Genomic DNA, 69,256 nt, shown 5'->3' with positions numbered 1-69,256 from the left:
GGGTACCATGATGGTGGCCATGAGACTCTATATAAGGAGGTCTCCACCTCCTTATCAAAGGTCATGCTCAATAAGAGCCACCACCACTTTTTGTGTTTGTGAACAAGAAATCCTCATGATATCTTAGCAGTCACCTCCACACCCCCGAAACCATTGCAGGTCTCAACATTGCAGGTCACCGGCGCTGCCGTAGAAGAAGAAGAAGATCAAGACGTGGTTCGTTCATCTCGAAAATCCGTGGAAACATCGTCATGGATCAGGTAAGATTCATTTCGTGCTTCGACATTGGCGCCATCCGTGGGACGGCAACGAACTGCCCTTCGATCTTCATCTCGGCTGTCAGATCTCTCCCAAGAAAAACACAGATCTGGAAGTTTACAGAAAAAGGCTTCAAAACTTGTTCTATTAAAGCTCAAAAAGATCCATAAGATCTAAAAAGAGGCTTCCAGATCTGGGCAAGAAGAAACGGCCTGATTCGAATGATCAGATCTCCGAATCTGTGATGGTTTTAAATCTGCTCCGGGCTTCAGATCTGTCCAGATCTGATTCACAGATCTAGGTCTAGATTACAGACCTGGATTTTAGGTCTAAAGTTGCAGATCTGACTCTAAAATTGCAGATTCAGAAATTACCAGACTTCCGCCGCCATGTACGCACGCCCGTGGGTTCTCACTCCGCAGCCGTGCATGTGCCGCCGCGGAAACCACCATCTGGGTTTTGCGCAAGAGACCTCCGCCATGCACGCGCACTCACGAGTCACCACTCTATCTCCGTGCATGCGCGCATCAGGCTACGCGCCAAACTTCAAGGTTGGGAATCCTCCTAATATCCCATATGGCTACGCGCCAAACTTCAAGGTTGGGAATCCTCCTAATATCCCATATGACTACGCGCCAAACTGCAAGGTTGGGAATCCTCCTAATATCCCATATGGCTACACGCCAAGGTTGGGAATCCTCCTAATATCCCATATGGCTACGCGCCAAACTTCAAGGTTGGGAATCCTCCTAATATCCCATATGGCTACGCGCCAAGGCTGGGAATCCTCCTAATATCCCATATGGCTACGCGCCAAGGCTGGGAATCCTCCTAATATCCCATATGGCTACGCGCCAAGGTTGGGAATCCTCCTAATATCCCATATGGCTACGCGTCAAGGTTGGGAATCCTCCTAATATCCCATATGGCTACGCGCCAAACTTCAAGGTTGGGAATCCTCATAATATCCCATATGGCTACGCGCCAAACTTCAAGGTTGGGAATCCTCCTAATATCCCATATGGCTACGCGCCAAGGTTGGGAATCCTCCTAATATCCCATATGGCTACGCGCCAAACTTCAAGGTTGGGAATCCTCATAATATCCCATATGGCTACGCGCCAAACTTCAAGGTTTTTGAATCCTCATAATATCCCATATGGCTACGCGCCAAACTTAAGGGTTGGGAATCCTCATACCATATGCTCACGCATCACATAGGCTCACGCCTATTACACATGCTTACGCATCACATGCTCACACATGTCACAGTCTACACGCACGCGCATGCAACATCTGCGCGTGGCGCATAACACAAAACCAAAGTCTACGCGCACGCGCATGCAACATCTGCGCGTGGCGCATAACACAAAACCAAAGTCTACGCGCACGCGCATGCAACATCTGCACGTGGCGCGGGACATAAAGTAGCTCGTAAGTCGCCTCACGCGCAGGCTTTTATTATTCACACAGCTCATAAGACGCCTCGCGCGCAAGCTGTTGTTATTCTTACAGCCCGTAAGTCGCCTCACGCGCATGCTTTATTATTCACACAGCTCATAAGACGCCTCGCGCGCAAGCTGTTGTTATTCTTACAGCCCGTAAGTCGCCTCACGCGCAGGCTTTATTATTCACACAGCTCATAAGACGCCTCGCGCGCAAGCTGTTATTATTTTTGCAGCCCGTAAGTCGCCTCACTCGCAGGCTTTTATTATTCACACAGCTCATAAGACGCCTCGCGCGCAAGCTGTTGTTATTCTTACAGCCCGTAAGTCGCCTCACGCGCAGGCTTTATTATTCACACAGCTCATAAGACGCCTCGCGCGCAAGTTGTTATTATTCTTGCAGCCCGTAAGTCGCCTCACGCGCAGGCTTTATTATTCACACAGCTCATAAGACGCCTCGCGCGCACGCTGTTGTTATTCTTACAGCCCGTAAGTCGCCTCACGCGCAGGCTTTATTATTCACACAGCTCATAAGACGCCTCGCGCGCAAGCTGTTGTTATTATTACAGCCCGTAAGTCGCCTCACGCGCAGGCTTTATTATTCACACAGCTCATAAGACGCCTCGCGCGCAAGCTGTTATTATTCTTGCAGCCCGTAAGACGCCTCACGCGCAAGCTTTTATACTCATAGCTCGTAAGCCGCCTCACGCGCCAGCTCAATTATTATTCTCAAAGCTCATAAGACGCCTCTCGCGCGCAAGCTTTATTACTTTCACAGCTCGTAAGTCGCCTCACGCGCCAGCTCAATTCTTATTCTCAAAGCTCATAAGACGCCTCTCGCGCGCAAGCTTTATTACTTTCACAGCTCGTAAGTCGCCTCACGCGCCAGCTCAATTATTATTTACAAAGCTCATAAGACGCCTCTCGCGCGCAGGCTTTTATTATTCTTAGCTCGTAAGTCGCCTCTCGCGCGCAGGCATTATTATTCTCAAAGCTCGTAAGACGCCTCTCGCGCGCAGGCTTTTATTATTCGTAGCTCGTAAGACGCCTCATGCGCCGGCTTTATTATGCTACAGCTTGTAAGACGCCCCTCGCGCGCAGGCTTTTATCATTCTCAGCTCGTAAGACGCCTCATGCGCAGGCTTTATTATTCTTAGCTCGTAAGTCGCCTCTCGCGCGCAGGCATTATTATTCTCAAAGCTCATAAGACGCCTCTCGCGCGCAGGCTTTATTATTCTTAGCTCGTAAGACGCCTCACGCGCAGGCTTTATTATGCTACAGCTCGTAAGACGCCTCTCGCGCGCAGGCTTTATTATTCTTAGCTCGTAAGACGCCTCACGCGCAGGCTTTATTATGCTACAGCTCGTAAGACGCCCCTCGCGCGCAGGCTTTATTATTCTCAGCTCGTAAGTCGCCTCTCGCGCGCAGGCATTATTATTCTCAAAGCTCGTAAGACGCCTCTCGCGCACAGGCTTTTATTATTCTTAGCTCGTAAGACGCCTCATGCGCAGGCTTTATTATTCTTAGCTCGTAAGACGCCTCACGCGCAGGCTTTATTATGCTACAGCTCGTAAGACGCCCCTCGCGCGCAGGTTTTATTATTCTCAGCTCGTAAGCCGCCTCACGCGCAAGCTTCATTATTTTTACAGCTTGTCACCATCATGGGGAAAACCTCCTAAAACTCAGACAATAAAGACAAGGCCAAAGAAAAGGGAAAAAACCGCCTCACACCTTATAAAGTCCAGCGCTCCACCTAGACGCTTGCGCGCCCAGGAGCAACACTGGACTTGGGGGGCTTGTAGGGGTATGGTACTAAAACCCGGTTCTACGACCCTAAATCTATTATGTTTGGCTTATTTTATTACATGGACTAATACAATGTTATTGGGCTGAGGGGGTTTTGTGGAGGTAACCCTAACTGGGCTAGGCCCATTAGGGTACCATGATGGTGGCCATGAGACTCTATATAAGGAGGTAACCCTAACTGGGCTAGGCCCTTTTTGTGTCTGTGAACAAGAAATCCTCAGGATATCTTAGCAGTCACCTCCACACCCCCGAAACCATTGCAGGTCTCAACATTGCAGGTCACCGGCGCTGCCGTAGAAGAAGAAGATCAAGACGTGGTTCGTTCATCTCGAAAATCCGTGGAAACATCGTCATGGATCAGGTAAGATTCATTTCGTGCTTCGACAAGTATGAATGAAATTAGTGCAGGTGACACGACGATATAGCGTGGGAAAAACCTTGATCCATTAAGGATCTCCGGCAAAAAACCTCGGGAGGGGAAAACTATCCCATTACCTCAGAATTTATCACGCAAAAACGATTATTACAATGTTGGAAGTCTTTATTATCACCGTTCTAGTTACAAGTGTGAGTAATTGGTGTGTGAAGATGTGTTCTATGCGATCATATCACCTCTATATACAGTAGCAATAGTCATAATGTGTAATAAATATAATGCGAGGATCTTGGAACCGTTATAGAGTATCATATCTTCATTAATAACTTGGGTAATTGCCCTTAATGTCCTAATATTCATTGATTGAGCGGGTGTTTAGCTGGGAATTAATTACACCAAGTTAAAGATAAAACATATTATGTAAACTAATAACATTAGTAGTCAATAATACCGTAGGATCTTCAAGTTGATTCCAGAATCCTTAGAATTTTACCATAACACTAGCCTTTAACTCTTTCTTTACACACGGTATTGATTCATAATTATCAGAAGTTTCTCAATGTAACATAAGGTTTCTTCAAAAGTGACTTTGAAACCTTGGCTTGACAGATGGTCTAAGCTTAAAGGCATTCTTCCCCAAAATAGGGATAGTGCACACGGATTCTATAACTATTTGTTTTTATTTGGCCTTTTTCTGCAAAAATATTCCCTATGAAACCACCTATGTATGCATCAGTAGTTCATTAACCACCCATGTATGCTTCAATAGTTCATTCCCAAATAATTTTCTTGATGTGTTAAAATCGATGTTTATTTTCACAGGCATGTTTCTTTCGGATTAAACAATAACAAACCAAATTTCATTCCAAACCCTTTCATAAGTTCTTTTGAACATAAATTCAGATATTAGGATGCATACGACATGGATACCTCCTTATAGCATACGCTCCGATTCAAATGTAGTACTTAATTGGTAATTTACACGATATTATAAACCCGAACACACACTCATACTTAATTGGAGAGAACGAACGAGATTAATAAAACAAACATATAGTAGACAACTATTCGATTAACAAGAAAATGAGGGTTGCACGGCTATATATAGCTAGCCATTGTCTTTGGCGGTTAACATATATAACTGTTATTATAGTTATGTTGGCGTTGAAACAAAGCAAACTTAAATACATAAATAGAGTTTAATTAAAATGACCCGGGCTAATATGTTTGTAACATATTAATGTAACATAAGTAATTAAATGATGCTTCTAGATTCTCTATGAAAACCAAGGTTTATGTTCCAACAAATTAGAGCCATATAGCCTTAGCCTCAATGAGCATGGGCTTTAACTTGCTCTTCATATTGAGGGTCATCACCTCATTAGAACCACCAACCAGCTTCTTGCCTATGAAAACAACCGGCACACTTGGACTGCAGCCTAACTCTTTTAACTCCTTTTCCACAACCGACCCATTTGAAATTTCGTCCACCTCGTATATAGTCGGGTTAGCCCCAAAGTTCCTTAAGAGTGTTTTGATGGAATGACATATCGAGCAAGATGCTTTGCTAAAGATCACTAATGGGTTATCTGCTACAAGCCTTTTCACAGTGCTCATTGTTATGATTAGGGTTTTGTTTCAGGAGTTCTTTGGACCCTTTTGTGTGGTGTGTGTATATATATATACATGGACAAAAGTGGACCTTTAAAGAGATTCCATCCAAGGGCTTTAACAAACACGTGGAATTGCAATACTCAAGGCGTGTATAGTTCGCGGATATAGGAATTTATGAAAGTAACTAGATTTGGATTTTAGTCAAAAGGATTTAAATTCTATTATAGTAACTAACTAGGTTATTGACCCGTGAGCGCCACGGATGGAAATAATTAAATGTTGTAACATCAAACGATAATTTGAAAGTCAAAAACAATATTCATACATACATATTGCGACGATAATAGAATATACAATTGATAATATCTTTTGTATCAAAATTAAATCTTTATTAAAGATAACTTTCCAAGGAAAATAAAATGATTTTTACAATAACTCCATCGATAAAAAATAACAACTTCATATATTATTAAACGGTTCCTCAACAATGAAAGCAACCTTTTTCTCTAATATAATATTGAGTTCTTCCGGAAATGTGTGCATCGGATCAAGCTTCAACATAACAATTAAGGAAATGATTGTAACTAAACAAAATCAAAAATCATTTAAGGGATTTCAAAACTATAACAAAAGAAAAGTCAACGATTTGAAAATCAGGTTCAATTGGATAGAAGTAGTTTGCGTTTTATTTTATATATATAAGATATTAGAAAACTGATGTTTATAAAAAATGAAAGAAAAATATAATAAACACAAAAGTAATATATTGAAGTCAACAGTGTACAAACGTGGAGTTTTGACAAATAATGGATGATATAACAAAATATAAATTGACTTATTATTTAAGAAAGTCATACCTTAACATCACTAGTAACAAATTCATCAGCAGCCTTATTGAACAACTGTCTAGCATCACGATCAAAAAACGTAAGCGAAACAACACCGGTTGTATCTTGGACACGAATTGGAATACGGAATCTGTAACATGAAGAGGATTATTTAAAAAAGTCTTATAAAACACCTTTTAACTTTAATATTATTAAATGAAAAGGTATTAGTATTATATATTTTAAATATATAAAATAGTACATTGGTCCAGCGTTACGCCTAGAGAATTACAACTTGAATTCTTACATTCATAAACCTTCACTCCATCAACAAAAACAGAAGTAACTTTACGACTACAACGTTTACATCCATTATAGTACCATTCCTTGTTACCCACTATTGCCTTAACGGTACCAATTATGATGACGTTTTTAGCCTATAATATAACACATAATGAACTTTTTAGTAAAAAAAACTGAACATGAGTTTTTATAAATACAAATGGTTATATATCTCCAAAATGGTACAAAGATCACTGATTGAATAGAACGGATACTTCTTCAAAAACTCATCCTTAACAGTTAGCACCATAGATGAACCAACCGGTTTAGGTACTTCGACATCGACTTGAGATGATATTTCAAGCAACCTATTATTTAAAATAATTAAGTCATAAAGTGTTTAAAATAAATAACAATGTATACATGTAATAAAATTATATTATAGTTAAATAGTTATAATAAATTACCGTTTCTTGTAATCAATCACTTCATACATGTAATCATTGATCATCAACCTTGAAACAACGTTACCATAGGAGTTTTGAACATATATATTTTCTGCCAAAATCATATACACGTATGTAAAATTAGAATTATTAACTATTGAGAATTTTAAGGATACATTATAAAATATTCAATTTATAATGATACCTCCATAGTACTTGACTAGTGTGAATTGGAGGACGATAATGAGATACTCCTCATTCGGGTTCTCAGCAACGTATTTGGTAAGTTGTTTAAGATAGTCATCCCATAAGGTGAGGAAAATCTTATTGCCACTGGTCCATCGAAAATTAGAAGTTAACAAAAATTAATCATTTAATTATACATGAGAATATATATTATTTACAATACCTCAAATCAGCAAATTCCATGGTTCTTCGATTCTGGTGTTGTGACTCTCGGAAGAATGAGTTTTTATTGGTAAAAAATTTGCTGACATGACCGATTACATCTGGGAAATAATTTATAATGAGGAATGAAAGATATATTAAACGATCCTATTTAACTGTCGTCATTTAATGTATAGAATTTAAAACTATATTTATTTAAAAGATGAAAAAGAGGAAACCTATTGTTCCATTCTGAGTTACGTTCTTGCTTTTGATATCATCAAAGGTAGCAAACGACAATCCATAAATGTGACCTTTAAACTCATCACAAATCGAAAGTCGAGTTTATGATGTGAAACAGAGCTTATGTGGGTTGTCAACATAATGGTATGTTGACAGATTTGCACCAAGGGAAGGTTTTCGAACAATCAATGACCGATTCTCAGCTAGCCAAACATCATGTTTCGGTATGCAAGCTTTCCTTACATACGCCTGCATTCTATGACCCGGCTACATTATTAATAAGACAAACATATAACAATTAATTTTATATAATAAGAAAGAAATAAAAAAAATATAAACAATTATTGTATGCATAGTTTGCATACCATCTCATCTTGTAAAATCATTTCGATGGACCAGTCCTCTCCTGGTTTATTGTTGTCCTTCAAACGCCACAGTCTAAGTATACGAACCTTCAGTACACAATCGTTGTTCGAAACATCCAAACCGTTGAACATGGTAATGTTTGATGCTTCCATGTTGCTGTGTAACAAAAACAAAATTCAAGCAAAGATTCAAGAATCAGTAAATAACATTTACATGAGTGAAAAGAAATATTTATGTGTATGAAAGAAAATGAAAAACCTTGACAATGAAAAAAATATGAAACGAAAACCAAGTTAGTGAGAAGTGTGTGTATGTCTTCATTATGATTATAGTATATATAGATACAGAGTCTTTGTTACAAACTTTGAATTGTTAAAAAAAAGAAAAACTCTAAATATAATTAATTGACGGAATACAATCAGGGATTTAAAAAAATAGTATTGATATCAACTTATTTTGGTAATACTATTTTGGTACTACGATTTGGCTACTACTAAATTTAGTAAAAGTAAATAATATATTATAGATTTATAATTGTATTTGTATTTTTATAATAACTGATTAACAACTTTCCAAAATTTGCAGAATGTAAATAGGGATATATTTATAACCAAATCATAAAAACTAATAAGTCATAGCTGACTACGAATTCAAATTTGAAAATTAAGTTGACTACGAATTCAAATTTCGAATTTGAAAAGTTGTTACGTATTATTAATGATATTAATCAATACAAATCAAAAATATATCATTGTAATTTGGAGTTAATTACACATTAAAAAATTAAGAAAGACCAAAACTTAAAATTAGAAACAATATAACATTAAATTGAAAATTGAAAATTTAACAATGAAATATAATGTAAATGAAATTGAAATCGGCAATGACACATATAATGAAGTATGAATTAAGTAATAAGCAGTAAGTATTAACCATAGAAAACATAGTTGATATTAGATTATAAATATCAACTAACATTAACAATTAAGATTACCAATATAAAATACTAACCTAGGTAAAATAATAACACATACCTTAACGAATAATACAAAATACGTACTAAGCTAGTTTAATTAAACATAATATATTAGCCAATATAATATACTTACCGGAAAATAAAATACATTGACGACAGTGCAACCGTCTCCGAAGATCTGATTAAGAATAAACATGGATCTACTGAAATCGTTTGAGGGATGCAATCAGATCAATGATTATTTCAAACCATCGCGTATTCCGGTTAACCAAAATCGCCCTAATTTAGATGGAAGACGGTGTAAATTGAATTTGTAGGATGCAGAAGTATGATTGTACGATTGAGATGAAGACTTGAGTTTTCTTATCATTGTCTGATTGAACTGTCAACTAATAGCGATGGTTGATTTTGTTGATTAGGTTAGGTTGAATATGAAGAAACTGGTATAATGAGATGGAAAGGATTGAATCCTAAAAATCCTAAAATTCGTTAATATATTGATATTGAATATTGAATTGAATTAACTATTTAAAGTATTAGAAATATAATTTCTTTTTGATTTATTTAAATTGTAAGAAAAATAGAGAAGTGATGGATAATTTTGGAAGAATAGGAATTCGTCCAATAGGAAAGGGGCATGTGGCAGCAAACTCAATTGTTTTAATATATAGTAGGATTAAGTAGAGTTTATGAATTGTGCAAAACAATAAATCAACTAGCTAGTGCCAGGTACACCGCCTACTTGTCGAACAATCGCTGATGAATTTCATGAACTATACGCACCCTGACGTTGCATGAATTCAACATGGCCTAACTTATGCCATACTTGTTATCATGACTAATATACAATTTACCCATAGAATATTGATTTGATATATGAATGAAATCATTGCATATAGTAGAGAATCTTCTAGTACGTCAAAGTTGTTCTATACAAGTACTTGGTTGAAATCCTCATGGTTGCTGCTTTACCTTTTCTGTTTGTTTAATTAGGTTATACAATTATTTGCAGTAAACAAATAATTTAGATTGAAATAAGTGGATAAAAAATGCCATAAAAACAAGTATACATATGCATTCATATATTAACAAGCTATATATATATTATTGGCATGTATCTTGAAAGTTTAAGTGCTGGTTAATTACTTGCAACTTATACGAAATGTTGTTTTGATATAGACAATTCAAAATCATTATATGAATATGTAATGAACTAGTTTTATAAATATCAGGGTAAATCCTAAAAATATCAATTTTATGAAAAAAGAATACATATTTGTCACTTTTGAAAATTTCTCTAAACGTCCCCTCAAAGTTGACGCCAATAAAAAGTTTTCTACAAAGGACGTCGTTAGTTTTCAGAAGAACCAATGAAAAAGAATCACCAATCAAAACTAATATAAGAGGACTAGGGTGGTGCGTGATGGTTTCACCATCACGCGTGATGAAACAAGGTACACCGTCGCCGGCTCTCTCATCACGCGTGATGAGATGGTCTCCGTAATGACCATCACGCGTTGAGATTCCAAGAAAAATGACCGTTGGAGGAGTTTAGGACCATTGGGGGGGGGGGGGGTATGACCGTTGGGAGGGTTTTAAAATAAAAAAAACTTACTTAACCTATATAAATAATTTAAATCTATCTTCAAAAGAAACTTAAATCCAACTCAAATCTTCTACTACAAACAACATTTTAACATCACACCAATTGAGAGTTCTAGAAAACGTGGGTCGGGTTCAAAGAAAATCCAAACCCGACCAAAGGTTCAACAAAATCTAGGCGAGCCGACTAGATTTCGGTTACAAGATGAAACCGACACAGCCCAACCATTCCAATAACAACCTTATTATCCATAACCTTTTCAACCGTCCCAAAATCAATCGCAATTTTTTCAACCGTATCAAAACCAACCTTTTATTCCATCTTATTCTACTCAAAATTATCCAAATAATGTTTTTCAAATGCTTCAATCTCAACCGTCTCAAATGTCCGTCGATCCCCTAGACAATAACGATGTTATATATCAATTTGCAAGTGCTTTTCATCATGAAGTGGACAATGTGGATGAAGATGAACCCGCAGAGGAGGATGAAGATGAACCCGCGAAGAAGCGTTGGTTGTCCGCGGAGGAGGTCGCCTTAACCAAGGCTTATTTGCACTGCTCTGAATAAAAAAAACACTCAAACCAACAAAAAAAAAAAAGAAATGTTATGGAGACGTATTATCGCACATTTCGAGAAACTTCCCTGGTCAACCAAACGAAACATGGATCAAATGACTTCCAAGTTGGGAGATTTGAATCGGAAAATGTCAAAATTTAATGCTTGCTTCATCCAAGAGGTAACTATTTTTTATAAATTTATTAGTTTATTTTTTATAATTTATTACTTTATTTTTACAATTTGATATATATATTTTCCTAAACGTTTTGTAGTCCTGAACTCCACAAAGCGGAGCGAACGAGGTGACTATCATCAAGGAGTCTTTGCGCGAATATGTCAAGGTTTTCAAATATAGATCTTTTCCCCACTTGGAAGCGTGGGAGGTTGCGAGACGTCACCCGAAGTGGGAACCGATTCCTTTGGTCGACATGGACAGACCGATGGCTCCAAGGAAGAAAGGATCTTCTTCAAAAAGATCAAAAACTTCAGAGTCCGGGAACTACACAACGTCCACCGACGGCTTGTCAAGCAACATGCCGAACATGAACGAGGAACCCGGAGACGATCCCGACGAAGACACACCCACACCCACACGACCGAATCGCGAGAAAAGTGGGGAATCGTCAAGATTCGGAAAGGAAGCGGTGGCCGAAGACTTCGCCGAATACAAGTCGGCTAAGTTGGCGGAAATGGCCGAGACGAATGAGCGAAAGAAAGAGGCTCATGCTTTAAAAATGAAACGTGAGGAGAAGTATATCAACCATTTGAATGGAAAAAAAAACGCCGATTTAACATTCCTTCTACAACCGCACGAACATCTTAACGAACCCTTTAAATCGATCCTACTTCAACGCAAACGCGAGATATGCGACAAGTGGGGTTGGGAGGGGCCGTAGGTTTTTTTTTTGTCGGTTTTTTTTAATTTATTTGTCTTTGTAACGTTTATTTAATCTTGTTTTATTTTCTATTTAATGTAATCATGCTTTACTATTTATTATATAAAATAAAAAAATAAAAAAATAATTCATCACACCACACCAAACCACCACCCTCACTAAAATTCCAGCACTAGTGATGAAAAATGATGGGGTGAGATGACACACCTCAATTGGGTGTTGCAAGTAATGGTTTTGGACCACCCTCTCCCCCCTAAACAATGTCAATTTTTTTCTTTGACCATTATTTTTCTATTCCACAATCTCTTTATTTATTGTCATCTTCTCCGCCGCTCTCTCTCCTCTCCACCCTTTCTCTCTAATTTATGTCATCTTCTATGACAAACTGAAAATTTTTCTTGCTTTTTCAGACACCCATCGTGACTTGACTCAAATTTTCGGAACGAAAATTCTTTCAACATGGGAATCATGTGACACTCGTCAATTTCAGGTTAACTCCGTTAATCCAAACTCCGTCAATTCAAACTTAAGATCACTTGAACTATAACGCACATCTCATTACATTTAAACTAGGGTTTTAAATGACGCTTGACAATCACTACACATGTAGTCTTTCAGGATTGCACCGAAACGCACACGTGTCGACTCAAACCATTGGTGAACAAACGACAAACATCAAAACAATAAGTATTTGATAATAATGTGTTAGGTTTATGTGTTATTTGATATTTATATGTAGAACATTAACTCAAGATGCAAAAGTCTATTTTATGCTAGAAATTGATTAATTAGAAGCTTAAGGGGGTTAAGTGTAACATAATCATATATAAAAACAACATATTAATAACCTAAACCCTAATCCCCACCCCTCCCCCCTACAACCGATCGGCCCTCCCTCCCCACACCCCCTTTGGCGACGGCAACCACTAACCACCACCATGTCACTTCCTTTTGATCTCGTTTTTCATAATCGGAGAGTCCCGCTCTTGTTTCTAGTCATCCCTCATTTTCCTCTTGCTCGTTTCTGCGTTTTTGAGGTATAAACATAAACCCTAGTTTTCATAAATTATGTTCTAAGTGTTTATATGCTTTTTTTTACTAGATGATGCTTGTTTATGCTTCGGTTGTTGATTTAGATGATTTCGTGTGCTTGCTGATTTTTGACAGCAGAAATAGTTAAAGTTGAACGAGGTGTAACTTGTTAAATATGAAACCAAACTGGACTATTTTTGAGTCTAAAAGGTAGTACTCTGAGTCTAGTTTTCAGAAAACCCAACCACGCCTGATTTGGGGGTGTTTTTGTCACTCAAACGATTTAAATACGATCAAAGGTCAAAACTGATGCTGGACAGATTATTTAATTCGTGTTTGGATGACTGTAACTCGATGTTAATTACATGTTTTGATGCGATTTTTAATTCTATAATATACTAGGTCAAGTCTAGTTTCTTAAAAGTCCAAGTTTGTAATTTTTGGACGTGTAAAAGTTAACTTTTATTATTTTACAAAACTGTAGTGCAAGTCTGAATTGTGGAGTCTGCTGTTAGGCTGTTTTGAAATTATCATACCTCATAAACTAAAAGACCAAATGGGTTGGTTCCACTTCTGGAAGTTAACATTTTGAGTTAAGAAGCTAACCCAATTGGTCTTGCATTAATTGGAATTACCATTTAACGGGAATAACAAATAATATTCTGTTGCGCATGATTTTGACTGCTGTAAGTTTACTGTAATGTTTTGATCATCGTGAGAAAACTATGTGGAATAAAAATACAATAAAAATAGTTCTGGAAACCTAACTCGTGTGTGCTCCTGTGACGATATTTGGTGTTCTAATTGATATGTTATGATCTGTTGAATTGAGTAATCTTTCCAAGTAGAATTCTGTCTTGATAAAACTAGCTGCTGAACTATGTGAAAATACATGAAACGTGTTTGTTGATCGATATTTGCTATGTTTTGACTAAATTGCCCTCGTGGGGAAAAATTACTAGTAATGTACAATGTTAGTACTTGATACTTATGTAGTTGTTTACATATGTAATGTGTCACCAATGTGTTTGTCGAGTCACACATAATTCACAAACGAAACACGAAACGTATCTCATGCATAGGTATTATGTGCCAAGTCTAGAGACTCAATAATAGTTTAAATACTTAGAAAATCTAATCTTTGTTTTAGAGCACTAGTGAGGATTTTTTGTGACGCACATCTCTCGGATTTGTTTTAGATTCTTCGCAAACAGTGAGTTTCACGTCCCCTTTTTTCTCTTTTTAAACGCTTTTATTTGGGGGAGGTAACATACTCCAACGCTGTAGATTTTGTTTAGTTTTTATATATCACTTGTAAGGCTAAGTGGCAAACAAACTAACCAAAGTCCTTCATAACATCGAACCGGTTAATATTTGTATAATAGCGAGTCACTGTTGAGTAGCACTACTGGGTTTGACAAACCCCACCAACTCTAAACTCGACTGTAGGTCGAGTGGGTGTAATTTTGGCTAACACATTACCATGGTCGTGGTTGACATGGTGGCAAGGCAATTGATAAACAGTCAGCTTCGGTGTCGAACACTTAGTAATACTTGTTGATAGGTTAGCTACCTATTGATATATAAATTGACTTAACACTATCTGGTAACGCAAACGCAAAACGTAAACGCAAACTCAAACGCTTTATTTATATAAACTTGTGAATTCACCAACCCTGTGTTGACACTTTTAGTATGTTATTCTCAGGTAGCCGAGGCGGGCGCGCGGTATAGGAACATGCATTTCATTGAACACTATCGTTTTGAAAACTTGTTTTTTTAAACTCTTATTAATTGGGTTTTAAGTCGTTCTGCGTGACGCAACACTTGGTTTATGATTTACGCTTCCGTACTTATTTAAACTTTAATATTCGTGGTTTAAAAACTTTGAATATGGTGTTTGATTATAACTAATGATTCTGATCCGGTTAGTTCACACCCTCTGACGGTAAAACTCCGTTAGTGGATTTTGAGGGCGTGACATCTTCTCTATGAAACTTCATCATTTTCTCCATCATATTCCTTGAATACACAGATGGAAACAAGAATAAAAATAGTCACCAACCGGATTTACAAAATACAAGTGGCTGGAATAAAAAACCGTCGCCACCAAAACTTTCGCCGTTTCCTGAAACATTACACGTTGTTAGTTTAACAAACGCGTCGTCCCGCAAGAGAAAGACATTGTCGATGAAGTGTTTTAACTCCAAACCCGTAGCCACAAGTAGCTTGACATTAAAATAGTAGCCACAAGTAATTATGCTGCTAGGGATGAGCGTTTTGGCACAAAGCTGGTTTCTCATCTGATTCAGTTGTCGCCGGTTAATTTCATCGATGCCCTTGGTTCGTATGTCCTTTTATCATTGGTTTATTCTGCTAGGCCAACTCTCCTATACATCAACGCTTCCTTTGTAGGGATTCTACCCAGCTCTGCTTTCCACCAGAAGTAATTGATCGTTAGTTCGGTTTTTACAAAAATATAAACCAAACCGTCGGTATTTGTTTCGGTGTTTTCGGTTTCTTGCACACCTCTAAACTCTTCCTCCTTATCATTTGTAATCTAGCACCAAGAATCTTCAAATTTTTACCCTATTCATACACGTCGTTATACGTCTCCAGCCACTCTTTTGTTGAGATAGGATCTCTACACCATGTCCACGCTCATTGTACAATAAAGCCTGATTTCACATAACAATCCGATACTTTTACTTTTTCTTATTTTTTGCCAGTGCAAATATCATAGGGAAACACACACACACTAGTCAGTGGCCGAACCAATTACCAATCCATAAACTCACAGTTTAACCATCACCCACATTATTTTCAATTTGTTATGAATATTCATATTTTACAACGCCGACATCTTTTCCATTCTATAAATATCTTTCATTAGAAACCCTCTTGATAAGGTAACATGGCTTGTTCAACGATTCTAGATGGGTTTACCTTTTATGTTTTAAGTCGTCGAAAATTATATTCAATGTGAATAGACCCAATGTTGAAAAGTAGTTTATTAATTATTAGTATTATTTCGACTTTGACTCTTATACTTCAAGGGACCAAATGTGACACCTTCCCATTTCTATATTTAATCTCTATATACTCGCAACCACATTTCGTCACTAATAATAACTCAACTTCTTCATACAATACACGACGAAACAAAACCCCTAATACCCAAATCAATTCCCATCCTGCATTCAACAATTCACTCAACAAACCCAATAATCAAACATCCTTTTGATCCAATTGCACGTAACCGTTCACCAATCGGGTCAATTCCGGGTCAAACCAAAAATGGATTCACCCCCTCAAGTTCGGTTTACGTTAGGAAGACAATCGTCAATGGCACCGGATCGGGTATCCGGGTCGGATTCGGAAGACGAAGAGGTTGATGGGTTGGATCTGATTGATCCGAGGGTGAGGTTAATGTTCTTTTCGAGTGAGGGTAATATTGATGGGATTAAGGAGTTGTTGGATTCAGGAACTGATGTGAATTTTAAGGATATTGATAATCGGACTGCGTTACATGTGGCTGCTTGCCAAGGGTTTTGTGATGTTGCTGAGCTGTTGCTGCAAGCCGGTGCTGAAGTTGATCCCAAAGATCGGTGGGGTAGCACGGTAAGAGGATAATAATAATAATAATAATAATAATAATAATAATAATAATAATATTGTTTGTTTAGTCTCGGGTTTAGCGATTGCTTTGATGATGATTGTTGATCGTAAAGTGCGTGTTGTTAGATATTTTAGTGTAGTTGGATTGACTTGTTTGCCGGTTTTGAATTATATAATATGCACGTTTGTTGAGACGACACGCTTGACACAAGTATCGAACACAAATACATGAATACAACTTGTTTAACTGGCTTTATATCTCAGGTCTATGACACAGTTTTAGGTTTTAAATTAGTGATTAACAATTTTTAGAAGAATTTATTATTTAAAGCATATTTCTCTCATTTTTATTGATATTCACGTATTTTGTTATAAATATTAGTAAACTTATGATATTTGACATATATATAATATCCAAAAATTATCTTTCTTTATATTTACAATGTCCGAGTACTCCCCGAGTATTCCGAGTACATCCAACTCCCCAGTCAGCCACCTAGGGTCCGCCTAGCGACTTTTGCAACCTTGGTTTTATGTACCAATAAGGAGATATTATGGAGCCTAGCATACTAATTATAATTATTTAAAAAATACAAAAAAACTCATAGTGTACTTTTTTATTAGCAGGTTTAATCGTGTCTTAAGGGCAAAGCCCATGCTGCGGTCGAGCTTAAAAATTAAAAATTTATTATTTTGACAATAGTTGCTATATTAAAAATTCATTAGAATTTGTAAATTCTGGGATTTGACATGTCAAAATCGGATGCATTTTTAATGCAATTTAAAATTTCAAATGATAATTGTCTAAGGCGGTTTTTGAACCCTAATCCTGTACATACGATTTCGTCATCATTTCAGGTCGTACTGTAAAAATTTCTGGTTCACGAAATTCACACAAATGCAGTTGTTTTTCTCTCTTTGAGTTTTTTCCGATTCAAAGTTTCAGGAGAACAAGATTCACTATGTAATAAAGGAAATCCTAATAAAGTATGTTATGATTTTTATTAATATAGTAAGTTTTTTTTAACAGCCTCTTGCAGATGCAATTCATTACAAGAACCATGATATGATTAAACTTTTGGAGAAAAATGGTGCCAAACCTCTGGTAAGTTTTTATGTTTAATATGCATTGTATAAACTTCATATTGTTGGCTATTAATTCTTTTGATCTATATGCTGCATTTATATACCGAATCTTTTGTATTTTAGATGGCTCCAATGCATGTAAAAAATGCGCGTGAAGTTCCGGAATACGAAATTGATGCTAAAGAGCTTGATTTTACAGACAGTGTGGACATTACTAAGGTAAACGTTTAATTATCAACAAATGTATTAACTTTAGTTAAATGTTGATATCATGATAAGAAATCTGTTAACTTTTGTTGGAACGTTGCAGGGTACTTTTACGATAGCTTCATGGCGTGGAACTAAAGTCGCGGTGAAAAAACTTGGAGACGAGCTTTTTACCGATAAGGAAAAAGTGTGGGTTGTTTGATTCCCAACAATATAAATAATATAGTGTAATACATTATTTACTTTTTTTATTCGTGTTATAAACAGGAGGGCGTTTAGAGATGAACTTGAATTACTGCAGAAGATACGACATCCGAATGTGGTTCAGTTTCTTGGTGCCGTGACTCAAAGTAGTCCAATGATGATAATAACAGAGTATTTACCAAAGGTCATAAACCATGACCGTTACATTCTAGTTTAATTTCCTAATTTGACATAATCTTTATTTGTATAAGTTTTGTGTATATTTTAGGGTGATCTTCGTCTATTTTTAAAGAGGAAAGGAGCACTAAAGCCGATAACGGCTTTGAAATTTGCCATGGATATAGCAAGGTACTTATAAATTTCCATATATAAATACTAATTTTCACTACTTAATATAATTGATGTCACGAGTCTTAAATGTTGTTATTTTGGCAGGGGGATGAACTATTTACATGAGAATAAACCAGAACCGATTATTCACAGGGATCTAGAGCCTTCGTAAGTTCTACAAAATTTGAAGTAGTGAACTTCGTATATTCATCATATTATTAACTACTTCCTTTTCTTACGCGAGTAAGAAAACAGGAATATTTTGCGGGCTGATTCTGGACATCTAAAAGTTGCTGACTTTGGAATTAGCGAGCTTCTAAAAGTGGCCAACAAAGTCAAACAAGAAAAACTCATGTCATATCATGACACTACATGTAAGTCTTATAATGTTACATATTATTAGACTAGTTTCTACAATTTGAATATGTTTGATGTAACAGGGAGATATGTTGCTCCTGAGGTGTTTAGAAATGAAAATTATGATACAAAAGTGGATGTTTTCTCATTTGCCTTGATTTTACAAGAGGTATGACCTTATAATATAATTTTTTTTTCATTTTAATTAAACATGCGTGTAATTTGGTTCGGTTGCTTTTGTTTTGCTAGATGATTGAAGGCCAACAACCATTTTTTAATAAGAATGAAGATGATGTTCCAAAAGCATATGTTTCAAAAGAACGCCCTCCGTTTAACGCTCCGTCAAAGAGTTATGCCCATGGGCTTAGAGAGTATGTGCTTTGTTTGAATTTGTTATATATCTTTATAGTTATATGTTAATGAATTAAGTTATCTTTAATCTTTATGATTGATTTATCTCACAGGTTGATTGAAGAGTGTTGGCATGAGGATCCAGCCAAAAGACCAACATTCAGAAAGATAATCTCTCGATTGGAATCAATTTATAATTCTTTTAATCGAAGGAGGCGTTGGAAGGTAACACTTTTTTTTTCGTTAGTAAATTTGGTCTTCAGTAGAACTCACATTCATGGTGTAAAATTGTCGTTCAGGTTAAGCCATTGAAGTTGTTTAAAAAAATGGAGACAATATGGAAGAAAGAAGATTCTGTAAGAAGCAGCCGTGACCGATCATCTCACATCTAAGATGATCAACGGCATAAAATCATGCATGTCTTTGTCGGCTCTTGAAGTAACCTTCACGGATGCTAAAAAAGCTGGAGAAGGCAGTTTCTTGTTCAATAGGTGTTGTGCAAACACATTATTATTTACAAAATCATTTTTCCGCTGTTAATTTCTAGTGTCATCTTTCCCTTTTGATTTGTTGTTTCAAAACTTCATGCTGGTATAATGCTCAAATATGTCACAAGTTGTCAGATTCATAGTACCCGAGGTTCATTGTCGAGCGTGTTATCTGTGCTGTTATTATATTATAAAACCACTTCATCTAAACCACAATTTTACACCATGTTCATATGTTAATACAAGTACTCTAAGCTAATAAATTAGTCACACCTATTGATATTGATGTGGTTTTCATAAGGTAATGAATTAAGTCTTTCATTTGACATAAGAAAAGGCCTAAAAAATTTTGCCACATACACCCAACCCTGTTGTTATTAATTAACTGTGGTCAGTTCTTTGGTACAACATTTGACTGACATATTCTCACTGATTGGGTTGGTGAGCTAATTGGAATTGAATAATAAGTGATGACTTAATTGGAACTCGGATTAGTCATACCTAATGAAGTTGTGGTTTCGAAGGGGTCCTATGACTGTTCAAAATTTGCGGATGAAATGATGAGTGATGAGCCATCCATTTGACACAAGAAAAGGCCTAGAAGCTTTGCCCATATGCCTATACAAAACGTATAGGCCTATATGAGGCATATAGTTTATCCACAAAGCGTTATACGAGTCGTTCTATACGAGGCATATAGTTCATCCCCACAAATAATTGTACGAGTGGTGTAGGCCTATACAGGGCATATAGTTCATCCATGAAGAAATATACGAAGCATATAGAACCTATATGAGGCATGCCACGAATAACTATACAAGACATCAAGGCTATACGACTCGCATAAACCTATAAGAGCCATATAGATTGCAAAAAGTCGTGACTTTGATTCCTTCGTACAATGTCAAGCACATGTGTCAAGCACAAATGCCTATATGGGTCATACACTCGTATAGGCCTGTATAAACATTATAAGGGTGATGTTTGTATATAACACTTCTTTCAGCATTACATTTAACCAATGCTCTTTTATATATAAGAAAACAAATAATTTTAAACTATGAACCCCTTCATGCAACCATTTTTATTATCAAGAATGCCCAATTCTTTTCTTTCTCTTTCACCAAAGGATCCGAATAACTCACAAGTCACAAAACCCATTCAAAATGGTAGAGTATCGACCGGTATATGACTAATGACCGACCCATCTGGTTTTAAGTCATGCCATTCAGATGGATCCAACAACAAAGACCGGGTTCACAACAATTATCTGATTCATAACCAGTACCCGTTTTACAATCAAGTCACAACCAATACCCGTTTCACAACCGAAAAAGAACGAAAAAGAAGGTTGCATCGGAGGGGTTTAATTTATGTTGTTTTAATTTTTAATTAATTTATGTATTTTATTTTTAGTTAATTTAATTTATGTTGTTTTATTTGTAGCTATTTTAATTTATGTAATTTTTATTTTTACATATTTTAATTTTTTTATTCAGATTTATTTTTTTGTTATTTTAAATTTAATTTATGTAGATTTGTTAATAACTTTCTTAAGTTTTAATATGGTGGGAAGCTTAGAGTGGATATGAGTGGAGTGGAATACACTGTTGTGTGTCATTGACGTGATACATAGTGGAGATACATATAAAGCGGGGGTATACCTGATTATTAATTAAGGGAGAATTACATATATTCTCTTATTTAAACCCTAATTAAATAATGTTCAAACCAAAACATAAATTATACATCTCTTATTTTATAAAATTACCCTTTTAACCCTACAAGATATAATGGCTCTTAATCCATCGTTCCCAACCCTTCTACTCGCTTCTGATTTATATCGAAATGTTCATAAAAAAAGTAAAGAAAATTTTTTTAAGTTAAAATAATACAAGTTTTTTAATAAAAACCAAATATTTATTAAAATGTTTAAAAGAAAGAAAAGAAAATAGAATGATGAACAATAGAAAAATGACAAATGACAAAAAGGAAAAGCTGCTTGAGTTGCAATCTAGATTGCCTTGAAGACGAGAGGTATGGGGATTTAAATAATTGCCTGTCGAACATTCGAACATCCTGTCGACATTGTTGACCCTGTCAAACTACCACTCATAGGTCGATACTACCTCTCGCAAAGATATTATTAGTTTCTTTCTATTTTTGTTCTAGCTTTCAATTTTGATATTAAGGTTTATGTGCAAATTGTTTTTGTCTACCATAAAAGGGACTACATTAGCTTTGGGCTAAGGTTTAGTTGTTATTGTGTATTTGATTATTGTTTATATTTTGTTTCTTCTTAAATTAGAAGAATCGAGATGAAACGACATTCAAAACAGGTTCTTGTTGGCATTTATTTAATTACATGACATTAATATAAGTCGAAATCTAAACATTAATGATGATATGAAAGAAAATGATTATATTGGTCCAAATATTCCTTTGACTTCAATTCTTTCAATATCAAATATGTAAGGCCCTGTTACCGGTGCCTCACATTTGGGCGTTGGATTTACTCATTCACATAGTTCTAATCATCAGAATTAATAAAAACATACGCGAAATATTTAAACCTTCAGAAAACATTACATATAAATCCATAAGTTGTCTTAATAAGCATTTTGTCTTTCAAACTAAACATAAACTAATAATATAAACGTCTTGAATCTTCTAGATGTCAGCCTCTTATTCAATGCCACGTGTTCCCCTCAAGCGAGCTGTCTCATTCTTCTCACCTGCGTGCATAGTAAAAGTCTGTTACGCTGAGTGAGTTCTAGTTAATAACGTAACATACTTTACATTCATAGATACATACATACTTTCATAATTGAAATTCTACTTTACTTTATTCTATTCTGTCTCGGATATTATTAGGGTCTGGTCCCATTTCTGCATTGGATATTATTAGGATCCAGTCCATTTTCTGCCTTGGATATTATTAGGGTCCAGTCCCTTTTCTGCCTCGAGATTATTAAAGGGCTCGGTCCCTTTTCTACCTTGGATATTATGAGGGTCCAGTCCTTTTTTTCTACCTTTCTATCTCTTAAATTCATTCATAACATACATACATATCATTCATTTTTTTATACATAACATTATAACTTGACAGTATGTGCAATATCCGAAGATCGTTCACGTACCGACAAACAATCATTCTTACCTTTCATATAATCACATAAAGCATACATTTATCACTTATGATAAATGTATTATTGATCACATAGAGTATGCACACAGCCCTGAAAACATAACACAGAAATGCGGCTAGAAACTCACCTGAATCCTGTTGCGTTCACCGTTAATTGTTATCCCCTTCTTTAATTGAGCCCGGCTAACTGTTAAATATTTAATTGTTAATTAACCGTATTACCAATTAAGTCGGTATTTTAGTTAACCAACGTATTTTCTAAGTTGGGCTTGTATGTTTAGCTCATGGTGATGGGCTAGTTTGTTTTAACTTAGGATATGGGCTTAGCATTTTTGTGGACTTAGTTAGATCAAGCCCATCTGCCTATGAAGGCAAATGGGTCCAACTGGGTTCAGGCCCAAACCCACCGAGTGGCCAGAAACTTCAGGCAGAGAACCCATGAGGTTTGACTGAGAACCCGTGTGATGACCGAGAACCCTCGTGGCCGAGAACCCTCGTGACCGAGAACCCTCATGACCGAGAACATGGGTTGGCCGAAAACCCTCAATCTTGGCCGAGAACCCTTAGGTTAGGTGTGTTCAACTCACCTTTCTATTTTCATAACTCTTACCTAGCTCAGTAACTGTTCTATGGCTCATATCATGAACTATAACCACCCATTTTCTATTCATACAAACCGTTTTACACCCGTCACTATATCATCATCTAGACCTAACCCGTTTTAGGCATAAATCTTAGACCTTTATAGTTTTAAAACGTTCTAGGCTAGATCTAGGGTTTCCTTTATGAACCATATCTAACCATAGGTCTATTAAGTCCCTTTTAATCATCAAGTTTGAAACTTTATGGTTCATTTATACCCGATCTATCCTACGCTCAAGTTTCAAGGCTAATCGTTCATAAAAATGTAACCTTTAATCTTTGGGAACGCACCTTTTGATGTTTCTAGGTTACAGATAGCTTTAGTTATGAACCTTGATCCTGTATCTAGCTTGTATCACAAAGATCTATCAATAAAAGGCTTGATTTTGATCTCGAATTCTTGTTATTGCTTACGGCCGTAAATAGGGTGTTTAGGTGTGTGTGCTTTGAGTGTGGAGAGAATAAGATGGATGAAAATGGAAAGGATTAGGGTTTAAGGGGTATTTATTCTCCCTTAAGCCCACGGACCTAAAGCTCATCTTTCCTTTTTGGTCCATAATTAGCTTTATCTAATTAGCCTACTTATCTATCTATCATTATTTATTTACTATCTCAAGTGAACTTTTCTGCCATAACAATTCAATGTAAAATATTATTACTTGAAATTTCGGGATGTTACAAAATACTATTGATTTCCCTTTTGATGGGCAACATATTATCAGACCAAAACCAAATAGATGACATAAATAGGGCATATCTTCTTAGACGGTCTTTTCAACCAAGTGATCATAAATTTCAATTCAAAGGCATGAATGGTAAGGCAAGAAGTTTTGTTGTAGAATGCTTTGATAGTTATTCGTGGTTAAAGTATAGTACTAAAATAGACGAAGCATATTGCTTATCTTGTTATTTGTTTAAAGAAAATGTTGGTAAACAAGGTGGAAGAATATTTTTCCAACTGAAGGCTTTTGTTATTGCTTTGATGAATATCCGAGTAAGTTATCCCAAATCATCAAAATTATATTTGAATCAAGCTGTGGCGGTTGACACGATGTATTATACACCCTACTTGACTTAGTTTGGCGTGCAAATTTGGCATAGGCAGTGCATTAGGTATATTTATTTTCCCAGATCAACATATTATACGTCAATGGGCGTATCATATGCTACTTATAGGACAAGCGAGTACTTTTTGCATACGAACATGATTCCAAGCACCTACAACCAAAACATCTAAACATACATCAACAACATAACATGAATCATGTCATAAATAGGTTTAATCCTAATACAATGATTTTCTTCTCTATTATTCTACTTTACACAATAATTCAACTCATTAAACAGATAATTTTATTTGAATCATTCCATAACTCGCCTTCATTTGAAGAACACCATACTAAAGTATGCATACTCAAATTGACAACATTCTTGACCCTATTGTCAACATGATGGATCATAAGATTTCATGTAATTCAATTGTCAACGTAGTGAGATATATATAGCAACACCCATTGTGAGAGAACATGAGATTATTTGTTAATCACTATTAGAAGCATACATATTGCACACGATCTTTTATGACGTCGTGTTGTGAACCGTTGATTTCATATCAGGCTAAAGTATACCATATCATTTCGTAATTTTAAAGTTAGATACATTTTATAAGGTTCAAATAACTTTTACGCTCTGTTCCCGAGTTCAATTAAATAAGAGAAAAGAAAATAAAGGAAAATTTTTTTTTTTTTTATTTCCCCCTTTAGCTTTTATTTCTTTCTTTCCATTTCTTTCTAAATTGAAAAGAAAATAATTCATTCCAACTTACTCTTTATTTCTTCTTATTTTTCTTTCATATGTTTTCTTTTCTTTCATTTAATGAAACTAAGAAACACAATTTTATCTCGTCTCATTTCTTTTCCTTCTTTTGAATAGCCTCTAGAACACAACAATATTTTTCTTTCTCCAAATTTCATTTCTTTTCCATCAATAAATTAACTCGGAACACAATGTTAAAGTATATACTATTAGGATTAGGTTTAGTATTGTCACTCCTTAATAATTATCTCTGTTTTACTCTTAAATTTTGTTCATTAATGATACATAATCATCACGGAGTTTTCATTGTGTAACACATATAACAGTTTTTGGTCACCACATACTTTCTCTCTTTTCAAAGAACCAGTCACGTTCTATCCCGCATCTACTCAACTAGCTCCACTACGAATCCGTATACACCACCACCAAAACACTCTTAGTCTAGTTCTTGTGATCACAATCATGGCTTTTGTTTTCATCGTCAAATCCTCCTTTGCATGCCGCCATCTAGAAATTGCAGACGACGCATCTCCTTTTCCTTTTTTTTCTTAGTAAATTTCTTCGTTTGACTCACAAATTGAGTAATATTTTTTATGGGGCAAATTGAGCTACAAACCACTACAGTATAAAATGAAAATCGTTTCCCGTGCTGACGTGACACCACATGTCAATTGCCTTCCAATATAGCTGCTCCATTACATATAGCCTTATTTCCGAAAAAATATAGATTTGAGCGTTATTTTGAACAAAGTTCATTCACCCATCACAGACTAACTTCAGGGTTCAAAGGTCTCTCTCTCTCTCTCTCTTCTTTTAACTTTAATGATTATAGCACATGAGTGATTCTCAAAGATTGAAGATGATCAAGCAAGAACATATATAGAAATAATTATAGTTTTCTTGTAATAAATCCACAACTATAATATACCAAAATTATGAACAAGATTTTTGGTATTTTGAGGAGTGATCAAGATTAAATGAGTTTGTTAATTTCATGATAAAGGGTCATTATCCACTTTATAAAAAACCATCTTCAACTCTACCCACATCCCCTTCCAATTTTTGTATCTTTCCTGTTTAGGTTTGTAGGAAGGCCCTCAAATGGCAAGAAAAAGAAACAAAAAATTTGAAACTTCTCTCCTAAAATATACATAAAAAGATTCATCCCTCAACATCACCCATTATTTCTTTTGAGCTTGATTTAGAATTCATGGAAAATTCTGATGCTTTTGAGCTTGATTTCAGCTGTGTGGACCGATCCATGTCGTTTCCAAATGACTCGGGAGACATATCTCCACATGAGAATAAGCTTGGGAAGGGAATTAAGACCGAGATCAAGCGGATCGAGAACACCACAAATCGACAGGTGACTTTTTGTAAGCGTCACAACGGGTTGCTCAAAAAGGCGTATGAGTTGTCCGTTCTATGTGACGTCGAGGTTGCTCTTGTCGTGTTTTCAAGCCGCGGTCGTCTTTACGAGTATGGTAATAGCAGGTATAAATTTTGCTGATTAATTAATTTGAATGTCATTGAGGGTGTTGTTTTATTCATAAGATGATGCTTTATAGCATCTAAAACTTAGGTCAAATTTTATTAATCTTTTAGGGTTTGAAGAAAAAGTATATAAATAAATTGTGACTTCTGGAGAAGATTGAGAACAAAGTGCACAAAAGCTTTTATTATAAGTTATTTGTGATATTTTTAGTTTTCTTGAGGGTTTTATAGCTTCTTGTAACAAAGATTTACTTGTCTTTTACATTTTGTAATTTGTTTCTTTACCTCAAAAGAGATAATGTTTATTTTATCTTTCTTACATATCATGGTACCTACAAGATCTGTTGTTAAAGATGTCAATATAGAAGTCACAAGTGGACATGTTGCAAGCCAGTATGCAGAGATTTAGGAAGTTTATTTGCAGGCCTCTTAGATCAGCTTACTTTCATTGATGTTTTAGCTCTCTCTCTCTCTCTCTCTCTCTCACACACACACACACACACACAAACACAAGATGTTGTCAAGTTCCTATTTGCTCAACACTTCCATCATATTGGCACTTCCTTAATAAGCATATATCAGTTGAGCATCATAAAAGCAAAGTGAAAGAACTCTGAAAATAGATGTCTTGTAAAGAATAATAAAAAAAATAATAAGAGATCAAATGTCAAATTTTTTAAAGTTGTTTGGATCACTTATTCTTTTTTTTGGAGCTAGTTGCTACAATATTTTATGTCAAGATGAACCAAATTAGACCAAAGTTTTTATAATAAAATTCTAATTAGTTCACTTTTCATTTGTATTCTTAGAAATTAGGGTTTTCACTCTCTAGATATTATCTCATGGTGGCTTATGTAGAGAGAGAGAGAGAGAGAGAGAGTCCGTACAACAATGTGTGATGACATGAAATGGACGGCTCTGATTTACTCATAGATTTACAGTGAAAAAAGAACATGGATTTTGGATCTATGATGAGAGTAAAAGGTTAATTGAATAATCCATTGTGTAAAGAGTTCCATGACACGTGGCAGCAATCCTCGCCTTAGAAATAGGCAACCAATCATAATGATAGATGTGTTGACAACGTGGCAGAGAGAACCGATCAGTAGCTTCGACCAAATTGTGGTGATATATTTGGTTTCCTTAAGATCTCCGAGAAAAGTGAGATTTTATTCAATTAGTACATGTTCTGTTTCAAACGCTATAAGAATTAAGATTGCGTGTGGAAAATATACACTTTGTGTCTGGACATCAATTTATCCTATAGGCAAAACCAAAAAACATATCTATTAACAAAAGCAAAGATGTTATTTTCCGTCTTGGTGAATAACATTTTTCGACCTAGGAATATCAAATAGTTACTATTACTTATAGATCATGATTTAATCCTATGTTTCTAGTTTTCTGTTTTCTTTTCTTCATAGCATTTAAGTAATGAACCTAGAATGGTTCATCCCTAACTCCCAAAAATAAACGATAAAAGTTAATAATGTTGTTACACAAATCTACGTACGTTGATGGTCTAATTTGTTTTCTTGCTGTTGCAGTGTTAAAGGGACGATCGATAGGTACAAAAAAACATGTTTAGACCCATCTAGCAATGGTTCGGTTACTGAAGCCAATGCTCAGGTACCCTAGCTTTCATATTTTATGCTACTACTTAAACCCGCAACAACAAACAACCTAAAATAAATGTTCACATTTTTGTCGATGTTTTACACATTAATTTTTGAGTGTTTGATTATTCGTTATTCATGTGTTCTAATGAAACATGTCGGCGTGAAACTACAGTTTTATCAACAGGAAGCTACGAAACTGCGTCATCAAATTGCAAACCTTCAGAACCAAAACAAGTAGCTAGCTTAAGAACCTTGAAACTTCATAATTAAATATATACTTATGAAAACGCATTAATATCTTTTTTTTTTTGTATAAAGGCAATTTTACAGGAACATAATGGGTGAATCTTTGACAGACATGCCTGTGAAGGACCTCAAGAACCTTGAAACTAAGTTAGAGAAAGCAATTAGCAGAATTCGGTCGAAAAAGGTAGCTTCTTTAAATCTCCACAATTTTCATTTGCATTGATTTGGCTACTATTTCCCTCTCTATGTTTAAAACTGCAGAATGAACTTTTATTTGCTGAAGTTGAGTACATGCAAAAAAGGGTAAGCAATTAAGTACCTCTATTTCACTTTTAAACTATTGTGGGCATTTGATACATTTCTTTCTGTAAGCAATTAAGCATCATGGTAAATCTCATTGGTGACAGTGAGACATAGCACAAAAAAGATAATATTATAAAGAATTATAAAATAAAGTTTAATATTGTTGACAAGGAATTAAAAAATTACATCAGGGTCCATTTTATTGCTAAATCTTCGAAATTTAATACCATCAAATGATGAAATCAAAAACGTAAATGAACGCATAAATTTAGACAAGTATTTGTTTTCGTGTTTTTAAAAAAAAATGGAATGATTGGAAATTGCAAATTTTGGTGAAATCTTTAGTGATGAAACCAGAATCCAAAATAATGGAAATATGATATGGCTCGTTAAAACCTTCGCATACGCTTATAAGCTCAATAGCTTCACTTAGAGCCCAAGTATGTCCTTTTTATGTTGGGTCTTTCTAGCCATTTTCCCATTTCACCTGGTTTAAATAGGAGTCGCCTAACTATTTAATTAGCTATGTATGTATAAGATATATACCAAAATATGTTGGCCTTTATGTTATTTGTAAGTATATGTTAATTCATGTTAACGGTTTGTAACGCAGGAACTTGAGCTGCACGACAACAATCGGTTCCTTAGAGCAAAGGTATATTTATATATCCATTTCCATCTCTTAAAAAAGTCCATTTTATGAATTTATATGTTTAAATGTTTCATTAATATATAGATAGCTGAAAACGAAAGAGCTCAGCAGCAGCAACACATGAGCTTGATGCCTGGAAGTTCTGATTACCAGCTCGCACCACATCAGTTCTTCGATGGTCGAAACTACCTTCAAACAAATGAGTTGCAACCTAACAGTAATTACTCTTGCCATGACCAAACCTCTCTCAAGTTGGTGTAAGCAACCACATACGTACGTTAAAAACTTAATTGTTTCTTGGTCGTAAAAGCAAAATATGTGAAGCTTTTGATCATGGGTAGCTTATTTGTGATTATGTGTTTTTGCAGGTAGTTGTGATGGCAGGCGTGGTGTGTTATTCGATTCGTCATTTCAACTAGATCAAGCTGTGATAAACTTATAATGATTAATTAACTAGGACTAGCTACCAGGATATGGCTTGCTATAAAGTTGATTAACTAGTTAACTAGTTATTTAAAAGCGAAGAACTCTAGATGAACACGATATATAATCGTCTTATGTATGCAGTCTATTACATGTTGTGACGCTGCTTATGTGTTACTTGGTATAATCATTTCTTCTATGTGTTAAGATTAGGCCCCTTAGATTAACTGGATAATGAAAACTAATAAACGGTATAGAGACTGAATTGGTGTTATTTTATTTTTCTTGATGATAATATTATACAAAGAACTTCTTTACAATATATACATGAAGGAAATAATTTAAGCAAGGAAACAAAATCAATCTTGGCTGTAACTGTGAGCTATCCTATCCCCTAACTATGTGATTGTGGATGTAATCTTGAAGTTTGACCGTAGAGAGGGAAATTATGTTACTAATCCTGTTAATTTTTCTGTGTTAAAAACATTGTGGTAAAAATCGCTAATCGGTAGTCGGGTGGTAGGGTGGGGATTACCGATTTATTGAGATTAATCGGATAGGACTTTAATATATATTTTTCAGTTTTATACATACACGCACACATTTTTATACATAATTTTCAGTTTTATACATACACAAACATAATTTGGCCGGAAATTGGCTAGAATCTCGCTAGACATTGCTGGTTTTTACTGGAATCTCGCTGGAAACCAATGATTTTGGTCGGATTCTTGCCGAAACCGCTGATTTTAGTCAAAATCTTGCGGGAAACCACCGATTTTGGCCGGATTTGACCGTTGAGCGATTAATTAGTTGACTAACCCAAAAGTAGTCAGTGAAGTTGAGAGTAGCGATTAATAAAAGATTAATCGATGCCTAGTATGGATTTTTGCAACACCGGTTAAGAACAATCTATTCACTAGGGATTATCTCATGGGTCCCGTAAATGCCCACTATAATATTAATTCAGTTACTTTGAATCTCGTTCTCAGCCCACAAATTAATTCGATGGGCCTTCTTTTTCCAAATTAAATTAGCTTTGCCCTTGTTAGCCCGTAAACATATATACTATCTTTTTTAATCTCATGTTAATTTCATCGTTTAAGCTCGCGTGTACACAACCTACAAATTCAAAAACAGATTAAAGTATTATAATTCGTAATTATATTGGCACGAATGACCTATTCATGAGTTTACACGAGAGAGCCAAAAATGAGTCAGGTAAAGCATGTCGGGTCCGGATAAAAAAAAACTAAATAATGATAAAACCCAATGAAAGCATTTGATAAAAACTAAGTAAGTTTTATTAAATACGATAAAAAAAATAGTTACTAGTATTTTTAAATCCGTTTTTTTACAAGTTATAGAAAAATAGTGACTAGTATTTTTTTAAGTAACTATTTTTTTTCCACAAACATATAGCGAACATTCGTAATTTGAGTTTAGCCTTAATGTGTTCATGTTGGGACTTGGCTTACATGTACCGGTTTAAAATTAGCATATCCGGATATCAATTACCTAGTGAGTCTAATAACAAGTTATTATGATTTTACATAAGTAGACTTTAATGCACAAAATCAAATTTATTGAGCATTTCCCCATTACATTACAACAAAGACTCCTTAAGACCTTAACCATAACTAATTAAATTTATTGAACACCCATTACATATTATATTATAGTACACTACAACAAAGACCCCTGAACCATAACTAATTAAATAGATATAGATTATATATAGAGGGGTTGATGCAAAGTTAGCCCAAACTCATCATAAGAGTTTTAAGAGCTTCATCAGAAATAATTTTGTACATTTCCTCGGTGAAGTGAACAGCGTCCCAATAAACGTATTTGCTTCTATCAGCACAAGTCGGCATCCCTTTACAGCTTGGCCCGAACTCTAATCCTGATCCACAACAGCCCTTTGACGCCTCTACAAAACCTGTCGTTTATATATCATGTTATGTATGTTCAAATAAGAATCAATATATATGGGTTTGGATCAAACACAAATGAAATTAACGTGCTAAACCTGATAATCAAGTATAGTAGTTATGTAACTACATCATACAGTAATTATTTAGCACGTTAATTTCATTTGTACGTTAACCTTCCTCATATAACTATATAACAATTAATGCTCTTACCATATTTTCCAGGGTTATGAATTGTGTCGTATACAAGGCCATAAATATCGGTGTAGAAATATTCTATCCCTAATGATGGTCCAAGAGTAGCCATGAGGGATTTGATCTTGGAGTTAAAGGAAAGAGCAACCTTGTTGTAGTCATCAGCGCAACCAACGGTGCCTTTAAGCGCTCTAACAAGTGGAGTACATCCAAATGGCTCCATGCCCACCATTATCAATCTCCTTGCACCTTCGGCGTGCATTGCCTATATACGAGGGATACATACATATATTTGTTATGAGAATATAATGCCTACGTGCAAATCTACAAGGTATATATATAATGAACAACCTAGATAGTATGACTGTAGAATACTAGCTAGAATTGTCCATGATGATGTATGTAGGCCTGGATACAAACTGGCCCATTCGACCTAAACTAGCCCACACACCTCTCCCATATAAGGAAAGCCTAACACTCTCATTAAAGAGCCTCTATCACGTCTCTCTCAACATTTACTCTATCTAAATATACTCTAGCTTATGTAGTTATGTGTATATACACTTGTTATACATTTACATATACCGATACTGACTTGACTGTCAAACGGTAGTGGTCCTAAGACCCCGGTCTCATCAACGAGGTTATAAGGGGTATGAATCCTATATATTTACCTCGGTTTGATCCCACCCAGGCCACCTACCCAGCTTTGACTGTGATTTACTTATTCTTTGAGCCAGTTAGTATGGTAGTATGGTACTGATGGGACCAAAGTTTATAGGATAACTAGGTTCCCCCGGTTATCATCAAAAATTAAATAAGACAGTAATATTATTATATTTATTGCACAAAACTGAAAGTTAAAAATAAACTTATTTTATAAGATATTCATTAGTGTAAGACATTTAAGTAGTACATGTATCATTTCCCATTTTGTATCCAAAGTTAAATCCAATATTTTCTGGTTACTTAAATAATGACATAATGACGTGTCGGTGGTGATTTTGTCTTTTTTCACATTTTGAATTACACCCAATACCTTATTGAGTCTTCCTGACACGTTTATGGTTTCAGGCGTTTGTTAATCAATAAAAAGTGCTTAATTACGCCATTTGATTACTTTGACCAGCATATTTTTCAGGTTCTTACTATTATTACCTTGATGTATTTGGCCATGGCAGAATTCAAAAAATCTTGATACTTGTTGATGGTATATTGTTTAGGACGAGTGGGCTCCACATAATAATTTTGTAGGAAATCATTAGTACCCATGCTCAATAAAAACACAGCATTTGTGACAATTTTTTGAGCTGTTGTCTTCCCCACCACCCTTCCTAGCCTTGCCTTGTATTCCCGAAAATACTCCAATTGTTTTGACAATGATATCTATCACATTCTATTTCATGCAAAAAAAAAAAGAAAACAATATGATTCAAAGAAAATTTTACAATTATTATTTTAATAAAAAGTGAGCCATTGTCCATACAAGAATGAGGTAAATTTCTATAAAATGGTGTACTTACCGATAGTTGTGGTGTAAGATCATCGAAGCCAGAACCGCCGGATGCGAAACTAACGCCCTTAGGAAGTTGCGCATTTGTCAAATTCGGATCAAGATATGCGGGTATGAATTACGTGTGACCCAATGCATCCGCTGAAAATAAACAAAAATACCTCACAATAAATATAAATTATATATTAGGATTAAATACACAACTCTTAACGTGAGAAGCGTACATATAACTAGAGTGATTATACTTACAATAGAGGAATTATTACTCTGTGTTCTTCATGTTTTGCATTGTAATTATCTATTTTAAAGTTGTAGAGTAATAATATTTACTTCAGTTATTTGCATGTTTTGTAGTAACTTTATATGTACCAAATATCACCCCTTACACACACACAGAGGAAGTTAAATGAATTGGAGGATGCGGTGACCTAACATACAAGAAAGTCGTCGTTCAAAAAAAAAGATTATGAAAAAGAGTTTAAACACACTACAAAACAAATGAGTATAACTGATGACCGGTACTCATTTGTTTAGTACTGAAATGGTGTGGTAATTAGTACCAATGAGATCAGTGGCAAGTCTTCCGTTGCAAAACCGTCCAGTGGGGCGGCTATCATTGAAATCTTTCCCGTAGGGCAAGAAGTTAACCTTTTGGTCAGTCTCAAGGTTATTGTTGTTGCCAGGATCGACGCTAGAGTCGCCAAACACGTAAATGCAAGACAGATTGTGCTTGGATGCAACAAGCCGTAGTTTTGCTATGTCTAGAGCCTGTGCATGTACAACTAGCAAAGCTAGGAGTACAATAAAAGCCTGCATTGTCATACTAGGGTTTGGCTTGAGAATGTGAAAGCTTCTTTGCTTATAGTTGAATTTGAGCATGAATGATTTCTCTCTCTTCTTGATTATATAAAGAAGCAGATTGTAACACAGGTATTTAATTCTGTTAGGTGGTGAATTCAATGACTTTATCAGACAATTGATCAAATTTATTACCCCGGTCTTCTAGATTTTAGTTATTCGGATTTACAGGTATTATTTTCCGAATCAGGCATCACGAGCTAGGCAGCTAGCTCGGGTGATCAGGAGGTTTTTCATAAGATTTTCCTCCTGGGAAGTTTTCGATTCGAACTCAGGTAAGAAATGGTTGATATTGAATGTTTCTCTTTTGGGACCTGCTAGCCGGACTAACGTCATTCAAAATAAATTTTAATCAAATTTTTGGTGCTTCTCTATCAACTATAGATTGGCTTTTTTTTCTCGATATAAGTCGATAGAGACGTGTAAATTTAACTGGTAGGTGTCATTTACTTTGTACTAGTTCATCGACTGATGAGCAACAATAATTCACTAGTCAAGTCAATGTATGATAAGTTGATAACTATAAATTTATTACAAGCAAGAATAAAGAATATATTGCCATATAGGTAAAGTTTTTTAAAAGGGGTGTTATATTGCTTTTTCTAAAGGCAAATTTATATCAAACACCCAAACGAAGCAAGGGCAAATTTATATCAAACACCCAAAACGAAGCAAGGGCAAATTCACTTATCATTCAAATAAATGAAATAAATATATATAAACTAGTTTTTATCCCCCGTGCTACGAGTGTTGTTTTATATCATTTGTTTATAATATTTATTTATTTTTTGAATTTATATTTCTTTTATTGTATGAAAGTTAATAATATACTTATGGTTTGATGATAAATTGTTTTACAAATAAATGGGATATTTTAACCCGGTTTAAACGTTATTTGGGTTTGATGAGACCCAATACCCGTTTATTTTTTTTACTATAAAACTGGTTTTATAATTATAGATAATATATATCTTTTTTTAAATAAATCAGATATTAATTTTAGTATATCCCTACTTTATAGAATTTTTATATCAAATATTTGGTGAGATTAATTTTTAATTTAATAAGATGTTATAACCTGTTTAAGAAATATTTGGGTTTGATAAGACCCATACCCGTGAATATGGGTCAAATACTTGAGAAGCCTCCATTTAAAAATCAAGCAATTCTGATGACTCCAAAAAAAGGGGGGGCGACCACGTCGCGACACGTAGGATTTTTATGTTTCGTTTATATATATTATAGATAAATAGTTTAAAAAGATAAAAACAAGAAGTTTTCAGTTAGACAAATTGAAAATAAATAATCTCACATTTTATATATTTTTATATATTGGCTGATAATAAGCACACCTTTAAAAATCATTACCAACGGTCCGACCTTTCAGCTATTTTTGTATCAACTGACCTCCGTAAAAAACACTTAATGTTGTTAAGTTTTTTCCGATTTTCAAGCAGATGTTTTAGGGTTTTTTATCAGAAGAATGATACGAGTCGACTAATGACAAATTTATCTTGAAACGTTAATCCAAACAACGAAACAGTGTTTCAACTAGGGTGTTTGAATTTCCCATTAACAAAATTCAAGTCATCTGAATCGCCATTTTGAGATAACTTTTACATCAGTCGACTCGTATACTTCCTCTAAACCAAAAGCCCTAAAACATCGGTTTAAAACTCGGAAAAAAAAAAACTTAATGGCGTTAAGTGTATTTTAGGATGTCCTTTGAGACAATAATAGTTGGACCGTTGGTAGTGATTTTTAAAAGCGAGATTATTATCGGTCAATACATAAAATGTGAGATTATTTATTTCCAATTTACCTTATAGTAATACCAACTTTAGAGCATTTGTGTTCTTATTTACAAATTCAAAATTACACTAAAAAATATCACATTTTATCTTATATTTACAATTAAATAATATTTTTTAATAAATTTATCATTATATTTTCTCTCTTATTCACTTATAAATACTTTAAAAAAGTATTAAAAAAGTTATAAGGTATCACATGAACTTCTCATGTATACAAAAAATAAAAAATAAAAAAAGTAAAGACACAGTATTTTCTTTCTCCCCCGTTCACGACACCTTAAATCATTTTTTTAATTATAAAAACGCGGGAAAATTGTTTCTTGTTAGTTGGTGACATTTAATAGGTTGTATTCATTGTAATAATAACTTGGGACATTTATTCAACAGGGCCCTTGAATATTTAGTCTATATTTCTACTTGCATATTTAGTCTATTTTTCTATATAACTTATTCAACAGGGCCCTTGTTAAGTGAAATGTTCATGAAATATACAACTTAAATAAACTAAATAATGAACAACAATTTATAAAATGTATAGATGTTCAAGATTTACATGATTATGTCTTTTTTGTTCTACAATATTTCATGTTGCTTAAATATTTTACCTTGTAACTCGAGTTCTGCAACAATCATTCCATTGATTTGATACAAAAAAAAAACAAAACAGATTCAGTTCGGTTCGATTTGTGTCGTAATTTTTGGTTGATTCTAGGGTTGCAAAAATAAGATTTACTATAGATAATGTATATATGATGAATGAAGCAAGTTGGAGGGTCATAAAATTATACGTAACATGTATTAATGTTGTGTAACTTAGGTGAAGAAACACTAACCAGATCCCGGGCAGATTACTAGTAACCTGGGGGTTAGATAGATGTTTCCCACGAGGGGTTAGACCCTTGGAAGATGGTTCTTCTGATAACCTGCAAAACAGACACCGTGAGCTCGTCACTGAGAAGGGGGGGGGGGGTTCCTCCTTGTGACCACCCTCCGGTGTGAGAATCAGACTAAATTGCTCTTTAAATATAAAAGTATATTAAGAGATTGCTAGAGCAGATATCAGGTATAATATAAGATAAGATATTATGATAATGTGATAAGATATGATGGTCATACCATTTGGGGTATTTATAGCCGAAGGTAGGTTTCCAAGGAGGTATGGCCGGCTGCAACAGTGTTCCTGTTCCACCAACAGTAACCTACGCACGTGCCCTGCTGGTAGTTGGTGGGTAGGTAGCGGCTGATAGCGACCAGGCCTGCTGTATACTATTCCTTTTCCACCAACTGCCGGCTACGCACGTGGTATGACAGGAGTTGGTGAGTAGGCAGCGGCTAATAGTGACATACAGTGTAGGAGCATGCTGCTTGCCATACTGTTGTCCATAAGCTGTCGTATCTTTAGTCAGATCTTTTTCCCATACCTCGTCAGGTACAGTACAGAAGATCTTCCCGTATCGTACGGACTGGCTTATTTGGGCGGGAGTATTCCCCCTCCCGCCCTTGTGCGGGATTGTTCCCGGCTTCGCTCATTCCTTCAGGTGACACTGAATGAGAGCTAAGTGCCTTGTGCGTGTAGCCTTGCTACGCGGGTGGCCTTCCCTAATGGCTTGTATCCGAGGCTGCGGGGACAGGCGGAGTCCACCATTGGGAGGCATTTCCTGCGGGACCAGCTTGCGTACTGCGCGTAAGGACGTCACGTCTCTGAGCATGGTTGGTCCTGCGGATCCAGTTGGTTTCTGCGCAGACGTCCCTGTTTAAGGTGAGTCTTGCGGGTCCAACTGGGCTCTGCTGGGACCTACCTCTTCAAGTCCCCCCAGTCCAATGTTCTTCTCATGCGTGTTTAATAAAGTGAGGTGAACTTTTGGACTTTAAGCAAAGGGTTTTGAAAAGGGTTTTTTAAGGTTTTCCATGGGGATTCTTCCCGCGGAAGTCCTTGTCACTTGCAGAAATTCCCGAGTTTCCTGCTTGGTCTTTGGGTATGATGCGGGTAGGTCTGTAACCTCCTCGCAAGTCAGGAGCGTTGAGTCCCACTTGTGTGGACTCTCCATGAGGTTTTGGTAGTTTTGAACATAATGATCAATTATGTTAAAACCACCAATTCCATCCTGGAGCATCAAACGTAGTTCTCGACGTTCCCGCTATGCGGGGATGTTATTTCCGTTTCTGCAAGCATTGCCCAGAAGATCCTTCTTGGTTTCAATTCCCAGCGGAGCGCTAGGTATGTGAAGGGTTTTGCCTTAACACTGTACCAGCGCTCGTCTTACGGTTACTTTACTTCCGAGGTATTCCTGGCGTCAATTCCCTGCGGGTGCTAGGTATGTGAAGGGTTTTGCCTTTACACTGTACCCGCACCCGTCTTATAGTTACTTGGTTGCCGAGGAATATTTGGCTTCAATTCCCTGCGGGTGCTAGGTATGTGAAGGGTTTTGCCTTTACACTGTACCCGCATCCGTCTTACGGTTACTTGTTCGCCAAAGTTTACTTGGCTTCAATTCCCTGCGGGTGCTGGGTGCGTGAAGGGTTTTGCCTTTACACTGTACCCGCATCCGTCTTACGGTTACTTGTTTGCCAAGGTAAGGGGTATTTTCCCGCTTACTTTTTAATATTTTTTAAATTTTGAATTTTGAAATTCGAAAGGTTGGTGGAAAGATAGGAACAGTCCAAACCTCTGAAACGTCGTGCGACGGTTTCTTCTGACTGTGTCAGGACGTGCAGGAAGTTATGGTGACGTGACATTATATGGTCATTCCAGACGCTTTTTACGGCGCGTGGGCGCGATTTTTCGGGCGCGTGGCCGCGAAATTAATGGCACTCGTCCTGTCAACAGCTGTTGCCAGCTTGCCTGGTGCCACATGTCACGGTTTCATTGCACCTTCAATTTCTCTCTCCTTCGCATTAAATTCACCGCATTAATTGCGATTACTATATAAGGGGGAGAGGGTTCTTTGTAATCCACACTTTCACCCTTCTCTTCTTCTTCTTAGCGATTTCCGGCAAATACTCCCCTTTCCAGGCAAGCATTTTCCCGAAATCGTTTTCTTCTTCCTCTGCAATATGTCTTCCCATGATGCTGAAGTTGTAGCCGACGATAGGAGTACTGCTGGCGAGTGCCAGTGTGCTCTACCTGTCGATCAGTACCAGTATGTCGTCAGGAAATTCATGCTTGAGTCTCTTGAGCCTGAGTTTCCTGAACCCCACCAGACTGTGTACGATGCCCCCAGTGGCAAGATCGGGGTATATGCTGCATTCTTTGTTTATGGGAACCTTAGGTTTCCATTGACAAAGTTTGTGTACCGTGTCCTGGAGAGGCACGGTGTGCACCTGACCGAGGTGCATCCGATGGCGATTGCCAAGATCCGGCACTTCGAGTGGGTGTGCCGGATTCTGGGTATTGAGCCCTATGTGGACCGCCTGATGACCTTCTATACCTGGAGGTGCGTCCAGGGGTGGTACACCCTGACAACCCGTATTAAGGGTTTGAAGATCTGCGTGACCGAGCGCAGTCTCCGATCGTGGAAGCGGGAGTTCTTCTACATTTCTGCCCGCGCCATCCCCATTGCCATGAAGTTTAAGAAGGGACAAGCGCTTCCGAGCCTTCACGCTTCCAGCTACCAGGAGGCAGAATGGTTCGCGAAGATATCCCGGGTCCAATCTCCGGTTTATCGGTTTGCGGAGTCCGGGATGGTGATGCTGGGGATGAGCCGGGTATGGAAGGATGCGTCCCGGTTTCCCATCCTTCTCGAATACGGTTTGAACTCTATTCCTTATGGTATGTCTTGTCTTTCTTGCTGATATGAGTTTGTCTTCTAACTGTTTCTTTTCTTTCAGAGGGGAACGATTTGGAGTCGCTCCTGTACCCGCGGGAAGCTGACGGTCCCGTGCGGGTGGGCACTCGTGCTCTAGACGAGAACGAGTTGCCCATCCTGGAGCAAACGGCGGATCGGTTTGTGGAGGTCTATCCGCTGGGCCACGAGATCCTGAGCCAACGGCGGCCAGGTAAGGCGATACTCTATCCTCAACCCCTCAATGCTGTACCCGCTGCTGGAATTCCTGACATCCTATCTTCTTCTGAGGAATCCGCAGATGGTCCTCCGCTGGTGCGGAAGAGGAAGGCTGCCGGTGGGAAAGGGAAGGAGAAGGTGGCCTCCACAGCTGATCCGGTGCTTTTATCTGACACCGAGTCAGATAGCGAAGAGGTGGCAATGAACCCCGGTGGTGAGAGGACCACTGCTCCGGAGGCTACGACTGTTACCTCCGGAGAACCAACGACGACGACGGTGACCGGTATCAAGAGACCGGCTCCATCGGGCTCGTCCTCACCCGTCCGTACGTTCAGGCTCAAGAAAACCCGTAAGTACAAACATCCTTGTTTTTGTAGATTTGTCACTTTATAAATTTATTGAAACACTTATCTTCTTGTGCAGGCGTGGATGTTGACGCATTCCAGGGTGGAGCGCAGAGGAGTACCTCTCCGCCGATGACGGTAGGCTTGGTCAGCCTACCTGAGGCGTCGACCCAGGCGCCTACGCCTGCTCCCGCTGGTTCAGTTGCTCCCTCTGAGCCGACTGTTCCAGCCGAGTTGACGTCACCGCCGGCCGTGAGTGCAATTTTTACAACATCCTTCACCGAGTCGGCGGTTACTATTGCTGCGGATTCTGCGGCAACGACTGCGGCGGCTGCCACCATGCCCCCGCCACCGGCACCGACGGCCGGCCCATCAGGTACGCATGGGAGTACTCGCCAATCTTTGCCACCTTCCCATCTTCCTGACCTTTTGGATGGATTTCCTTTGGGTTCAGGTGATGGGTTCGGCGGCTATCGTCCTGTTATAGACCCTACAGGTGCGTAGGGTTCCTTTGGCCCTTTTTCACTTTTATATATATATATATATATATATATATATATATATATATATATATATATATATATTTTATCATCTTTTCCTAACTGCTTTTTTGTTTTTTTTTTTTTTTTGCAGTGTCGGATTCCAATGAAGTGTATGTTCCGCGATGGAACATACGCCGAGGAACAACCCTTCGTACCCCTGTGGAGTGTGTGGAATGGGCTCGCCACGCTGCTCCCCATGGTGCGTTGGGGGAAGCCATGGCTAGCTACCAGGAGGGTAGGCTAACCAATGAGCTTCGGGTTCTCCAGGCCCGGATGCAGCCGCGCGTCGAGCTGCTTTGTCGTGAAAACGACAAGTTAAAAGCAGCTCGCGCCAAGGAAGTATCTCAAGCGCGGGCTCTTCGGGAGGAGAACCAAAAGTTGGCCGCAGCTGCTGCGGAGAAGGAGAAGGCCTTCAAGGCCCTCGAGGTTGAGGTTCAAGCGCGACTCGAGGCCCGCTCCAAGGCTGCCCAAGCTGTTAACGAACAGCTTCGGCTGGCTAAGGAGACTGCGAGGAACGCAACCGAGAGGGCCACCAAGGCTGAAGCCGTTGCTGAGCCTTTACGCTTGGAGAACGAGGAGCTCAAGGCCAAATTGGAGGCTCTCCAACGTGCTCATGATGCCTTGGCGATGGAAGATGCCAAGAAGCTCCAAGAGATCCTGGACCAGAGGGGCGTGCTTGATCACACCGAGCGGAAGCTTAAGGGCGTTGAAGAGGCTGCTGCAAAGGAAGTGCTACTTGCCAACCTTAACAAAAGCGAAGCCGAACGCGCCCGTACCCAAGCTCAAGCCGCCCTCCAAGAAGCTCTGGTTGCCAAGGAATGGCTTCTTCGAGAAGCGTTGCCTCAGGTATGTTTAGCTTTACGTCTTCACGCTTTCCTTTGTACATAGAAAAGGTGTTTGACACTTGTATATTTTCTTTTGTAGGTTGTGCATCGGGTCTTCTCAGAGACATCCTACGACGATGCTATGAGCGCAGCCCTCAACGCTTCTCACGAGGATGGGGAACGGGCCGGCTTCCTGCTTGGTCTAGGGTTCGTTGAGAAAGGCTTCCCGTCTTCCAACTTCCCTTTGTACAACCTCGGCTGGCTAAGGAGACTGCGAGGAACGCAACCGAGAGGGCCACCAAGGCTGAAGCCGTTGCTGAGCCTTTACGCTTGGAGAACGAGGAGCTCAAGGCCAAATTGGAGGCTCTCCAACGTGCTCATGATGCCTTGGCGATGGAAGATGCCAAGAAGCTCCAAGAGATCCTGGACCAGAGGGGCGTGCTTGATCACACCGAGCGGAAGCTTAAGGGCGTTGAAGAGGCTGCTGCAAAGGAAGTGCTACTTGCCAACCTTAACAAAAGCGAAGCCGAACGCGCCCGTACCCAAGCTCAAGCCGCCCTCCAAGAAGCTCTGGTTGCCAAGGAATGGCTTCTTCGAGAAGCGTTGCCTCAGGTATGTTTAGCTTTACGTCTTCACGCTTTCCTTTGTACATAGAAAAGGTGTTTGACACTTGTATATTTTCTTTTGTAGGTTGTGCATCGGGTCTTCTCAGAGACATCCTACGACGATGCTATGAGCGCAGCCCTCAACGCTTCTCACGAGGATGGGGAACGGGCCGGCTTCCTGCTTGGTCTAGGGTTCGTTGAGAAAGGCTTCCCGTCTTCCAACTTCCCTTTGTACAATGTTGATACTGAAGCCATATATGACCAAGCAGTAAATCAATACGCCGCCTTCCCGCATCCAGTGGTGGAGAAGGTGAACCAAGTAGCTGCTGCTGATGATGGGTTAGCTATCCTTAAAGCTTTCCTCGAACCGCCCCGTTCTTCTGATGGAGCGGGTCCAAGTGGAAGCGGCCCTGAAGCTTGATCCTGAAGATCCCTTCCCATTGCTAGGATAGTCTTGTACAGATGTATTTATTTTCTTTTCGTAGGCGGGTAGTTACCCGGCCATTCTTGTAATAATTCGTTTGTGAAATATTAATCTTTTTGCGTATAAGATTGTTATTTCCTTCTTTGGGTTTCTTGCTTTATAAACTTATGACTTGCATACTTAGTTTAAATTAGCAATTTTCCAAGTGTAGAATAAGTTAACCTGTTGAACGTGGTTGATAATGGGTTAAAGTTTTGCTTCTTTTTTCGTGATTGTGCGGGTAGAACCGTCACTTGCACTTAGTAGGATGGCTAAACTTTAACCTTCATCTGACCTGCGTGTAGGTTTTCCTCATCTTTTGAGGATAAGTTAACCTTTGAACGTGGTTGATAATAGGTGAAGTTTTGCTTTCTCTTTTGTGATTGTGCGGGTAGAACCGTCACTTGCACTTAGTAGGATGGCAAAACTTTACCCTTATCTGACCTGCGTGTAGGTTTTTCTCATCCTTTTAAGAATTTTGTTTTGTACCGTTCGACGCGCGGTTGTCAATAGGTTAGTGTTCAGTTTCCTTTCATGATTCATGCGGATAGACCGGCACTTTCATTTAGTGGGATGATTGAACTCTTCCCCTTCAACTGACCTGCGTGAAGGTTTGTCACGTTATTGGGTTTGTGCGGGTAGGACCGCCTTCCCACGCAACGACTTCACGTAATGTGAATGCCGTCACCAGTGTTGCATAGTTTAACCGTTCGACGCGCGGTTGTTGATAGGTTATTGTTCAGTTTCCTCATTATGATTCGTGCGGATAGACCGGCACTTTCATTTTTGGGTGCTGAACTTTTCCCCTTCAACTGACCTGCGTGAAGGTTTTGTCACGTTATTGGGTTTGTGCGGGTAGGACCGCCTTCCCACGCAACGACTTCACGTAATGTAATGCAGTCACCAGTGTTCAGAAAAGTATAAATGTAAAATCATCAGCTTCGATGTTCTAAAGAGAATCATTTCCATTAGAAGTGGCTCTTGGCCTTTTCTTTACAAATTGGAATTGATTTACATGCAAACTGTGTAAATGAGATCCTTCCATATTGTTGGGATGGGAGTGCCATCGAGCCGATACGCACCTGGATCGGGATCTCGTTCTTTACGCAGCATGTAGTCTCGACATTGAAACTGGAATTTTTATTCGTGTTTTCCCCAGCTGGGGTTCTACACGCACCCGCCTGCTCAGCCTTTATTGCGCCACGAGGTGCGCGAGCGTCCCATCTCTGACAAATGCTTCGACCATGTCTTTTACGTCTATGCATTCTTCAGTGTTGTGGCCTTTTGTCTTGTGAAAGTCACAATATTTGCTTCGATCAGCATCGTGACGATGTCGGATTATTGGAGGCTTTGGCCACTGGAGCTCTTCAGTGGCGAATATCTCAGTGACGCTTTTGGTGAGTGGCGTCCATCTGGAGTTTCGGTGCGGCTGTACATTATCCCTTCCGCCCAATCGATGTTGCAAGCCGGATGAGGTGTCAAAGTTTACCCTTGACTGCCAAATGCCTAGCTTCCGCTTTTTATTTAGTCGGGCGGTGAGGACGTTGTCTTCTCTCGTCTTCTGAGTGTAGAGGTTTGTGCTCTGTGGTAGATCTCTACCCAGTTGCTTCTCCGTTTCCGCATAGCGTTTTGCTGCTGTCATGATGGCATCCCATGTGGATGGCATGCCATCTTTACCCGTTAGGGTGCGGATGAGCTCTGGGTCATGCGCGCCCTGGATAAAGGCAGCGCGAACAAGATCTTCGCTGATATTGCCCAAACTTAGCTTCTTTGAGTTGAAGCGAGTGATGAAGTTTGGCAGAGATTCATCTTCTTCTCGTATGCATTTGAGGATTGTCCATTGCTCCTCGGTATACTTCCGTTGCTGGCTGAAGTGTTGGCTAAACTTCTGCTGGAAGTCTGCCCAGTCGTAGATGTGGTTGACCGGTAGACGATCAAACCAAGCTCTAGCAGCCCCAATAAGCGTCATTTGGAACATGTAACACCACGTGGGTTCCGTCCAATTGCTGACGGTTGCCCCCGCTATGAACCTGTTCAAATGATCGTCTGGATCAGATATACCGTCATATGTGCCTATGTTAGGCATTTGTTTGGCACTCTTTGGGGCGATTGCTTCCGCAATGTCCCTTGCAAATTTGGACGTTCCCGCATTTGCAACGTTTGGTGAACGTTTTGGAGAAGTCTCGTGGATTTCCACCTGTGCTTTTTGGTTTGAAGGCTTGTCCAAAATGCCTTTTCGGTTGGGATTCCGTTTCCTTACGCTTCCCTTTTGCCCTATGGCGAGGGTTCGCGTCGGAGTCGGATTCCTCCGAGTCATCCTCCCAGTATTCGAATTCGTCGGCCTGTTGTACGGAACACAAGCGTTCGTCCAACTCAGCCTGGAATTCCTTTTGTCGTGCCTCCGCCCATGCCTTAACTTCATCGAGAGTTTGGCGGGGGAGTCTTCGTTTCTCAACCTGGGTATCAGTAGATCCCAGTAGGCGATCATTTACTGCACTTGCCCCAGCATGAGTAACTGGGGAAGTGTTCGTAAAATTTACTTCACTTGCCCCGGCTTGGGTAACCGGGGTAGTGTTTGTAAAAGCTGTGTTGCCAGTATTCCCCCCAGTAGCTGGGGTTGTGGTTACCGGAATTTCTCTAACCATCTTTGTGGATGTTTGAAAAAACTGGAGAAAAATGTAGTTCTAGCTTTATGCACGGATGGCGCCAATGAAGAAACACTAACCAGATCCCGGGCAGATTACTAGTAACCTGGGGGTTAGATAGATGTTTCCCACGAGGGGTTAGACCCTTGGAAGATGGTTCTTCTGATAACCTGCAAAACAGACACCGTGAGCTCGTCACTGAGAAGGGGGGGGGGTTCCTCCTTGTGACCACCCTCTGGTGTGAGAATCAGACTAAATTGCTCTTTAAATATAAAAGTATATTAAGAGATTGCTAGAGCAGATATCAGGTATAATATAAGATAAGATATTATGATAATGTGATAAGATATGATGGTCATACCATTTGGGGTATTTATAGCCGAAGGTAGGTTTCCTAGGAGGTATGGCCGGCTGCAACAGTGTTCCTGTTCCACCAACAGTAACCTACGCACGTGCCCTGCTGGTAGTTGGTGGGTAGGTAGCGGCTGATAGCGACCAGGCCTGCTGTATACTATTCCTTTTCCACCAACTGCCGGCTACGCACGTGGTATGACAGGAGTTGGTGAGTAGGCAGCGGCTAATAGTGACATACAGTGTAGGAGCATGCTGCTTGCCATACTGTTGTCCATAAGCTGTCGTATCTTTAGTCAGATCTTTTTCCCATACCTCGTCAGGTACAGTACAGAAGATCTTCCCGTATCGTACGGACTGGCTTATTTGGGCGGGAGTATTCCCCCTCCCGCCCTTGTGCGGGATTGTTCCCGGCTTCGCTCATTCCTTCAGGTGACACTGAATGAGAGCTAAGTGCCTTGTGCGTGTAGCCTTGCTGCGCGGGTGGCCTTCCCTAATGGCTTGTATCCGAGGCTGCGGGGACAGGCGGAGTCCACCATTGGGAGGCATTTCCTGCTGGACCAGCTTGCGTACTGCGCGTAAGGACGTCACGTCTCTGAGCATGGTTGGTCCTGCGGATCCAGTTGGTTTCTGCGCAGACGTCCCTGTTTAAGGTGAGTCTTGCGGGTCCAACTGGGCTCTGCTGGGACCTACCTCTTCATTAGGCTTGTTATTGTTTGGAGTCTTGTCTCATGAAAGTGTACCGCTGGCAAGAGACATTCAATTCAAATGGTGAATGAGACATTAGATCTAGTAGCAACTAATATACATGAGTTGTCAATGTTGTGTCCTCTTTAGTGGACATTTGATACACTTATGGTGTACTTAGTTATGCAAATAATATGTATCACGTCACAACACCTTTTAATGTTAAAGACAAGCATCAAGCGACCAAAATATATATAAGGTGATAAAGACAATTTAAATTACCTGATGACATGATGCGATTCTCATCTTTTAAATGTTTCTTGTTTGTATTTTCACGTCTTTCTTATGGCATTATTGCTTCGTAAAATTTTCCGGATGAGAGAGAAACTGAAATTTTAATTCTTTTGGTTTAGGCATAGAAATAATCAATATTATACAACAACAAACTAACAGTATTAGCTAAAAGGCAGATTATGCGCCACTACAAATTATATATACACAATTAAAATTTTCTTACATCGTAATCTCTCCTTTTTTATAATTTTGTGATGGAGCTAATTTTTGTAGTTAAAAAGGTTTTCGTGTTAACAGATTTTCTCAAAAAAGTGTTATTAATAAGAATAAATATTAAGTTAATTATTTACATTTAGGGAAAGTGAATACGGTGTTGTTAGCCGTCTAACATTTATCTAACCTTTATTTAACTTTCCCCTTACATTTAACTTTATTTTATTAATAACTTAATTGTCATATTCGTGTTTAGAATAGAGTGATCATAAATTCATAAGTGTGCATGAGGCCCATACAAATCTTGCCTTTGAAGTCCACTACATATTACATCATTCTATGCTAAATGGGCCTTGTACTATTTACTTAATCCGTTCCGTTGCAAGTCTGCAACGGAGAAACTAAAAACCTTTGATTTTCATTAGTATTTTATCAACGAAAGATGAATATATATATATATATATATATATATATATATATATATATATATATATATATATTAACTTTTAGCCCGCGTGTTACGCGGGTTATTTAAAAATGTTTGTTAACTATTGATTTAGCCCAGTTTGAGTTTGACTGTTTACCTTATAATATGTTTGTACTTGTAAGTGTTTGTTAACTATTGATTAAGCCATGTTTGACTGGTTACCATATATCATTTTTGTTGTACATCATAAATTTATAAAATAGTACTAAATCGAGAATTCATAATATTGTAAGTGGTAAGCCCAGTTTGAGTTTGACTGTTTACCTTATAATATGTTTGTACTTATAAGTGTTTGTTAACTATTGATTAAGCCATGTTTGACTGGTTACCATATATCATTTTTGTTGTACATCATAAATTTATAAAATAGTACTAAATCGAGAATTCATAATATTGTAAGTGATAAGAATAAATTTTATTTCAAATAAGAGAAAATTTCCTTGAAAACGACATTTGTCATTTTGTTAGCCTGTTTGCCGTTTTTGTCTAGAATCAGTATCTTCAGACCCTTTTTGCTCGTAACTCTTGATAGTGCGACATACAGCTGTCCGTGTGAGAAAACATCGTTCTTTAAGTACAAACCCACCCTATTTAATGACTGTCCTTGACTTTTGTTTATTGTCATAGCGAAGCAAACTGATAAGTGATATTGTTGTCTTGTGAACGTGAATGCGATACTCTTATCAGAAGGTGTTAGGGCGATTCTTGGAATAGAGATCCTCTCACCATTATTAGTCCCTGAAAGAATTTTCACTTCGATTACATGCGTACCCAAAGAAACAACCTGAAGCCTTGTGTCGTTGCATAAGCCCTTTTTTTGATCGATATTTCTCAAAAGCATAACGGGTACGCCGACCTTTAGTATAAGCTTGTGGTTTGGCAGCCCGGATATTTTAAGACCGTTAAGTGTCTCAGTGGAGTATAAAGTTGGATCGACATTTCCATTTATGTAGTCGGACTTGGATACAGAATCTGAGCTTAAGTACTCGACCGGGTCACCATGAAATAAATCAAGCAGACGATCATTAATCTCATGAACAACCTCATTTGTTGGTGCAAGCAACCCCCTCTGTTGAAAGTATGTAGGGTCTTGGCTATTGTTTAGAATGTTGGAATATACAAACTGTATTAGCTTTATGATAGGATCGTCACATTGCTCAATAAGCAAATCATCTGGTATATCTATTTTTGCCGTACCGTCATTAGTTCCTCCGACTTTACCTTCACCTATGTCTAGTAGCCATTTTGAGAAATTTTTGGTGTCTTCTATATTAGCCGATTGTTGACCAACTGTTAACTTTAGGTTTTTGTTAATCTAAGTACCTGACAATGATGCCAAATATAGGACGAACACAAAGTTGCGTTTACTATTTGCTGCCTGCTTCCTTTCTGTATTACCGGCAGAATCTGTCTGAAATCGCCTCCAAAGACAACAACCTTTCCTCCAAATAGAGATTTTGACTTTAAGACGTCTTTGCAAGACTTGTCAAGAGCCTGAAATGCGTGTTTGTGGGTCATTGGGGTTTCATCCCAATTATTAGCTTTGTCTTTTCTAGCAATTCGGCCTCATCTGAGCCTCGTTCCATTACGCAAGATGAGTCATCGTTTAGGTTAATCGGAATATGAAATCTGGAATGTGCTGTCCTACCTCCGGATAACAATAATGATGCGATTCCGCTTGATGCAATGTTTAAAACAATATTACCTTGGGATCGTATGGCTGAAGACAATGTCTTCCACAAATATGTTTTTCCTGTCCCGCCGTGACCGTAAACAAAAAAGACACCACCTTTATTCTGTTGCACGGCTTTCGTTATTATGTCAAAAATAGTTTTTTGCTCTGAGGTTATTGATCTAAACAACTTTTCAAATTCTGCTCTCTCAGTTTGTTGATCGTATGATTGCTCGTCTAGAATAAGGCAATTATTGACAACAGATAAGGACTCTTCATCAGGGAAAGGCATTGTCTCATACCTTTTTAAACTCGAGTTGTTTTGTTGTAGGATTTTCTGGATTTCAAGTAATGTAAGGTTCTTGATTTGGTCTTCTGTCAGCTGTAAATCTGTAAAAGGTTGTTTGTTGTTTTAGAGTCAACAGTTAAAAATATTTAAAAGCTAACATATATTGATCGAAGTATACTGATATCGAGTTTTTAATGTACAATGTCATATATATTTTTAATAATGCCATATTAATTGAATAATACATATTATGTATCATTAATGATAAGTAAATGAATAAATTTGGAAGGTGAAGGTGAAGGACAGGGCGTACGGTAGTGTTGATTATTATTATTATTATTATTATTATTATTATTATTATTATTATTATTATTATACAAGTGGTAACTCTACCCGATATAGATATTCTCTCTTCGTTAATATACGCCCAAAGAGTACCATCACCCCGTTTAAAATCAATGGTATTGACATCCCCCGCTTGTGGATTCAAAAACAATTTTCTGGCTCTGTGTTCGTCACCCAGGTACAACAGACTACTATCCATTGGACCCGGGTTGAGATGTAGGTTGTAATTCATTTTCTAGTGGTGTTTGATGGTTGTAAGGTGTATAAAGTATTTGTGGTGTTTGATGGTTGTAGGAGAATTTAGAATTTTGTGGTGTGAGAGATTGATGAGAATTATGGTGGTGTTGGATGAGAATTCACATGGACAATATATGAGAAAATATATAGGGATGTAATTTGCTTTCACATGTTGAATTCACATGTCATGCTAAAGAAAATGTTGAATCGTTTCCATAATGCATGTCCTTTGCTTTCTTACTTTAATCACATGTATTGTCTTCATGCCTGTGCCTTGCTTTAATAATTTGGAAGCTTTAATCACATGACATGCATGCATGCCTGTGCCTTGCTTTAATAATTTGGGTGCATGCATATATTGTCTTCTCATCACATGTTTTGGACTATTAGGGTATAATAAAGAGGTAGGGATAAAAGCTGAGTGAGATAAATATATTGCAGATCTATTAGGGTTTCGGAATTTTGAAAAAAAAAGTAAAGGGGGAGCCGCGATTCCCAAAAGAGGCTTAGGACAAAAAAAGGCTGACACATGCATTAGGGTTTTGACCAAAAACCATGTGAGGGGGAGCTGCGATTCCCAATGGCGGTTTAGGAATAAGCTTTTTAAATCTCCTAGACATGAATTATATTTTTATTTATTATATAAACTATATTATATATATATACGTATTATATTAATTATTATATATACATAATTTATATAAATAATATATAAATTATTTATATATATAAACTATATTATATACATATATATATAATAACATAATTTTCTTATATATATATAAATTATATGTAATATATATATATATATATATATATATAATAACATAATATTCTTTATATATATATATATAATATATATATAATAACATAAACATAAAATATATTTTTAATTTTACCCAAACACTTAAACATCATAACATTACATAAACTACACTTAAACATCATAATACAAACCAAACACTCACACATAACACAATTAAACGTCACAACCTACAAAGAGTTTTGGGACGCTTAAATTAAACAAGACTAACAACTAAACATTATCGGGTTCCATGCGCCATTTATATAGCACGTCAGCCATATGATGCCGGTAGTTAAAACATGACTCTTCAACGTCATTTTCAATCACTAAGGGCTTCTTTTTAACCAGCATTTCCATCATCATACAAACCAGAACCCCTGAATTAGCAGTGTTACCCTTGTCTTGAGGCACGTCAACTTCACTTAAACCCATGACCATTTCTTTTTTATCGTATATAATATCCGAGTTTCGCCAGTATCATATACGATCAAGAAACCACGGAAAAAACACTGATAACATCTCCATTTTAGCACTTTGAAGTCTTTCACTTATCCATCTTTAATCAGTCCAGTATTGGGTAATTTCCATCGTCCGCATATCTATGCGAACGAGTAACCAATTACCATCCTTAAACGAAAAAGGAATATACACTTTGTCAACCTCCCAAAGTTTTGGATATGGCCATTTAGTTACGGCCAGCTCTAAGTCAATTATAGAGTCTTCTTTTTTCATTTCATCATAAAAACACGGGGGTAACACCGTCCAACGTTGTGCTGACTCTGGTGCAGTTCTTAATTTTGCGTATCGATGGATCATTAATCTTGCGGTCCACGCTTCAATGTGCTGTAAATATAATTAGAAATCATATAAGTTACACAATTAGGAGATCATATGTACAAGCATATGTGAGTTTAGAAATTTACCATCTCAGAAAGGCTTCCATTGGACTCGTACCCTAACAAACTACCCCAGAAACTTCGATCTAGTTGTTTCGTGGGTAAAAACTTCGTATAACAAAAAGGGGCATCTCCGTTAGTATAAAACTCAACTGCATCTTTAGACCAATTTTTACCCTCTGGGTTCAAAGTTGCCTCTTTATTTTGTAAAGAGGGGTTTTCAGGAACGGATGAAGAGGAACCCGAAATAACTGTATGAGGGTTCCTCAAACGCCTCCAAACATCATCAGTCCATCGTGCTGATTTGGTCACTAGTTGAGAGGAGTAAAATTTCTCATTATCTTCTTGGTCCCTTCGGTGCGCCATTAGGAAGAAACTTAGTGTGTCGATGCTAATTATGTTTGATAAGAGATGAAGTATTGTCTTTAAATACTGGATAAAGAAAACCCGTGATACATCACATGCTGTTAAATGTCACAGAATCACGGGTGGCGGGTAAGAGAGAAAGGCCAAAATATGTTTAATGTTGATTGAGACAACGCATCAATAATGTAATTATGCATGTCACAGCTTTAATTTATTTTAAAACCATACACTGACATGAATGACCATACATCAGCTTTCATTCATCTCAAAACCATACACTGACATCAGCTTTAAATGTAACTCATTGATTAAAGCCTGTAGTAATAATGCAGTACTGGTAGAGTAAGGCCAAAATAGGTTTACTGTTGATTGAGACAACGCATCAACTTTAAACATCTCCTAAGCCGCTACTAGAAGAAGCGGTTCCTCCTCATCCGACTTGTATATAAATAACACCCCACACCTCTCATTTTATACCCTGATTTCAAACAAATTTCATAATTTTATACGCGTCTCAATCTTTTTTCTAGTAAAAATGGTGATTTGCAACTGCGGGAAAGAGATGGAAATCAAGATCTCAGACCATTTTACCAGTCCAGGTAGACCTTATTACAGCTGTCCAGAACGGTCTTCAAACTGTGGAGTCGGTCGTGGATTTGGGTAGAGTCACAGATTTAAGGGTAGAGTCAGGCCAACTTAGTTTAATACAGTACTATCTTTGCTGTTGATTGAGACCATACATCAGCTTTAATTCATTTCACAACCATACACTGACATGAATGAATTAGGGGGTTGTCACCGGCTTTTTCTAATCATAATTTTAAAGTTTCACATGTCTATAACTAAAATACAAACATGTCACTGTATATAGAGCAGTAGTAACATTTACCCCTCATACGTAATTGAAACCCTTTTTGACATCTACCTAGCTTCATACATACATCACTCAAAATTCCACAGAACCCTTACACTAAATCAAAATGGATTCTTCTTCTCAACCACATTATCGGTTTGTGGTACAATTATATTATGGGGGTGAAGTTTCATACACACAAGGGGTTGTTGTAGGTGCTCCGGGAACTCGTAGCACAACGTTTTTAGTTATGAATCGTATGAGTTATACAGAGTTCGTTGATAACATATGTCAATGGGTTCAAATTGACAGAGAGTCTTCTTGTCCGCAGTTAACTCTCTTATATGAATTCAATGGTTGTTCATATACAGCATGTGTTAATGGAGAAAACGGTATGGACTTAATATACCAACTAGCTTCGCATGTCCATCCGTACACCTGTAATATTCATGTCACATGGACGCCGATAGTTCCCACCTTGCAGCAAGGTGGTTCCATGAATTTGCTACATGCTGGTTCCTCACACGTCTACCAAGAAGACGAAGGCAGTGAAGAGGACGAAGAAATGGAAGAAACTGAAGAGAGTGAAGCCTCTCTTTCTGAGTATGAATCAGAGGAAGAAGACGATGGAATCCCTCCTTTTCCTCAACAACAAAGTCAGGGACTAACTCAATTTCTTGAACTTAATATTGTTGGTATAGGATGGGATGAAGACTATACTCCCCTGTATAATGATGGGGAAGATGAGATGGTGTTCTGGGACAAAGACAATCCAGAAATACGTTTAAATATGTATTTCACTTCAAAGAAACAAGTTGATTACGCTGTCAGAATGTGGAATATCAGCCACAACAGAGAGTTGTATATGGCTGAAACAAGACCAAAAGTCTGGACAGCGAAATGTAAAAGTATCAAGGATACAAACAACCAGTCCCAAAGCTCTCAACCATGTCTTTGGACATGCACAGCCAGAAAGCTAGTAAATTCAATTTTTTTCAAAATAACAACATTGACTCCTGCCCATTCATGTTTCACAACTGTTTCTCGCAACAACAACCGGTCCCTAAGATCAAATGTTGTTGCAGCCCACGTTCAAGAGCAAGTTCAAGCAGATCTATCGATTAAAGTGAAACAAATTCAGTCTCTTATCAAAGAGAAACTGAATGTTGATATCACTTACGGTAAGGCTTGGGCGGCGAGAAAAAAGGCCGTCGAAAACATACACGGTAGCTGGGAAGAAAACTTCCATGAATTGCCAAGCTACTTATTGGCACTACAACAAGCAAACCCGGGTACCGGTGTCCAGTGGTTACACCATCCAGGGAGTCCTGCGGGAAAACCAATATTCAACTATCTTTTTTTGGCATTCCGTCCAAGTATCGTGGCCTTTAGTTATTGCATGCCTGTAATCTGCATAGATGCAACCCATCTAAGGGGCACTTACAATGGAAAAATATTGATGGCGGTTACGAAAAATGCAAATAACATGATCTTGCCGCTTGCCTACGCCGTGGTTGATGAAGAAACAAACAACAGCTGGAGGTGGTTTCTTCAAATGTTTGCAGAGAACGTTGAAGACCCCAGATCCCGAAGGTTGTGTGTAATTTCTGATAGGCATGCAGGAATCAAGAACGCCATGGAAAACTTGGAAGCCTAGCAGGAACCCAGTGCCTACCATCGATTTTGTCTTAGGCATGTAAAGAGCAATTTCGCCACGCATTTCAAGGGTGTGAGCTTGAAGAAGATGTGTTGGGATATCGGAAGCACGACACAACAAAGAAAGTACGATCGCCTAATGTACAACCTAAAGAGAACAAATAAACATGCGTGGAAATACCCGAAAGACATTGATAGAAGTAAGTGGACACTCCTGCATGACAAGAAAAATCTCCAATGGGGTAACCTCACCACGAACATCTCCGAAAGCATGAACAATGTGTTGCGTGGTGCCCGGATGCTCCCGATAAGGGCATTGGTTGAGCATACCTTTACAAGAGAGGTTCACCAATACGTCATAAACTACCAACAGGCGTATAATTGCTCAACCCAATTTCCGGACCGCAAGTGGACATTGTTCCATGGTCGTGAAATAAGGGCTCGAGAACATAGAGTATTCCCTTATTCAGTACCTGAGCAAGTGTTCATGGTGAAAACCTTCCTACATACCTCCGATGAAACTGGCGATAGTCCTTATACGGTCAAATTCAAGAAGAAAACCTGCACTTGTGGTAAGTGGCGAATTTACCGGTTCCCTTGTAGCCATGCAATTGCAGTTTGCCACTATCTACAAGAAGATCCAAAAAGTATTATGAATAGCAGGTTTCACACAGACACATACCGTGAGCAATACAACAACAACTATCATCCGGTGAGTCATAAAGAAGATTGGAACGACGCCGGATGGACACTTTATGGGGACGCAAATAAGATAACCATACTAAGAGGAAGACGTCGTGCGAGGAGGATGCGTAACGAGATGGATAACACCTATGCACAGGAAAGGACAGGGCGTCTGTGCTTTGGCTGTAAAAAACCGGGTCACATAATCAACAATTTCCCAAACCGACCAAATTAGTGTTGTTAGGTCTTGTATCTCGTGTTACTTTGTATGTGTATTATGTTAACCAGTTTAATATTTTGAGGAATGTTAGGTCTTGTATCTCGTGTTCTTGATAGTATTATAGTTTTTTATTTCATTATCTTAATATTATTAGATGTCAAATAATCTTACATTACATTAAAATAATTTAACATATTTATACTTATTTAAACCATAACGTGCAATATTTATACAAATTAATATTAGAGTTATAAAAATTAAATTACGGTTATAAATAATGAATCCTACACTAATAAATTATCATTTAAACAAATTAGTTTTATAAAATATATAAATTAACATATGTAAATAGGTATAGTTTTTATAAAATATAAATGGAGATATGTAAATGTGTATTAGGTTGTTTGGTGGGTTTTTTTAAAGTTATAAAATTATAATGTGTGTTAGGGTGTGTGATAGGGTTTTGGTTGGTTTTTTTTTATACCCAATACTATAACTAACGGAGGTTAAACGGGGTTAAGTCGGTTTGTTCCTAAGCCTCGATTGGCAATGGCGGCTCCCTGTTTTCTTCCTAAGCCTCCATTGCCAAAATCGGCTCCCTCTCTCTAAGTCAGAAAAGCAAAATAAATTTACTCCTAAGCCGCTATTCCCAATAGCGGCTCAACCATTTCCCTTTTTTTTTACTTTCCCATTTTTCCTCTTTTTTTTTTCCATACACACCATTTTAAAATTTTTTTCAGGTTATATGTGGACGTATTAATTTTTTTCTGTAAGATTTTCTGTTGAGTTTTTCCGGCTATGTGTTATACCTTTAACAATGGTTTCTTTTAATTATTTCAGGTTATCTACCCGATTTATTTGCTCAAGTTTTCTTTTTAGTTTGTTAATCAAAACCTTATATTCCATTTTTTTGTTTTTCCGGTAAGTTTTTCCGTTTAGGTTTTCCGGATGTTTGTTTTACCTATAGCAATGGTTGCATAATATCAACATTCATATTCCACTTTATAATTTCAGGTGAGTGTCACGGCTTATACAATCTATTTTCCGGCGACACCTTTAATTTTCCTGTTTCCGGTAACATCTTTTATTTTTCCGGTTATTAGTTATAATTAAAATAATCCATAATAACAATATTAATATCCGTTTTTATTATTTCAGATAATTGTCCGACTCTTATAATCTAATTTCACGGTTTTATCATGAGTTTATAATATGTATAGATTTTAATTTTAATATGATGTATATTTCATTTTTGAATATTCATGTATATTCATTTTAAATTTTGTTACATAAAAGAAAATATTATTGTATATTGTAAATACGAGATTAGTTGATCTGTATTTTTTTCCCAGGGTGTGTTAATCTATTGTCCCAAAATTTATTATTAGTTTGACTTTCCTTATTTTTTAAATATCGTAACTAACATGAATATTGTAATTTATATACTCTAATTATCCCATTAACACATTTTATATACTTTGACTTTCCTTAATTTATAAACAAACAGGATTTTAATTTAATTTGAATTATTTTTAAATAATTACTTGATATTCAAAGTGATAAGTTTATTTGGTATTCGAAAATATTCAAGTTATTATTAAACTTAATTTTAATGTTTTTTGACCTTCAAGTAAATAAGTTAATTTGTTATACCTTTTGTACAAGTTAATATAAAAATAATTATCCATATTTTGCATAATAATAAGTTACTAAAATCGATAAAAAAAAATTATTGTCGTGTTTTGATTAATTTAAAATATGATTTCTATTTATAGTACAATATATTATAATTACATAATTATTTATCATTATTAATTTATACTACATAATCTATAAATAAGTAAATAAGTAATAAGGAAATAAATGAATACTTAGACAATTTAAGGTAAGTTCTAACACATTTGAATTATTTGAAAAGTAAATAATGAAATAAGAAAATAATTAAACGAATAAGTCGTTTGAATATTAAAGTATCCATATATTTTGGTTATATGTTGACTAAATTGATTTTCGAAACTATTGAAGTTAATATTAAAGTAAACTAGGTAACTAACAACCCGCCGCGTTGCGATGGTGCAATGACACGAACTCAGTCAGTATCAGTTAAGTTTGTTACAACACCAGTACTACAAGTGTCCAGAACGATTTCGACACACATATAACTTATGATTAAGATGACATTAATTTGATCGGTATTGGTTTGGTTCGTTATGGTACCTCAGTAGACACCGATAATGATAGCAACATTCGTATAACTTATATAACAAAAAACTAATATATTTAAAACGACGGTTATTCGATGGGCAAAAATTTTTCCTAGCATTGCGACAGGAACCTACATGAATTCGTTTGGTTTCGGAATAAAGCCAAATAACAATTTCTTCATATTAAATTATTTAAAAAAAAAGAAGCAAATGCAATGCTAAAAAGGAACCAAGTGCAACAAAAGAAAAAAAAAGCCTTTCCCGTATGTCAACAAACAGGCTCGAACCCGCGTTAAACATATTGAAATGTTTTAAAACAAGCACAAACTACCAACACACCACACAATCACTTCTGGTAGGATTTCAAAATGATTTAATTAAAAACATTAACAAAACTAATAAAAAATTCAAAGAAGTAACTTTGAGGCACCGACCATCAATATTTATCTATTTATATAATAAATTAATTCTTTTTATATTTACAATAAATTAACTGTCAAAGTTTAAAATTGTATATTGCTAGTTCATATATTAAAGCTAATATTAAAGCTATTAAAGTAAATAAGTAAATAAGGAAATAAGTAAATAATTAAACGAATTAAGGTAAGCCGTTTAAATATTAAAGTATCCATATATTTTTTGTATATGTTGACTAAATTGATTTTCTAATCTATTGAAGTTAATATTAAAGTAAATAAGGTAATTTTTTTTATATTAACAATAAATTAATTGTCAAAGTTTAAAATGAAATATTGTTACTTCAAATATATTTACAATTTTTAAGTAAATATTAATTGATTTTTTTATGTTGACTAAATTGATTTTTTTACATTTGAAGTTAATATTAAAGTAAATAAGTTAATTCTTTTTATATTTACAATAAATTAATTGTCAAAGTTTAAAATTGTATATTGTTAGTTCAAATATTAAAGCTATTAAAGTAAATAAGGAAATAAGTAAATAATTTAACGAATTAAGGTAAGTCGTTTGAATATTAAAATATCCATATATTTTTGGTATATGTTGACTAAATTGATTTTCGAAACTATTGAAGTTAATATTAAAGTAAATAAGGTAATTGTTTTTATATTAACAATAAATTAGTTGTCAAAGTTTAAAATGGAATATTGTTACTTCAAAGATTAAAGTTAATAAGTTAATGTTAATTAAATAACTAAATAAGGAAATAAGTAAATATTCAAATGAATTAAAGACAAATAATTAGATGTTTTTGATGATGTTATTTATTAATGTTGTTATATAAAATCAAAAATTTACATAATACAGAGTAAAAAACGACATGATTTCTCGGTAATATTATAGTATGTTTTAATTTACAAAATTATGTCTCATTTCGATTTATATTATATTTTACAAATTCATGTACATCTTATTTCAACATTTTCATATTTTACAAAAATACATAATCGTTATAGACAACCATATAATTTTTTAAATAACTAATATTTACCAGTTCACACCTTCAACCATTTTCCATATTATAATTTACAATTATTCCATAATCGATAAATATTATATTTTACATAATCGATAAATAAGTAAATAACGAAATAATGATAATTAATCTTCCATAATAATGATTTGACTAAAATTAACATGGAATATATATTTATATATTATATTATAAAATAAATGCACCATTTATGTTTATATGAAAGTCAAAATTTTACATCTTATTTCTACACTTTCATAATTTATAATTATTCTAACTAACCATATTTTACAATTATTCCAAATCATTTTTTTTAAACCGAATGAATAACCCTTTTTTTATGTTTTTAATTCTTTCCATTTAATAAACTCATTCCTTAATATGGTATGACCCAAAATAATAACCTAATTATCCCATTATTACAATTTATATGGTTTAACTTTCCTTATTTGTTAAAAAAACCGAATGACGAAGTTATAAATTAAATAAATTTCCGACCGATTTAAGTATTTAACCATTCACATTAAATCATTTTTTAATATTCATATTAAATCGTTTTAAATTTTAAATAACATTTACATAGTCAATTTAACTTTTTTTGAAATATACCAACATGATTTAAGTACTTTTAAATTTAAGATTTGCACTCAAAATTATGTTCATATAAAAATTAACATATATTTGTCTTGACAATTGTAACGTTTTTAATTAAATGTTCTTATACAATCCATTATTATGTTATTAAAAGTTACTAATAATGTTGAATATAGTAACCGTAAATTTTTTAATGGTCTTTAAGTGAAGCATAATTTATGCATGTTTATACATATAATTGTGTATTTATCAATAATAATAAATTGGAATTGAATTATATTTTGACCGAAATCAAATAATTAATTTGTATTAATTGTATTAACTTTGCTTCAAGCAAAAGAAAAGACAGTGGACACATTTTGGATTAAAAAAAATACATATATATTATGTTGACATTTTGAAGTCAATATATGTCATTTTAAAATTAGACCTTTTAATTCAAACATGGTTTGTTAATTTTTTTTTCAAGATGGTAGGTTACTAACAATAAATTTTTTATGATGGTAATATTTAATTCAAACATGGTTTGTAATAAATGTTTAAAATTAATGTGCAAACAAAAATGGGTAGTATCCTAGAATAATAAATATTACAGTTATTGATGTGTAATAAATGTCTTAATTAGTCTTTGTACGTTTTTGTATTTAATTCAAATAAGTTATAATGTCTTATAGTTCATGTAAAAGTATCATTTATTTATAAGTACAACATTTGCATTTCATATAATTTATATTATGTTACATATATATTATGTTTTTAAATATGTTTCACTGTGTGTAACACGGGTACTATCTTAAATCAATATTGAAATCCAATTATCTGTTTCTTTTGAGAGATTTAGATCACTTGAAGCTTGCTAATGTTATAAAAGAAAGTGCACATTTCGATTTGGAAAATGAAGTTAGTGATAAATGTTTTTCAAGATGGTAATATTTAATTCAAACATGTTTTGTAATAAATGTTTTAAATTGATGTGTAATAAAGACGGGTACTATCTCATAGTAATAAATATTACAGTTATTGATGTGCAATAAATGTCTTAGATAAAGTTCATCTTTTGAATCAACATTGAGATAAAAGTTTTGTTGAATCGACATTGTAGAATTGTTTTATTTTTTTGGAGACTAATTTCCTTTGTTTGCTTATTATTGTAATAATGATATAAGTTATAAAATATTTTAACTTTTCATTTATCATTTTAGTCTTTGTATTTGATTCAAATAAGTTATAATGTCTTATAATTCATGTAAAAGTATCATTTATTTATAAGTACAACATTTGCATTTCATTAAATTAATATGATGTTAAATATATATTATGTTTTCAAATATGTTCCACCGTGTGTAACACGGGTACTATCCTAAATCAATATTGGAATCCAATTATCTGTTTCTTTTAAGAGATTTGGATTACTTGAAACTTGCTAATGTTATAAAAGAAATGACACATTTGGATTTGGAAAATGAAGTTAGTGATAAATGTTTTTCAAGATGGTAATATTTAATTCAAACATGGTTTGTAATAAATGTTTTAAAATTGATGTGAAAATAACTACGAGTACTATTTTGAGTAATAAACATTATAGTTATTGATGTGCAATAAATGTCTTAGATAGAGTTCATCTTTTGAATCAACATTGAGATAAAAGTTTTGTTGAATCGACATTGTAGAATTGTTTTATTTATTTGGAGACTAATTTCCTTTGCTTGCTTATTATTGTACTAATGATATAAGGTATAAAATATTTTAGCGTTTCATTTATCTTTGTTAGTATTTGAATGCTTTTGTTTTAATTCAAATAAGTCATGATGTCTTATATTTCATATAAAAGTATCATTTATTTATAAATACAACATTTGCATTTCATTAAATTTATATGATGTTACATATATATTATGTTTTTAAATATGTTCTATTGTGTGTAACACGGGTACTATCCTAAATCAATATTTGAATCCAAAGATCTGTTTCTTTTAAGAGATTTGGATCACTTGAAGCTTGCTAATGTTATAAAAGAAATGACACATTTGGATTTGAAAAATGAAGTTAGTGAAAAGGTAAAATGGTTGTTGGAGTGTGAGAACTATGAGTCAAATTTTGATAATCTTCCAAACTCTTTAGAATCTGAAGATAAAATTTAAGGTAATGTTGGGGTTTCTGTTGTTTACTTTGTGTTTTCAATTTAAGTTATTAGTTTAGTTCATAACTAGAAACTTTTAAAAACATACAATAAACTTATATAATCTTTTATTTTGTTTGTTAAGTTGTGAAGGTAATTTGCTTTTTTTGATGAAATTTTGAAGAAGTTGATGGTTGGTAAATTTGTTTATATTGATTTTGTTATTTATCTATTTTCAACCCGTGTGTAACACGGGTACTATCCTAGTATAAAAAAAATATGAATAGTAAAAAATATATATGGAAATCTCAACACGTAATATTTAACAAACTAACAGTACCCGGTACCATACGTGTGATAGGCCATATACAAACATCATTTTACAAATGAGCATTTAACCGAGATTACCAATATATAATTACACGCCCACTAATTAAAAATGCTTGTAGCATATTGATACCAAGGTCATGTGTTGCTATGTGTTTATTTCTAATTAATTAAGGGTACGTTCTAGCCACAATAAATGTGCAAATTAGGAGTAGATTTAAAAGATATGCAAACATATATTTTATAAAAAACAATACCTGTTTTATTTTCATCCATAGTTTTAAATTAATCTATTTAAATTATATTTTTCTAAACATGTTTAATTCAGAACTTATAATAATTTTTTTTAATATCTTCTTACTATAGTTACTTAAAAAAAATAAGAAAAAGAAAAAGAAACTTAATGACACATTGATACCTATTTTCATCACCCAAATTAATAAAGTAAAGTAATATCAAAAAAAAATTTTTGTTGATGAGCAACAAGTTTTGGGTATAATCAATAGCCCTTTTTTTCTTATTAATAAAATTCCATCATCCCCTTTTCTGCATGGCTTAACTTAATATATACCTTGTAGCGAACCGTCAGCTGTAATCCGCTATAACTATAACCCTTACCCCTTCATCTCTGTATATATATGGATAGATATATATATAGAACATATATATACATATTCCATATGGAAGAAGAATAATCTGTTCAGTGTGGAACAACCGTTTCATTTACAAGAAAGGGTTTTCATTTTATTTTCAGTGCTTATTACTTTCATCATTCAAATATTAATACTAATAATAATAATAATAATAATCTTTAACCACTTTCTCTTGTTATATATAAATAAATAAATGGAGGATACATTCATTACCATTACCATTACCATTACTAGGGTTTTGTTTTTTGAAGCAAAACAATGCAGAAGTTAAACTCTTCCGAAGAGATCAGCCTTCTTGAACACCATTTGGTATTTATCAAGATTCATCTTTTTTTAATCTTTTCTAAATACCCACTTCATATCTTCATAAGTTTTTCATTTCCTTATCTGGGTCTGTTTTATTTTTGCGTTTCGATTCGAGTTTCCGAATAAAGATTCGCTTTCTTGAAACTGTTTGTTCAAGAAATGTGATATTGATATTGATATGAAACTTGTTTTATTACTGCAGGATGAATTGAAGAAATCACATAAGTTTGCAGATGATGACTACAACAATACTTCTACTATACTTAGGACTAGGCTTGAGAGACTGCTAAAAGAAAGAGAATTAAGAAAATCTTTGAAATCGAATAATGAGGATAATATTGTTCATAGTAGTAATGGAGGAGGTATTGATCAAACGAATGACGTCAATAATCAAATAGTTACTTCAAGGACCGAAAGTTTACCTACTGAAGAAGAATTAGCGAATGGAATCCGTCTAAACAAGTTAGTTAGCAACGAATGCGAGACACAAGATAAACAAGTTAAACGACATTCCAAACATAGGTTATTGGTTGTAGCCAATCGGCTTCCTGTATCCGCGGTCAGGAAGGGTGAGTCCTGTTGGCAACTTGAAGTTAGTGCTGGTGGTCTAGTCAGCGCGCTTTTGGGTACGTTTACTATTTTTTATAATGTTTTCGTGACGAATACTAAATGTTATAAAATTATTTTTCTTGAAGGGATAACGGAATTTGAAACTAGATGGATTGGATGGCCTGGTGTAAATGTACCCGATGAAGTTGGACGGAAATCGCTTACTGAATCTTTAGCTAAAAAGGTTGAATTGTTAGTTTTTATAAAAGTTGCAACTTTTATAGTCATTTTGTTAATAATTTAATATCTTGATATCTTGACATGCAGAGATGTTTTCCTGTTTTTCTTGATGAAGATCTTGTGCATTTATATTACAACGGTTACTGTAACAACATATTGTGGCCACTTTTTCATTATCTTGGACTTCCTCAAGAAGACTGGCTTGCAACGATTTGTAACTTTCAATCACAATTCGATGCGTACAAAAAGGCGAACCAGATGTTTGCAGATGTGATTGAAAAGCATTATGAAGAAGGAGATGTTGTTTGGTGTCATGATTACCATCTTATGTTTGTTCCAAAATGTTTGAAAGAAAAGAATCCAAATATGAAAGTTGGTTGGTTTCTGCATACTCCATTTCCGTCTTCTGAGATTCATAGGACAATGCCATCTCGTTCTGAGCTGTTAACAGCCGTTCTTGCAGCTGATTTAGTCGGGTAATTATTAATTATATTTATAGTGTTTTTGTTTTTTTTGTTTTGGATTTTATAAGTATTACTCAAGAATTGATTATTGTTTTTTTTTATGTTTTTAGATTTCATACGTATGATTACGCGAGGCATTTTGTGAGTGCATGCACGCGTATACTTGGGCTTGAGGGGACCCCTGTAGGGGTGGAAGATCAAGGGAGACTTACTCGTGTAGCTGCGGTATATATACTTATAATTTATCTATCTTTTTTACTAGTTTTACCGGTCATGTGATCTTTTTAATTTTTTCAAACCTCAGTTTCCTATTGGGATAGATTCTGATAGATTTGTAAGAGCTATTGAACTTCCACAAGTCAAGAATCATATCAAAGAATTCGAGGGGAGATTCGGTGGTCGAAAGGTGAGTTAAAAAAACTGTCTTTTGCATTACCCTTTTCGTCTAATAACGTATCGTGTAAATTATATTTGACAGATAATGCTTGGAGTCGATCGCCTTGACATGATTAAGGGGATTCCACAAAAGTTGCTGGCTTTTGAAAAGTTCCTTGAAGAAAATCCAAGTTGGTGTGATAAAGTTGTCCTGCTGCAGATTGCAGTGCCAACAAGAACCGATGTCCCCGAGTGTATGTTTGACCATGTTGACCATTTTTCCCATATTCTGTTGGTTCATTAATCTAATGGAGTTTTTGTTTTTCTTGACAGATCAAAAGCTTACATGTCAAGTTCATGAAATTGTCGGGCGGATTAATGGAAGATTTGGGACGCTTACATCCGTTCCAATTCATCATTTGGACCGGTCTTTTGACTTTCATGCCTTATGTGCATTATATGCCATGACTGGTATCATTTTGATCTTACAATGTTATTTGATATAGCTTTCATTAAATTACAATTAATACTTATAACCCTGTGTGAGATTAGATGTCGCGCTCGTTACATCTTTAAGGGACGGAATGAATCTTGTGAGTTATGAATTTGTGGCCTGTCAAGCTTCAAAGAAAGGCGTTCTGATTCTAAGTGAGGTACTCACTTACTCATACATCTTTTAGTGATCACACTTTTTTTTTAATATTATTTTAATGTTCATATGTAACCATTTTCCATGTTGCATTTACGTAGTTTGCAGGAGCAGCGCAGTCTCTCGGCGCAGGGGCACTTTTGGTAAATCCGTGGAATGTCACGGAAGTCGCGTCTTCAATTGCTTATGCTCTTAATATGCCTTCTGAAGAAAGGGAAAAAAGACACCAGTATAACTACATGCATGTCACTACTCATACATCTCAAGAATGGGCTGGAACTTTTGTTAGGTTTGTGTTTTTTTTATTATTATTTTTTTTATTTTTTTTATTTTTCGGTTTTTATTAATAGTGTTCTTTCGTATAGTGAACTTAATGATACGGTTGTGGAGGCTCAACTGAGAACCAAACAGATTCCACCTCAGCTTCAAACCGAACATGCTGTTGATCGCTATCGGTGTTCCAATAACCGTCTGATCATATTGGTATGCTGACTATTACCTAGAATGACATTTTTTAGATTATATGATATTACATAATATAATATGCTATGCCAAATTCTGATTATTACCTAATAATGACATTTCTGTGAAAAAAAATACAGTAAGTTTAAGTAAGGGGTAAATAGGTAATTTTGTTTTACAGGGGTTCAATGCAACATTGACTAAACCAATGAATGCTGATGGAAGAAGTGATCAATTTAAAGAAATGGAACTTAACCTGCATCCTGAGCTAGAAGAGGCTTTAAAGAAGCTTTGCGATGATCCAAGATCAACGGTTGTGATTGTAAGCGGGAGCCCCCGAAACGTACTCGATAAGGTAGCAAACTGTTTTTTGCAAACACATTTAATTTTTCGGTTTGACTTTTGCTGACTCGATGATTCTGCAGAACTTTGAAGATCACAGCATTTGGCTTGCAGCCGAACATGGCGTGTTTTTAAGAACCCCTAACAAGAAATGGTTTCAAAACATGACCGATAATATACATATGGACTGGATCGAGAGTGTTAAGGTACGTGCATGCTTTTGCTTGTTTATGGTCAAACGGGCCACTTTGACCTGTTACAGTTTCTTGAAATTTTCCGACTTGTTCTTGAAATTTGATGCTGGTTGCAGCATGTTTTCGAGTACTTCACCGAACGAACTCCACGATCTTATTATGAGCTTCGTGAGACATCAATCATTTGGAATTATAAGTATTCAGGTTAGTATCCAACTTCACATTTGTAATGTTTTTGTAACCACAATTAATTATTATTATTTTTTCTTTTGGTTGATTTTTAACAAAAGATTTTGAGTTTGGAAGACTACAAGCGAAGGACATGTTGCAGCATTTGTGTACCGGGCCCATATCAAACGCTTCAGTAGAAGTGGTTCAAGGTGGACGGTCTGTTGAGGTTCGAGCCAATGGGGTGTCAAAGGTTTGACCTTTTTTGAAACCCTTTCGCGTGACGTGTTATAGCACGAAACCTGCGTTGACTTTGACTTTTTTATATGAATTTCTATCTAGGGTGTGAGCATAAGTGGCATTTTGGGTCAAGTTATACATGACAAAGATATGAAGGCTCCTATTGACTATGTACTGTGTGTTGGCCATTTCCTTCCAAAGGTAATATTCAGTTGACTTTTTATAAAGATTAAAATTGTTGACTTTTAGTCAACTTAAGGAGTCTAATGCTGAATCAGGGGCAATTAGGTCTTTTTTCCTTTTGCTCAAATGGAAACTTGTCGGTTTTTCATGAGACGGGATCTTTTTTCATTTTCTTGCAATTTTGATAATCGGTGGATTTTGTTTATGTTTTTATATCTAAGTATCTAACGGGTCAAATGAGCAAAAAGATAACCTTTTGGACCGAAAGATAATCTTTTGATGATCGACTGGATCCGGTTTATGTTTGATATCAACCAAAAAATAACCTTTTTGACCAGTTGACCCATTACTCGACCCGCTTGCATATGTTGACCATGTGCTTATTATTATTATTATTATTATTATTATTTTATTTTTATTTTTTTTTTCATTTTCTTGCAATTTTAATGATCGGGTGGATTCGGTTTATTTTTTTATATCTAGCGGGTCAAAACATTAGTTTAAAGGGAAATGGATCAAATGAACGAAAGATAACCTTTTGAGCAAAAAGATAACCTTTTGGCCCGTTACTCAACCCGCTTGCATATCTTGACCGTGTGCTTATGATTATTATTTCAGGATGAAGATATATACATGTTTTTTGAGCCAGAGCTTCCTGCTATAACAGCAAGCCCGGCCCACTCAAGTTTCGGGAGTCCAACCAACGGGTTGTCTCCAAATCTTTCAGAAGAAAGAACCAAATCCGGCGGCCATTCAGTTAATAAAACTGCTTCAAATACTGACAACAATAGCTGCTCCTGCTCTACAAATGGAAACATGACCATAAATGCATCGGGCCCAACGGGCCATGGTTCATCAGTGCTTGATCTTCAAGGTGACAACTACTTCTCGTGCGCAGTTGGAAGAAAGCGGTCAACCGCAAGGTATCTGTTGAACTCTTCTGTTGATGTGGTGGCTTTGTTGAAAAAACTGGCAGATTGATCATATTGTAGATATGCAAAGTCTATGTTTGAGGTCACAAACTTAGGTTACATAAGTGTTTTTTAGTTGTGTTTTTTGTTAGATTGTTCGGTTTTGACGACGGCGACGACGATCATAATGTCCAAATTACTAGTTTGAGTTTCTTATAGATTTTTGTTTCCATTGTAATAATGTTTGTTTAGTTTCATTTCTCAGTGTTGGTTATATTGTGATTTGTTCAAGGTATCCGGTATTGGTTCATGATCAAAACAAGAACCGGTTTTTTTAAATAAAAACCGGAAACCAAACCAATATGGCTCACATTGGCACATTCGGCTTTTTGTATGTGTAGAATTTTACACACAATAAGTATTGTATATCCCAAATATAACTATAACTTTACATGTATATATATACACACAATAATATAATATTTATTTAGTTAGTTATTATTATACTGTATTCATATCAAAATTTTATGGGTGTGTAAAATTCTACATCATCATCATCATGATGTAAAATTTTACACACCCATAAAATTTTGATATGAATACAGTATAATAATATTTTTATATTAATTATGAAATAAATAACTAACTAAATAAATAAATATTATATTATTGTGTGATATATACATGTAAAGTCATAGTTATATTTTGGGATATACAATACTTATATATACTAAAAAGTTATAACTACTAAAAATATAATTCGAAGTAATAAACAGACTGAACCTTAATGTTTGGATAAAATATAAATGACTTTTATCGTAAAAAATGTACAAATAACTAGAGTAATTATGTTAACAATAATGTAATTATTATTGCTCTATAACTTTTGAATTAGAGTAATTATTATTACACTATTTTATTATTTGTAAC

General features: G+C 36.0%; 5 protein-coding genes and 3 pseudogenes across 7 annotated transcripts; 5 read left to right on the top strand and 3 right to left on the bottom strand.

Moving 5' to 3' along the window:
- Positions 1-5,193: 5,193 nt before the first annotated feature.
- On the bottom strand, positions 5,194-5,502 carry LOC143587218 (monothiol glutaredoxin-S6 pseudogene; annotated as a pseudogene).
- Positions 5,503-16,196: 10,694 nt separating this feature from the next.
- Positions 16,197-19,910, top strand: LOC143587222 (serine/threonine-protein kinase 12-like). Of its 2 annotated transcripts, none has more exons than XM_077068572.1 (12): positions 16,197-16,738; positions 17,766-17,840; positions 17,945-18,040; positions 18,132-18,217; positions 18,296-18,416; positions 18,501-18,580; positions 18,668-18,730; positions 18,818-18,940; positions 19,007-19,088; positions 19,169-19,290; positions 19,384-19,495; positions 19,570-19,910. In XM_077068572.1, exons 1-12 carry the CDS (start codon positions 16,415-16,417, stop codon positions 19,660-19,662), a joined length of 1,377 nt encoding a protein of 458 aa, XP_076924687.1. In that variant the 5' UTR covers positions 16,197-16,414; the 3' UTR covers positions 19,663-19,910. The 2 variants fall into 2 exon arrangements, with proteins under 2 accessions (XP_076924687.1, XP_076924686.1); XM_077068571.1 differs by having other exon boundaries at positions 16,200-16,738; positions 18,818-18,936; positions 19,003-19,088; positions 19,570-19,908.
- Positions 19,911-25,609: 5,699 nt separating this feature from the next.
- On the top strand, positions 25,610-30,119 carry LOC143587217 (floral homeotic protein AGAMOUS-like; annotated as a pseudogene).
- A 1,604-nt stretch (positions 30,120-31,723) lies between these two features.
- Positions 31,724-34,790, bottom strand: LOC143587225 (GDSL esterase/lipase At5g45950-like; annotated as a pseudogene). Its single transcript, XR_013144843.1, has 5 exons — positions 34,303-34,790; positions 33,753-33,883; positions 33,388-33,615; positions 32,248-32,494; positions 31,724-32,042 (listed from the first exon to the last, which is right to left on the bottom strand). The product of XR_013144843.1 is annotated as a GDSL esterase/lipase At5g45950-like (transcript).
- Positions 34,791-48,285: 13,495 nt separating this feature from the next.
- On the bottom strand, positions 48,286-49,388 carry LOC143587216 (uncharacterized). The gene is made up of 2 exons (XM_077068569.1): positions 49,269-49,388; positions 48,286-49,185 (listed from the first exon to the last, which is right to left on the bottom strand). Exons 1-2 carry the CDS (start codon positions 49,386-49,388, stop codon positions 48,286-48,288), a joined length of 1,020 nt encoding a protein of 339 aa, XP_076924684.1.
- Positions 49,389-55,077: 5,689 nt separating this feature from the next.
- Positions 55,078-55,908, top strand: LOC143587215 (uncharacterized). Its single transcript, XM_077068568.1, has one exon. The coding sequence runs from the start codon at positions 55,078-55,080 to the stop codon at positions 55,906-55,908; it is 831 nt and encodes a 276-aa protein (XP_076924683.1).
- A 7,593-nt stretch (positions 55,909-63,501) lies between these two features.
- Positions 63,502-65,857, top strand: LOC143587214 (alpha,alpha-trehalose-phosphate synthase [UDP-forming] 1-like). Its single transcript, XM_077068567.1, has 9 exons — positions 63,502-63,552; positions 63,752-64,175; positions 64,245-64,342; positions 64,426-64,814; positions 64,913-65,027; positions 65,107-65,208; positions 65,281-65,431; positions 65,511-65,648; positions 65,730-65,857. The coding sequence occupies exons 1-9, from the start codon at positions 63,502-63,504 to the stop codon at positions 65,855-65,857; spliced, it is 1,596 nt and encodes a 531-aa protein (XP_076924682.1).
- Positions 64,933-66,987, top strand: LOC143587213 (alpha,alpha-trehalose-phosphate synthase [UDP-forming] 1-like). The gene is made up of 5 exons (XM_077068566.1): positions 64,933-66,115; positions 66,192-66,309; positions 66,470-66,643; positions 66,714-66,885; positions 66,941-66,987. Exons 1-5 carry the CDS (start codon positions 66,024-66,026, stop codon positions 66,985-66,987), a joined length of 603 nt encoding a protein of 200 aa, XP_076924681.1. The 5' UTR covers positions 64,933-66,023.
- The last annotated feature ends 2,269 nt before the right edge of the window (positions 66,988-69,256 follow it).

Source organism: Bidens hawaiensis, unplaced genomic scaffold (genome assembly GCF_021521415.1).
Source record: "Bidens hawaiensis isolate Kalapana, Puna unplaced genomic scaffold, B.hawaiensis_p1.1 tig00035313_1, whole genome shotgun sequence".
Classification (NCBI taxonomy): Eukaryota; Viridiplantae; Streptophyta; class Magnoliopsida; order Asterales; family Asteraceae; genus Bidens; species Bidens hawaiensis.
The sequence above is the reverse complement of the archived record's forward strand: the minus strand, read 5'-3'. Positions and strand labels throughout refer to the sequence as shown.

Bases quoted from the DNA above. Each gene is read 5' to 3' on its own strand.
- LOC143587222 (XM_077068572.1), top strand. From the start codon at position 16,415: ATGGATTCACCCCCTCAAGTTCGGTTTACGTTAGGAAGACAATCGTCA. The intron at 17,841-17,944 runs GTAAGTTTTTAT...TTTGTATTTTAG, and splicing joins AAAATGGTGCCAAACCTCTG to ATGGCTCCAATGCATGTAAA. The intron at 19,089-19,168 runs GTATGACCTTAT...TTGTTTTGCTAG, and splicing joins TTGCCTTGATTTTACAAGAG to ATGATTGAAGGCCAACAACC.
- LOC143587216 (XM_077068569.1), bottom strand. From the start codon at position 49,388: ATGACCCACAAACACGCATTTCAGGCTCTTGACAAGTCTTGCAAAGAC. The intron at 49,186-49,268 runs GTAATACAGAAA...TCAGGTACTTAG, and splicing joins ATTTCAGACAGATTCTGCCG to ATTAACAAAAACCTAAAGTT.
- LOC143587215 (XM_077068568.1), top strand. From the start codon at position 55,078: ATGTGTTGGGATATCGGAAGCACGACACAACAAAGAAAGTACGATCGC.
- LOC143587214 (XM_077068567.1), top strand. From the start codon at position 63,502: ATGCAGAAGTTAAACTCTTCCGAAGAGATCAGCCTTCTTGAACACCAT. The intron at 65,209-65,280 runs GTGAGTTAAAAA...TATATTTGACAG, and splicing joins GGAGATTCGGTGGTCGAAAG to ATAATGCTTGGAGTCGATCG. The intron at 65,432-65,510 runs GTATGTTTGACC...TTTTCTTGACAG, and splicing joins AAGAACCGATGTCCCCGAGT to ATCAAAAGCTTACATGTCAA.
- LOC143587213 (XM_077068566.1), top strand. From the start codon at position 66,024: ATGCCTTCTGAAGAAAGGGAAAAAAGACACCAGTATAACTACATGCAT. The intron at 66,116-66,191 runs GTTTGTGTTTTT...TCTTTCGTATAG, and splicing joins TGGGCTGGAACTTTTGTTAG to TGAACTTAATGATACGGTTG. The intron at 66,644-66,713 runs GTAGCAAACTGT...ATGATTCTGCAG, and splicing joins CCCGAAACGTACTCGATAAG to AACTTTGAAGATCACAGCAT.